The sequence below is a fragment of the Electrophorus electricus genome, chromosome 4 (genome assembly GCF_013358815.1).
Source record: "Electrophorus electricus isolate fEleEle1 chromosome 4, fEleEle1.pri, whole genome shotgun sequence".
In the NCBI taxonomy this organism is placed as follows: Eukaryota; Metazoa; Chordata; class Actinopteri; order Gymnotiformes; family Gymnotidae; genus Electrophorus; species Electrophorus electricus.
Genome location: NC_049538.1, coordinates 32,250,008 through 32,322,096, shown reverse-complemented (window position 1 = coordinate 32,322,096; position 72,089 = coordinate 32,250,008). Strand labels below are relative to the sequence as shown.

The 72,089-nt window shown below is 39.6% G+C and overlaps 2 protein-coding genes and 1 pseudogene across 2 annotated transcripts; 2 read left to right on the top strand and 1 right to left on the bottom strand.

Moving 5' to 3' along the window:
* The first annotated feature begins 2,241 nt into the window (after positions 1-2,241).
* Positions 2,242-15,232, top strand: spag1b (sperm associated antigen 1b). Its single transcript, XM_035525459.1, is given in 20 exon segments — positions 2,242-2,339; positions 2,447-2,644; positions 3,690-3,722; positions 3,724-3,785; positions 3,955-4,075; positions 4,820-4,959; positions 5,442-5,548; positions 5,806-5,935; positions 6,859-6,999; positions 7,095-7,196; positions 8,206-8,263; positions 8,265-8,294; positions 8,649-8,730; positions 10,593-10,654; positions 10,860-10,994; positions 12,134-12,260; positions 14,262-14,445; positions 14,700-14,832; positions 14,834-14,969; positions 15,089-15,232. Coding segments are annotated over 20 exon segments (2,223 nt in total).
* A 2,770-nt stretch (positions 15,233-18,002) lies between these two features.
* LOC113587195 (mitochondrial assembly of ribosomal large subunit protein 1) lies at positions 18,003-18,640 on the top strand. The gene is made up of 3 exons (XM_027025751.2): positions 18,003-18,182; positions 18,321-18,402; positions 18,489-18,640. The coding sequence occupies exons 1-3, from the start codon at positions 18,003-18,005 to the stop codon at positions 18,638-18,640; spliced, it is 414 nt and encodes a 137-aa protein (XP_026881552.2).
* Positions 18,641-20,544: 1,904 nt separating this feature from the next.
* LOC113587194 lies at positions 20,545-49,184 on the bottom strand (annotated as a pseudogene).
* Positions 49,185-72,089: the final 22,905 nt, after the last annotated feature.

Sequence of the window (72,089 nt, the reverse complement as noted above, 5' to 3'; positions counted from 1 at the left end):
AGAATGTTTGGCCAACAGTAATTAAATTAAAACTAATCAACTCCATACCTTCATCAGGGGATGCTCAGACAGCTATACACCTGTGTGCTTCTCAGGACACCAACCTCGGGGACTTCAGAAAAGTTCACAGAAGTCAAGAGATTGGAATGTCCCATCTTGGAACAACTTGGGCAATGAACTACGGTTGCCCAAAGTTTGGTCATGCCGAGGCTCTTCCACCTTTTTGCGCAAGCAGATTAATCATCTGGCCCTTCTTTGACCCCAAAACATAAGATATTCTACTTCATGCACATGCTCAGCTCCAGGTGCCAGCCGTGAGCTGCCGTTTCCATATATAATTCTGTAAAGATTTAGGAGTCTCCCCCTGTTAGATAGTAACTGCGGTCTAATTTCCTTTGTAAGAGATGTAACCTTTAGAAATACAGCTAAATTTATCAGGCTTTCTGATCAGTTTGTTGAACACCTTCAGACCATCAGAATTAAGTATTTGTCTTTTCCAGGGGCAAGGCATTTTAATTACTAATGAAGGTCCATGGCATTCAGCTGAGTGTTGAGGACATCTGGCAACTGGTCAAGGGTCTGTTGGAAAGTCAGTGTATACTTGCCATAAAGCAGTGTAGAATAAACCTAAAATATACACAAATATTCTCTTTACCAGCATGAATTTCATCAGCAAGCAGAATGCCAGGGCTTGTGGTCAGAGGAGAGAGGATTCCTTCCTGCTAGACTCTGCACCTGCATGCCCACTAACAGGTGGCTTTTACTCATCACCCAGAGTGTCTTGTTTGCTTAAAAGTTTATTTTCAGGTAATTATTTGTGCTTCTCACTGAATTTCTTTTAGTTTCTTACAGGAAAATTCAATTAAAAATGGCTTGAAGTTGTATTATTCAAACAAAACTGACTAATAATCAATCTCTTTTTATAGTTTTGTTTAATCTTTTGAATTTGCTGGTTTTGTCTTTCATATGCTGGCTTGCCCATGTCCTAGTACTACAATCCTCTCTGGAGCTGATGTCCTCCTCTGTGGAACAGCAGCCTTCCTTACCAGAGCTAGAGTTCTCCTCTTCATACTCACACTCCACATTTCATTAGCCACATGCTTAGTTCCTCTTCACCACGAAGGAATTACAGATGTTAGTTTAGTAGTGTAATGTGTAGTTTCGACTCAAAGAGGCTAACTCGCTCAGTGGAAAGGACAAAAATATAAAATAACACCTTTAGTGGTGAGAATACTACACTTTAAATACTAACAAACAGCACAAACAGAGAGCAGTACAGTTTTGGCTGATTATATTAAGTCTCCAAACAGTATTTTGAGGGAAAGATCCAAAAAATCTCTCCAGAGCATGAAAGACGAGCCCCTTCTCATCCCCAGTCTATCCGCTAGTTATCATGGATAGGTTGGGGAAACGTCACTTAAGCCCAAGTCATCTGATTGGTCAGTTCACTACAGTTCTACCCAGAAGATTGGCGCGCAAAATAAACGGATGCTGGGAAGTTGAGTCCTTTACACTCAGTATAAACATAATAAAACCAAACACACAATAAACAGTAAGCAGTTTTCCTTTTTTAGTGTCCCTACACATATATAAATTATTAATATACTTATATCATATAAGTGAACACTAACACAGCAGTGTTACTAAAGGAACAACATTTGGTGTTCCAAAAGATATGACTGAGCCAATAGACGAGCTCATAAAATTGCATAAGGGTTAAGGGCCTTGTATAGTCTAAAGCCTAGTCATTCAACCCATATCAGCTATTTCATTGGTTCCTCCCTTTTAATTTGAGTAGATTGTGATGATTTTCTATTTTAATGTACCCCATGTAATGAGGTCAATTAAGCAGCATTTACAGCAAAGAAATTTGAAGTCAATGTTTTTAAGCATAATCCAAAATGTTAAGATGTTTGACTCCTAGCTACTTATAGGTATGCTTATAGTGATGGTCTTATAGTTGAGCAGTACTCTGTAGATTACAAAAAGGCTAATTTCCACAGGTTTTGCATGAAATAATTTCTGGCATCACACATCGTGTAATGTAAGATCTACTTGTGTAAAAATTTTTAAGTGCTTGTATGTAGCTAGCCATCTTTTAAAATGTGACTAAACAGGAACATCTTACGAAAATCTTTGGGTATAATACTTTAGCTTCCTGCCTGTATATATTCAGATATTGCGTTTCTAATGCTGCTAGGATAGGTAGAATGATCGCCGAGGCTGTGTCCTCTCTCCTTAATGGCAAACAAGAAGTTTCTGTCGAACATCTCGACTAATGGCTACATTGAAAAATGTGTCGACCTGACGTATTTGAAGAAGATACTAAAGGTTCTTAGGTACTCGGTTATCTTTCTGTTCTGCCATATCTTAATTAAATTGACTCCTGCATATCAGGGTCTTATTTTGAGTATTGAGGATTGTTTTTTTCCTTATTTGCTCTCAGGTCAGGCAAAGAAGTTATATATCCCAACCTGATTAAATTCTGTGAGAAGCACATAGAGAAACTGGATCCTAAAAGTCACACCCTAAGGAAGCAGAATTCTTCAGCAACAGCTGCTAGTTTCTCTAAGGATGAATGGAAACAGATCACTGATCGCATACAGGTAAATATTGTTAATTTGGACACCATTTGTCACTTAAGGTCTAATGTGTAAGGTCAGCCAGCTAGCAGTACATTATACTGAGTATTAAATAATTGCCAAATAATTAAAAGAACACTCTTGCATTTCAACACTCTGCCAACCACAAGTATATGGTTCATTATTATGCACAAAAACCGTAATGCATTTCCCTGATATTAGAAAAGAATTTTACTTACTTGAAGCACAGAATTGAAATCTAAATCATCTTTGTTTGTGAGAGGAGCTTAACTGGCTGCAGAAAGAGACAGTAATATAGTGGCGTCAGATGTATGAATATGGATTATCCGCATGGCTTCTCCATTTATTTTAATGATTGGCCAGCAGAAAACTGGTTGTCGCACATTTGTGGCTGTAAACCAGTCAAATGCAATCATCAGGTTGATCACCCAGATATCCCATATGGTTATTTTAAGCATGAGGTTGGGGACTACTGTTGTACCCTAATAAACTTGCCTTAGCCATCGGGTAAGTTTCCTGACCCATAGTCAATGTCAAATCAGTATGTCAAGGAGCAAACTAAATGGCCAAAGTTAGTGGCTGGATATCTTTGTATACACTGTGGAAAAACCCGGTGTCTGTACAAAAGAAAAACTCAATGCATCTTCACACATACAAATTTGTAGTTTGCGGTCATGTCCAGAAACTGAATAACAAGATTTGTCAGATGTTTTTTGTTTATTATGGACTGAAATACTGCCAAATTAGTGACACAGACAAAGTGCAGCTATACAAGGGCTATTATAAACAAATCAAACTACATACTGCTGACGAACTGCACTTGTATTCATTGTTATTTCCATTGTTTAATGTACTTTTGAACAATGTAAATCACTAGAACTACTGCTACTACTATCTAGGTGTATGTAAAAATGTTTATAGGTCTATTTCATGCTGTAAGGTAATGTAGGGCTAATACAGTAAACCAGTCTGTCCATATCATAACTTGCAGCCATAAGCATGTGCATTTTAACTCAGTACACGCATGTAAAGGCTCAATGCAAAATGTTATCAAGTATTTATGTATTTATATATTTATTTTCCCAGATTTGATGTTGAAAAAGATTGTGCTAAAATTGAGGAGTGTCACAAAGAATTCTTTTCCTGCCATTGTCAATCACAGTCTGCCAAACATCAAAAGGATAATTGACAACAGGTGGATTTATACATATTCTTTAATATTATTTGTTTAATTGTAATTTGTACAGGAGGATAGTTGTTACCACACAAAAATTAGATATTATTTCACCCTTTTGTTCCCTTAAATGTTTTTACATCATCCTCTTGTTAAATGTGAATGATGAAATGTTTTGTTTACATACTTCAGCACTCACACGGCAGGAGAAAGCTGTTTTAGCACACCGTGAGAAGGACAAGGGCAATGATGCTTTCAGAGCAAGTGATTATGAGGAGGCTGTGGCCTTCTACACTAGGTGAGCTTAAGTCATTTCGAGTTCATTATGAGAGGCTTCTTTAGATTAAATGAACACTTAACAGACTTTCAGTAATATTCCAATGATGTAGCAATACTGAAGCATCTGAATACATTCAGTATTAATCCAGATATATTTAATTAACTGCATAAATAAGATTTGTTTATAATCCAATGAATTCAGTTGTTTTGTTTTTTTTTACATTATTTGGAGCTCAGTGGTTAAGGTACTTGACTTGTAATCGGAAGGTTGCTGGTTCAAGGCCAACCACTGCCAAATTGCCACTGTTAGGCCCATGAGCAAGACCCTTAACCCTCAATTGCTCAAGTAAATCTGAACAAGTTCATATCTGTAGATGTTAAAGTGAACATGTAACAGGTATAAAATATATTCCAGTTTATCATTCTCAACAAGCTGTTATAGACATTCTGTAACTAGATTTTAACTATATTTTGGTCAGGATTAGAGCTACAGTGAGGGTTAGGATTAGGCTTGAGGTTATGGTTAGTTGGAACAATTCAAAGGTCAGACACCTGTGATCTGAGGTAAACTTCTACACTTTTGTGTAAACTTAACTGCAATTGTTTCCAGACTCAGTCATTTATGGCAATGTTACACATCATGATTATCAATCATCTATAAAGGACTATTCAACATAGTTTTACCTCATTTCCTTAACAGAAATTCCTGCTTTGTTTTCCATAATGGTTTTTGTGTGGTACTCCTGGTGTGGTGTGTCATCAGAAGTGTGTCCTTCCTGCCAACGGCTGCAGCCTATAATAACCGGGCCCAGACGGAGATCAAACTGCAGCAATGGCATGATGCAATGAGCGACTGTGAGAGGGTGCTGCACCTGGAGCCTGAAAATACCAAAAGGTGCCTATGTGTTACAACACCATCAATAAAGTACAGGGTCAGAGGTCATGGCTCTGCACCACCTTTCAGCACTGCTCTTCAATGATGTGTCCTTTCCATGGGTCATATATTTGTGAGCTTAAACAGTAACACCAGGCTCTGACAAAATAACAAAATAACAAAAACCAACTTGTGAGATATACTAAGGACATCATTTGACAAACAGAAAACAAAACAAAGAACATGCAACAAAATATTCACTTACATAAAAGTACTGAGTGCAGCAGTACATTTTAACAAATAACAATCAGTGGTCTACATCATAGGTTATACAAAATAATATTTTTTGTATACTAACTTTGTGCTGCTGTAGTGTATACGAACTTTTAGTGCTGCTGTAGCTGTATTGTGACAGTGCGACTGTCCTGTAGCTGTGTGTGACAGTGCGAACGTCCCGTAGCTGTGTGTGATGGTGCGTTAATTGGTTTGTTGTGTGAACTTGAACTTGAAGCTCTGCTGCATGTTGCCACTGTGCATAAACACCTGGGGAACCTGCTCATGGCCCATGATGACCTCACTGTTGTGATGCACTTGGAGCCACACAATGTGACTGCACAGGTGGGACTCCTCCCACAACACTGTCTACATTATAGCTTACTGTCCGTTTAATACTCTGTAGATCATAGTTTACTGTGGTTCATACTCTCTAGATCATATCTTACTGTGTTTAATGCTATCTAGTCTGTATCTTACCAATGAACTGAATGTGTGCCTGAAACTGTGCTTTACTTAAATAAAAGTCATATATTCACTGTTCTGAAAGGGTATTTTAATCTGTGTTACAGAGGTTTAGGGTTAATATGATTGTTTTACAGAGTCTCCTGAGGGATGTCAATAAGAACATAAAGGTCGACATGCAGGACAAACCAAGCAAGAGCACAAAGCTACTCATACAAGAAGTGGAAGAGGAAGAATATGATAAAGATGAGAGAGACATTCCAGATAGTAAGAGATAACATATGATAAAGATGATCCTTAAGAAGCTACTGCTCACACAGACCAAAGCATGTTTTAAAACTTTAACTGAATTTATGCTTTTGTTAGTGAAAATATTTTCAAATATTTCAGACAGGTAGAAAGGGGATATTTCAATCATAGAGGTATCATTGGATCTGGAAAAGGTCATTAGCATTGGAGAAACTCGCTGGCACAGGCACATGCATAAGTAATGGTCATGGATGTCACTTTCCATACTTAGTGGGAATCTATTTCCTAGAAACAAAATTTGAACCTAATCTATCAAACTTTTCTAACTCTAACCCTGTTCTAAGCCTAACCTTGTTCTAGCCCTATTCTAATCTTGTTCTAACCCTAACCTTGTTCTAAACCAGCTCTAACCCTAACCCTGTTCTAACTCTGTTCTAACCTTGTTCTAACCTTGTTCTACGCCTAAACCTGTTCTAACCCTTGCTCAATCCTAACCCTGGCTAACCCTGTTCTAGCCCTGTTCTAACCTTGTTCTAACCCTTTTCTAAACTTAACATTTTACATTTACATTTCCATAACCCTGTTCTAACCTTATTCTAATCTTGCTCTAACCCTGTTCTAACCTTATTCTAACACTAACCTTGTTCTAATCCTTTTCTTTTCTCATATTAAGCAAGTGTGGTAGGGGCCTGCATCACTGCAGTGTTTAAGTTACACCATGTGATTTTCACCCCTTTATTTGAAATTGTTCCTGGAACTCCATTTGCAAAATGCCTCTCTTTAATCCCCTGCTGTTATATAATTATTCCAGACACTCTCCACCCCTTTATCATAAATGTATTTGTCTCTCGCTCTTTCCCTCTCTCCCTCTCCCTCTTCCTCTATCTCTTTCCCCCTTTCCATCTCCATCTCTCACTCCCTCCCCTCTCTGTCTCTATCAGATGATCAGACTGTTGTTCAGGAGGCAGTAAGAGGGGACATGGGTTGGGGCAGACAAAAGGTGCAGGCAGAGGGAGTGACAGACACTGTGAAGAGGAGGGGCCTTACCGGTGACATCACAGCTCAGCATGGCGACAGGAAGAGTCAGACCAATGACACCACAGCTCAGCAGGATGGCAGCAATATGACTGTCCCAGCTTGGGCCACAGCGGAGCGAAACTGTGTAGCTGGAGCATAGTGGCCCAGCTAAAGAGTGAAGGGAACCAGCTTTTCAAGATTGGACAGTTTGTAGCTGCTCTGGAGAAGTACATGCAGGCAATTAAAAAGTTCACAGAAGTAGGTACACACACACACACACATCCAGATCTGCCCTGGGATATGCTAGTATTACTCTCAGACTGTTATACACAAAAACATACCTACACATGTTTGCACGCAGACACACGCACACATTTACATTTATCGCATTTAGCTGACGCTTTTATCCAAAGCGACTTACAATTCTGACTGAACACAACTTAAGCAATTGAGGGTTAAGTGTCTTGATCAGGGGCCCAACAGCAGCAACCCGGTGGTGGTGGGACTTGAACTGGCAACTTTTTCTCTCTCACACACACACCTACCTACCTTCAGATGCATTTGGATATGCTAGCACCAAGTCTCTACCTCACACACACACACACATATATATGCGCATACAACCATGCATACACACACTCACACACATACAAACACAGACAAACATCCACACACACATGCATGTGCACATTCACATACCTCCAGATCGTGTTAATTCGGAGTCTCTACCTCATACACGTCTATATCCACAAGCGCACACACAGCCATGTATAAACACACACACACACACACACACACAAATACATGCATACACAGACACATACGCATACACATACGCACACACACACCTAGATCTGCCCTTGGTGCGATTACGTTCCTGCACTTATAATTTAACATTTGGTCTTATTTTCTTGCCAGGGCATGTTTTTAGAGAAAAAAATTCAAGTGAGAATTTTATTTCCATGTTCCCTAGTGAAATAGACTTCCATATTGCCTAGTGAAATAGACTTCCATATTCCCTACAGAGATGGACTTCCATATTCCCTACAGAGATAGACTTCCATATTCCCTACAGAGATGGACTTCCATATTCCCTACAGAGATGGACTTCCATATTGCCTAGTGAAATAGACTTCCATATTCCCTACAGAGATGGATTTCCATATTGCCTAATGAGATAGACTTCAATGTTCTATTAGTCTTGCAGCTCCTGGTTTCATTCTGCCTCCTTTTGTTTCCATTTATCTCTCCTTATCCATTTTCCCTTCTAGGCCTCAGCAGTCCAGAGGATCTGTGCATGTTGTACTCAAACAGAGCTGCCTGTTACCTGCAGCTCTGACTGCATAGCAGACTGCAACAGGTGAGTGCTTAGCTGCACGACATGGACCAAATACTCTAACCCCTGACCCCGGTCCTCTTCTATCACATCCTTCCCAACTCCTCACTCTAACCCCTGACCCCGGTCCTCTTCTATTACAACCATTCCAATTCCTCATTCTAACCCCTGACCCCTAAACTTATGCCTGTAATAACTATTAGCCATAATAAACCTGCTCATAAATATGAGCCATAATAAATCTTCCCATAATAGCTATGAGCCTATAACTATGCATAATAACTATACATAAACGCTTCTTAACCCTATGAGGCCCCAGTGGAGTACCAGTTCTCATTTGAGTTTTGTCTTATTCTGTTGTGTGGTTCTTTGTCTCAGAGCCCTGGAGCTGCAGCCATTGAATGTGAAGGTATTACTGAGCAGGGTGATGGCATATGAGTCTCTGGAGTACTACTGCAAAGCACACACATATCATGATTCACAAATCACACACACACACACACACTATGGTCCACAAATTACAGATACATCCCACCCACACACGCACACACACACACACCACAGACCAACAATTACAGACAAATCCCACACACATCTCAGCCCATGAATTACAGATGTATCCCACATACATGCAGACACACACAGCCCAACAATTACACGCACACACACACACACACACACACACACACACACACACACACACACACACACACACACCACAGCCCAACAATTACACACACACACACACACACGTTCACAGCCCAAGAATTACACGCGCGCACACACACGTTCATGGCCCAAGAATTGCACACAGAGACACACGGTCATGACCCAAGAATTACACGCACACACACACACACACACACACACACATACGGCCCAAGAATTACAGGCACGCACACACACGTTCACAGCCCAAGAATTACACGCACGCACACACACGTTCACAGCCCAAGAATTACATGCGCACACATACACACACACACACACGCACACACACGTTCACAGCCGAAGAATTACACGCGCACAAACACACGTTCATGACCCAAGAATTACATGCGCGCGTGCACACATGCACGTTTACGGGCCAAGAATTACACGTGCGCACACACACACACTTTCACGGTCCAAGAATTACACGCGCGCACGCAAACACACACACACATTCACAGCCCAAGAATTACACACACACGCGCACAGACACACACACGTTCACGGCCCAAGAATTACACACACACACGTTCACGGCCCAAGAATTACACGCCACGCACGCGCGCACACACACACACACACACACACACACACACACACGTTCACGGCCCAAGAATTACACACACACACGGCCCAAGAATTACACACACACACACGGCCCAAGAATTACACACTCACACAGCCCAAGAATTACACGCACGCACACACACACACACCCACACACCCACACACCACAGCCCAAGAATTACACGCACGCACACACACACACACACCCACACACCACAGCCCAAGAATTACACGCACACACACACACACACCCCCACAGCCCAATAATTTTACACACACACACACACACACACACATCACAGCCCAATAATTACACACACACACACACACACACACACACACACCGCCCAAGAATTACACGCACACACACACACACTTTCACGGCCCAAGAATTATACGCACACAGACACACGTTCACAGTCCAAGAATTACACGCACACAGACACACACACGTTCACGGCCCAAGAATTACACGCACACGCACGTGCACACACACACACACACACCCACTTTCAATTATTATGGTATTATGTATACTGTGTGTATGTGTGTGTATATACATACATACAAACATACACACAGACACACACACAGACACACGCACAGGTAATACTGTATTATGCATTAATATAGTATGGGTAATGGAGTATTTTATTTTGTGAAATTTGAATTACAACCTTATGAACTATCTACCACTGCTCTGAAATGTAAATAGCTAAATAATGCTAAATAACTACAGAATTTTCCACAACAATACAAGTAAATATAATTTTCTAAAAGGATTTATATTAACTCACTTAATAAAAACATATTTATTAGCAATACCTTGTAGGTGCATAGTTAGACTGTAGTCCATGATTCCTTTTGAAGTAAACTTAGAGAGAGAAAAACAAAGAGAGAAAGTGAAGATTTGTATGTCAATTGCATATTTGTTCAGTATATTTGTGTGTGTGTGTGTGATTTGTAAAGGATAACTCATTTTCTAGCAGAGATGGATGGTCCTGACTGGAAGCAGAAGCTGCCAGTCATCCCACTGTTGTTCAGGAGACAAGCTCCACCCTCTGCACAGTCGGTGACTTGCACATAAGGACAAGCACAGGAGGCGGGTCAGTATCCACACATCACATACACCACACACACTATATTATTGGAGTGCATGGCCATAACCAACCTACCGATAATAAATATTATATCTGTGAAAAGTTTGCCTAGTGCTTGGTATGCAAGAAAATATCTATTTAATATGTTTAGAACATGTTCCATTATTATTGGCATTAAAATTGCAGCAGTTGGAGTGTGTGTTTCAGCCAGGACAGCAGAGGAAAGCTTCACTTCCATGAAGAAAGAAGGAGATGAGTTGATGAACGGCCATTACCCGGAAGCAACAATGAAATACAGCAAATGCCTTCAAATCCAAGCAAATTAATGTGCTGTTTATACCAGCAGGTACAGTTTAATGTCAAAAGAAGAATTTAATCCCAAAGGTATTAGTATCTCATATGTAGAGACTGTTACATTGGGTTTTGAGCTGTCAGTGTGCTTATTATTCTGGTTTTGCTTTGCAGAATAGTCAGTGTAGTCTGGAAACAGATCAGTGTTCCTTTGCATCTCTGTCTTGGAGAGATTGTAGCAGTTCTAAATACTGTTTCTTTCATTTCCTGCTTTCATATGCTGGACAATAATTTGAATATAATCAGAGCATGATGATAAGCAGGTTACAAAATTATATACGAGAGAGAGAGAGAGAGAGAGAGAGAGAGAGAGAGAGAGAGAGAGAGAGATTTAGTTTATACAAGTTTATACATATGGGAAAACACATTATCCTTACTAATAATCAAATTTAAAGTATAGAAAAATAAATAAAAATGTAAGAATTCAAAGCCACCACTTTAAAAACTAATAATTAAATGCTAATAATGCTAATGTGCTGCAGCAACACACGACTGACCTGATGGACCTCACTATGCATATCACGTTTTAAACTCAACTGACACTAAGATTAGCCTTAGGGTTAGGGTAACTGTCCCTAGGGTAAAACCAACCTGATGAGCCAGTATTACGCCTTGCTGACCTCTAACCCCAGCCATGAAGCTAAAGAGGATTTTATGCTAACATTTTTCCATGGAATGTTGTAAAACTTTCAATCATAATTCACACAATAAATTAAGGATGTGTGATATTTTCATACGAAACATGCCAAAAGTGTTTTGTTTAAAGAACAAATCATGAAAATCTCTTTCCAATTAAGCTGTAATTACTGTATAATGGCTATGTGGAGTAATCACCTATTCGCTCAAAGCAAGCGTCAAGCTTCTCTTTAGGACTGTGACATTCATCACATCTCTTAAGTGTAAATATTAGTCATAATAAACTTACCTAAGAGCTATTAGCTATAATGGCTTTTTTAATAGCTATTAGCTATAATAAACTGCTGTAGATTGGTCTGAAGTGGTCTGGAGTCACTACATGCTGTCTCATTGCACAGCAGTCTCAGGGTCAGCCCCAGGCTATATGTTTTCATATGAGAAGACAAAAGAGCTGTGCTGGGATCACAGTGCATTCTAACTGTTCTTTTCCTATCACAGAGCTCTCTGCTTTATTAAACTAGAGCGCTTTGTTGAAGCCAAGCAAGACTGCGACTCTGCCATAAAACTTGAGCTTTCCAATAAGAAAGCCTTCTACAAACGTGCCTTGGCCCATAAGGGCTTAAAGGTAAGAGAGCATTAAAGATACTCCCTGTACATTCATTTTGCATGTAGGGTCACAGCTGATTCAGATTCAAACACTCCATCCTATTGCTAATCCTAACCCAGCAGACCTGATTGAATACATAATACCTACAGTCATAGTGTTTTGAAATCATAGAATCATAGCTTAGTAAATTTGAAATCATAGCTTAGTAAATTGGAAACTCACTATGATAACATATTTTGCATCTAATTTTATTTTGGTAGTTCTGTTCAACTAAGTTAGAAAAACACTTATTTTTACATTCAAACATGAGAGAGAATTTCAGATGCCTTTTTCCTGCAACATGGCTATAAAATATGAATTAAGTGTACACTTCAATTTTTCTTTTTATTAGATGCTTAATTAGAGTTAGGGTTATTGTTTGGATTAAGCCAGTTAGTGTTAAGCAAGTTTTTGACAGACGCTAGTGTGCATTGGTATATGATGTGTATATATACAGTTATGTGCAAAATCATAGCAGTCTAACATCACTAATGTATTTAATTACTGATTTTGGCAGAAAAGATAATACATGGGGGAAAAATTCATGACTAGGTGTAGCTGAGTAAAGGGCAACCAACAGAATCAACAGTCATAACATGCATGCTGCTCATTGGGTGTAATTGACTCATTTAATGAAAGGGGCATGTTGAGAATAATAGCAGTGTGGAGTTCAATTAGTGAGGTCATTCATTCTATGAAAAAACAGGTGTCAATTATGGCCCTTATTTAAAGAAGGAGGGCAGCAAATGTTGTACCTGCTGGTTTTGGCCCTTGCTCAGTGAGTAAAATGGGTCGTTCCAGATATTGTACCGAAGGAGAAAGAACTTTGATCAAGAAGTTGATTGGAGAGGGGAAAACATATAAAGAAGTGCAGAAAATAATTGGCTGCTCAGCTAAAATGATCTCAAATGCTTTAAAATGGCAAACAAAACCCACATGGTAGGAAAAGAAATACTACCATCAGCGTAGATCATGGAATAACAAGAATGGCAAAGAAGCATCCTATGATCAGCTCCAGGGAAATCAAAGAGGATCTTCAGTTACCTGTGAGTACTACAACAATCAGAAGACACCTACGTGAAGCCAAAATATTTGCAAGAAACCCTCGTAAAGTACCATTGCTGAAAAAAAGACGTGTTGAAAAGGTTACAGTTTGCCAAAGAACACACTGACTGGCCTAAAGAGAAGTGGTGCAACATTCTATGGACAGACGAGAGCAAGATTGTTCTTATTGGGTCTAAAGGCCACAGACAGTTTGTCAGATGACCCATAAACACTGAATTCAAGCCACAGTACACTGTGAAGACTGAAAAACATGGAGATGCAAGCATAATGGTTTGGGGATGTTTCTCATACTTTGGAGTCAGACCCATTCATCCCATATCAGGCACCATGGACCAGTTTGAATATATCAAAATACTGGAAGAGGTCATATTGCCTTATGCAGAGGAAAAAATGCCCTTGAAATGGGTGTTTCAGCAGGACAACAACCCCAAACACACCAGCATGTGGGCAACATCCTGATTCCAGACTAATAAGATTATGATTAAGATTATGAAGTGGCCAGCCCAATCCCCAGACCTCAAACCGACTGAGAACTTGCATCTAAAATGCTGTTTTTGATGCAAAACCCAAAAGTGTAGAAGAACTGTGGAATGTAGTCCAGTCATCTTGGGCTGGAATATCTGCTCGCGGGTGTCAGATGTTAGTTGACTCCATGCCACACACATGTAAAGCAGTAATCAGAAATTACAACTAAATATTAGTTCAGTGATCAACAGATAAGATAAATCTGTAAACAACTTTCAGTTTATACTGTAAATTTGAGATTGTAGATGAAAATTAAGACATTGCTATTTTTAACAGCCCATTATTCTTTTTTCTTCATTTTCAGTTTAAAAATTGATATTTTGTTCATGTTTTCATTTGGAATTGAATGTGCAGTGCTTCCAGTGCCTGTGTGTGTGTGTGTTTGAGTAGGATTATGTGGCATGTATCTTAGATTTGCAGGAGGTTCTACATTTAAATGCAAGTGTGCAGGGGGCTGAGTGTGAGCTAGCAGAGGTCACGGTCCTGCTGGCAGAGGTCATGGCCATGCTGAGGGAACAGCACGACATAGGATTTCCCATAAAGCCTCGCAAGAGTGTAGTTATCACTGAGATGGGTAAATGGTCCTATTGCACTTCCTACTCTGCAGACAAAGGAGACCAAACTACATACCCCTGCTATTCAATTATGGAGTTACTCTGTCCCATGAATCATAACTGGTAGCATTCACTTTCAGCTTGGTTGAATTCCCCAGTCAGACTACTTAGATGCACAATACTACCCTGTGCTACTGTCCATCTGGCACATTCCTGGACCCTGAACACCTGGTCCATCACTGTGCAGGTGGAGTGGGAGGATGATGAGAGACAGCAGAGAGCAGCTGGGACGCAGGGCAGAGGAGCAGTGGTCAGTGCATAAACCAGCATCCGTCCAGCGTGTATGAGTTTGGCCAGGTGCTAAATGCAGCTTGTTCACATAAAGACACTGCAGCCTGTGCTCAACTACAAGTACATCAGCACACATCTGGATGCACATACCCTCAGTTTCATCTTTCAGGCATTGGACCTGTTCCTTCTGTCAGCTGAGCCCAGTCCGGTCTACCAGATCCTCAGTCACCTCCACACCACTGAAAGGTTCTCGGTAAGAACCTGAAACACTAGGTGAACATGCTTTTTACTTAAGCAAGATGTTCTTTATGAGAATTTATTTTTGTTGCCTTAATAAATAAATGAAGGTAACATGAGTATGTCTGTACTCAGGTGGTGCTGATGCTTCTGGATTCAGATGAGAAGAGGCAGATGATGGAGCTGTTTAAGCACATGTGCTCTGTTGAGAGTGAGCTGTTCTCTCAAAGTGACATTCAAAGTCTGACAAATAAATACATCTGCATGAATCAGTATTAACAGAGATCACACTTGACACAAAACAAACTCAACACCACAGACTCAACACAACATATTCGATTCCAGACTCAACTTTACATACTTAACAAACAAACGCAATATCACAGACTCAACATAAACTCAACTTTACAAACTCAATACCACAGACTCAAAACAACACAACTAGTCCAATCCTGCACAACCCAGTAGGGCACAGCCAAACTGTACATCCATTCTGAGACTATTGCAAGTACATGGTCCCTGGATTTTGCAACATAAGACCATTTGATTACAAATATTAAGAGATATTGTGAGACAAAAGATGCCTTGTCTGGCAGAAACTTACGTAAATACTTAAATGTGCCTTCTGGTTTTGTAATGCAAATGGTGTCATATTATGAATTTTAATAGATTTATTTATTTAGAAAAACATATTAGGAAGACACTGTACCAAACAGACACAGTTTCCAATGTTCAGATACACTAATGTTAAAAAAAGATAAACTCCTTAAAGTGATTGCTATAAAAAACTGTTTGGGTTAATAATTTATTTTATGAAGAGAAAAAAAATATTGTGATATGTCCATCTACCCCAAATGAATCCAGAATTGGTCCCTACGTAGCATCTGACAGTTATCCAACTTCCCTTGCTGTTTTGACCAAAAAAAGGCATTTTTGTTTGCACACAGTAGTTGTTGTTCACAATTATTAAGCAAAGCTTAAAAATGAACAAAAACGATTTTACAGTGAGTGGCCTATGCAGGACAGCGCCCCAACCCAGCTCACTCATGTTTCTAAGGGACAGTGCCCCCTCATCCCATCTCACACTACCCATTATACCCATAAATGGTTCAAGGAAACTGGGTTTCCTGAGGAGCAGATTATGGAGTTTCCAGCATCCGCACCCAATTTAAAGCCAATTGAAAATTATGAATATTTCTGAAGAAGTATGTTTATTCTGGTGGACCTCAATACCAGTGCAAATTGATTCCAGTTGACATCAATACCAGTGCAAAGATGCTCTCTGGGTACCAAAGCAACATCAGCAAGGACACAATAAAAAAAAAAAAACAACCTCACCAGCTCTATAGATTTGACTAGGAAATGAAAGGATCCTATGTAGGCAAATAGATAGGTATATTTGAACAGTGTGCATTTAATTTGTGAAATATTATTTTAAGCTTGTTTGAAAAGTCTTATGTGATTTGCATAAATAAGTGTAAAGGCACTGTCCAGTATAATATTTGAGAAATTATGTTTCTGTTGACCTTGTGTTTTGTAAATAAAAAAAGGGGAATTCACTGAACGGTGATTGAACTCAAACAGCAATGTCAAACCAACAGAAAAGGGTTACTATTACTGACAAAATGAACCTTAATGAATTCCATAGTTTGAAAACTGGCACTGGAAATCATTCTAAACCCACTGTATTTTAAGTATTACCTCCTTTCAACAAAAGCTTTTACAGGTGTTTACAAAGATATATCTATTGGAATGTTAATGTAATACTTTATTGAATTACAAGTATATAAACATGCTCCATCTTAAATTTGCATTGTCATCTATAGTACTTGTGCACACATTTAGGTCCACTTCCAATCTCATCACCTACTTTATTTAAAACCTATACCCACTGATCACTTTATTATCTATTTTAATGTGCATTTTACAGTTAATGTACAATTAGATCTTCAGTTACCATTCACAGTGTGTCAGCCCCCCTCTACCCATTTACTGTCAGCTGTCCATTAAAACATTTTCAACACAGTACATGTTCGAAAGTCAGCAGGGTTATGAGCCCCTCAAAGTAATGTAACTGTAATGTAACTTGTAGGCTACACTGGAAACTCAATATTTGTATACCCTGCTTGCATGTATTAGAGCATGTGCCTGAAGAAAAATACTTATAATCCGAATAAGTTTGTAGCCAACTAAAACACAAATATTATTTCTTATTTTGTATTTGTAAACATCTTAAACTTAGTAAATTGGCTGTGTTAATGCTATAAAAACTGGAGAGTACATTGAATTCCTCATATTTTACAACACTCTAGCTAGAGTTAGGGTCAGGGTTAGAAAGAAAGCGGTCACTTTAAATCACTCAATTGACTACAATCTTATGTCTGTTTGCAAATAGACTAAACACACACAGATATCACAGGGGTATGGTGGCTTTGGTAGTAAATCGAGAACGTGATCCAGTTAAATTCATTCTACCCAGAATTGACTCACTTAGATCACTGAAATTTTGATGCAGTATTCAACAACCCTGGTATGTCAGGTCGAGTTAGTTCAACCCAGACTTCAGGGTTAAGTTAAAGGTTTATTAAACCATGGTGGCACTCCAGGCTGCTTGAGGGCAATATCTACTTCAACGAGGAGCTTGTGACCATTTTGAATTTACACAGAATTTACACTGCTCAAAATATGTTTTTAAAGGTCTTAAATCAGGCCTTTTTTAGAAGGAGGAATGCTTTCCATGGAGGGTTGCACTGGAAGGTTACGAATATTCAAAGTTTAGGTTTTCCACATAAAAACGCACATCTTTCTAACAACCTTTCCTTGTACATAAAGCCTCACTTTCCAGAACAAAACAGTTGGTTTTGCACTAACGGCAGCAATACGTCTGTCAGTGATCCCTACTTTACAACGTCTGCATACACAAGACCTAAACAGCACCACAGTAAGTAACTAAGTTAACGCTAGCACAGGAGAACTGACAACAGCTTACACCAAACCTCGCCATCCGCTGTTTGTAATTCTGTGATCAGTGTCCCTTTATTGGGTTTGTATGACAGTTGGCGACGTTTTTAACATTGACGTGCTGGTGTCTCTTCTTCGGCAAGAGAATGCTGTAGACATGTGCGTGATCCGTGTGCCGAAAGAGCTCAAATACGCGGAGCATTTCATCGTCATCAGTGGTTCATCAACAAGGCATCTCACGGCTATGGCTCTATATGCCATCAAAGTGGTAACAGTAATCAATAATCTTTAATCATAAATATTGTAAGCAGTACAGTTCATAACATGGGTAAAGAAACATTTGACAGCTAGCCACTGAAGCAAATGAACCAAACTTTTTGAAATCTTTGTGCTTTTCATGTATCAGTACAAGTTTATGAAAAGAGACTGTGATCCGAACGCGCTCATAGAGGGCAGGGATGCTGAGGCCTGGATGTGCATCGACTTTGGTAGGTATGACCTCAAACATGAGCATTAAGCGTCACTGGTATAGCCTTACTTACGGCCCTGGTACAGTAATGAACACCCCTTGCAGGTGCTATTGTAGTGCACTTCATGCTGCCCGAGACCAGAGAAGTCTACGAGCTGGAGAAACTCTGGACCCTGCGGTCTTATGATGAACAGCTGAGGGACATTCCTCCACAAATGTTCCCTGCTGACTTCATCTTTGATGCTGAAACCAAGTAGCATAATGAGGGGACTGCTTATATACTGACAGGACTGTTGACAGACATCTGTTCACTATATATGCAGCTCTTAAATGTAGAGAGGTGAACTAATCTGTAATGACATGTTCAATAAACATCAGAATGTGTAAAATGAGTATTTACTGTGTGAATTTGGATCGCATTCTGACAATGGATCTTTTAGAAATGGAGATGTACAGGGAGAACCTGTTTCAAGAACTATATTACTCAAAACATTAAATTCTAACCTTCCATAATATCTCTAAAATCATTTACTTTTATCCTTTGCTAACAGTGTGAAGCTCAAGTATGTGTATATTAAATCTAGGTGAGATTGTGTCCTACCCAGGAGCTCCGTTATTCTGCCGTGAGCACAGAATGTGTCAGTCCTTACTACAATAATAGATCACATTCACAAACCTCAGCTCCCTCCAGTGGTTACCCATATCTTTCAATTACTAGACAAGTACCTTAACCACTGAGCTACAACTGCGCATCTGATTGACAATCTTGCTACCACCAAGAAACAGCTCCAACTGCACTTATCACAACTAAATAGAACTTAGATTCTGTTATTTTGTCTTTTATACTAAAATTTATAACTTCGCCCTTGTAATTCTAGAATATTTTTTGTATTTTATTTGTATCATGCAAAAAACTTTGTAAATTTAAAATGGTAGTATACAAATAAAAGTCTATTGCATAACTTTTGACAAAGATACAGGGTCCATATTACCTGACCCACAAACTTTCTGGGAATTTTGATCTTCCTCTTCATCAGAGGAATCTCCGGTATATGATACCATCCCCATCTTCAAGCGCTTCACTGGCAGCTCTGTGGGAGAGGGAGGGAAAGACAAACAAACGCACAACAGCAAGAAGAAAGGCAATGCATTCAAAGCAATGTTTTTCACAGGTAAAGGGAACAGGCACACAATGAAATACATTGGAGACCGGTGGTCATTGGTCAGTTGGTGGGAGCGATATTCAAGCCATCAATCAATTTATCGAGCAATCAATCAATCATTCTTAAATGCATTGCTACAAAACTGTAAACATTTTATAATCACCATAACACAATGTTCTTTACTTTAGCTAAAGTCATTCACTAACCATCAAAGCTGCATAATTGTCTATAATTAATGCACGATATTAGGACGACTTATAGAGCAAGTGAACTGAAATGTGCTATGAGAGGTCTGAGATGGGAAATTAACAGGACTAACAATGTGTAAGGCCTGTAGCCTACAGAACCACAGGCCTATTCAGGTAAGGACCAACACGGGTACATACATACAGACTGTCCTACTCGGGTAAGGGCCACTACAGGTACACAGACCAGCATGGTCATGCCCCCTTTATGCACTTCATGCTTATATTTAATTTTTATTTCAATTTCATCTCTTTAAATCAAATGACCTATTTAATTTGTACAACATCTTAAATAAGATTTATATTTGTGTTGATTTATATTTACATTTATATATTGTATGTAAATGTAAAACTTGCCTTGTGTATTAAATATGATCTATACCTGCTGTATAAAAAAGCTTGGTGTGTGTGAAATATAATTTATATCTGCTGTATAAATAAACTTGTCGTCTTGTCCTGCCACAACAGCTTATAATAACGGATCTCTGTAGTTTAGTCACTGCCCAGTACAAAATGTATGTGCAGCATTTACGCATTTAAAATGTTATGACTTACATGCTACGCTTTCCATATATTAATCCAGCACCCCTACAGACATATGCTGAATACTGAATTAGTTTTTTTTTTTTATACACATGCAAAATGTGTTCAAGCCTACAGCAGTTTGTAAGTGTAAAGAGTTTAAAGAATAGCTAAAAAAAAAGGAAGACTTAAAAAAGACCATTAAGAAGATTTAAGAGAGAACATTCTTACCTAGTATCCAAGCAGGCCGCTGTCTGTCTCGTCAGGCGTCTCTTCAGTGAACCGCCGTTTCTGAGGGGCAGGGAGCGGGGCTGCAGGTTTGAGGGGCGGGGCAACAGATGGGAATCCTGCAGGAGGGAGTGTCTGACAGACAGTGTAAAATAAGCTGCCAATACTATTTAAAGTACAAGTCAATAATAATTACTTTGATCAGACTGGTATAATCATTGAGTGGTATAACCTTTCATTGAGTAACCACTGAAATTAGACAAACACTGGTGTTAAGCGTAGAAGTTGGAAAATATTTTCAGTTGGTTAGTCCTGGAAGAACTAACTGTAATACAGACTGTTCAATTGATTGGTGAGCAAATGTATCTGTGCATGGCCTAGGGCGTATTTACACTGGAACACAATGACTGCTCCACATATCAGGGAATGTAACCTGACTGGGTATGACTGAGTTCGTTATAATAGGGTTAGAATGTACCCATACATCAGTTCTAAAGCCCCTCTCCATTCAGTGCTATATTTGAATGCACATGCTGATGGAATTTAGTTTGATGAATTTAGGCATTACTGTGAGTTTCTTAAATGGACTGTCCTGTTGCTTTGGCTGACACAGGGAGAGCGTGCTCCATTACCTGTGGCGAGTTAGCTGGAGCAGGTGCATGGGGTATTGGGCACTAGGGAGGCCTGAAAACCTGTGGATGGGCAAGTACGTTGTCTGGGGAGGCATCCCATTCACAGCAGTTGGAGCAAAACCTGTCAGATATGTAGAGATACAATCATGCAATCAAATATTAAACTCTTCTGCACCCCGGTAGTGTAGTGGGGAGGTGTGGTTACCTTGTGTGGGCATCACTGTACTCCTCTGGCTCAGTAGCGAGAGTACTTCCGCATGCACCTACAAGCACAGCTTACCAAAATCAGACACAGCAGCCTGGAACTCACGAATATCACCACATCATGACATTATGCAGGTGTGCGTGCATGGTCAGACTGACACATGTACTCACTGTTGGCTGCAGCATGTCCCTCTGGTTTGGGGTGACTGGAAAGGACACTGCTGTGAGTTTAACTGGCTGAGATGCGTTAGGGTTAACCCCAAACCATTCTATCTTAAAGTTGGCGCTGACCTGATGACATCTACATGGGCTCATAAGCTTCTCTCCCAGAGGCAGGCTCAAGGCACCCAGAGCCTCAGCCCCGGAGGAAGACCTTGGCTCCTGTCTCAGCCTGGATGTGCTGCAGGTAGGTGCAACCTGGACCCTCCACACGCTCCTTCACTGAGAAACCCTGGAGAGCATGCTCCAAGCTTACAAAGAGCTTATCCTGCAAATAGTGCATCTAAGAGACAGACAAAAAGCAATATTCAGACTAAGAAGCATCTCTGACAACTTAGACAAAAGATCTTTTTGTGTGTGTGTGTGTGTGTGTGTGTGTGTGTGTGTGTTTGGTCCCCTTAATAATACATTTTAAAAAGACCAGAGTTTTAATCTACGTTTGAAACCCTAGGTGAAAAAACAGGACCCAATATGACATCTACTAAAGTGCAGAGGCTGAACAGAGATGCAGAGATTAAAATGTTCTTACAGAAATAAAGAGAATAAAATAATAAGTCACAAAGCAACACAAACTGCAATGACACAAAACCAATACACAAAAACCACAATAACAGACAACATAAAATGGAAATGCAAGTACATCATGTTGAATTCTCTTATCGAATGATTAAGAAAACTTTTGTTTAAGGACATTCAGACTGTGCTTTTAATATTATTAAGCATTGTTTTAAAACAACTAAGCATATTCACATAACTGTGTGCATAAAAGTCCAGTATAATTATATGTGCATTCACTTACCCCACCAGTGAAGTGTGCTTTGTGTCCTGCAGGGGGCAGTGTTGGGGGAGGAGGGCCAGGGTGGTGGTATACAGTGACTGTGGCACCACTGTAGGATGTGCTGGAGCTTGTGGCAGCCTTTACTACCCCATTAGTGATGAGTTCCTTTATCCTGTTCACTGCTTCTACAGAGACCAACACACAGACGCAGAATACCAGGTCTTAGAGACTTAGAGGCTCCAAGAATCTTTTGAGTAGGCAGAGTGAAGCATTAAAGGTTAGATTCATGGCACTTACTGTCAACAAGTTCCCTAGTTTGCCCTTGAACATGGAGATAGAGAGGCCGATCACTAAGAAAACAGACAGAAAACATCAGCATCATCAATCACAGGGCTACATGACATTGAATTAATAAAATTAACCCAATAAGAGCACCACACCTACAAGGGAAAACAGCCAGCACAACTGCAATGCACCCCACCACAGACAGCACACAATATCCAGATGTAAAAATGTTTTTAAGTTCTGAATAACAGACATACCTAGGCAATGCTTTGGCTTTCTCCTCTGATGTAATGTAACGCCCTCTCGTGGACACAGCTGTATCACTCACCCTGCTGATCTAAACACACACAATACACATAGAAAGAGGTTTCATAAGATAACAAGCACAAACTGAGATTGAGCAAGGTTACAAGATAGAGTCCAACCAAGTTTAAGCAAGATGTTGCTACTGAAATAGAGTTCAGTAAGATCCATAGATTTTAACAAGACAACACCTTGCTTCACTCAAACAACTATACTCATCATAATAGTTATTAAGCACAGAGAGAGACCCCAAATGTGTAAGTGGGAGATCATGCTATCTGAGGAAAAGCACTAGTCAAATGAGTAAAAGAGAAAAGCCTACATAGGTAGCATAAATTACACTGCAACATAGTGGTTGGGGGTACATTCTCATAACGAATTGTTTATCTAGAAGTCAAACAAGATGTAAAAAAAAAAAAAGGGGCGATTAATTTTTTTTAAAATATTAATTTCAGTAAGGAAGCAAATTTGGACATGTAATCAGCCACCCAACACTACAACCCCTCCTGCTAAATGAAAAGGGGTATTAGATCACACAAACAGATGTGTTGCAGTCAAGGAGTGATCCTGACCTCATCCTGAGTTTGTCCACGTGTCAAGAGGTTCCGACAGATGAGGGGAGCATAATTTATCGCCACCTCTGCCACCACTAGATCATCCTTAGCTTTTGCTACTGACATGGGTTTCCCCACCAACCCCTACGGAGGAGATATTAGAGATTCTATAGTAAATACAACAGCAATATTACAGCAGATATTATAGCATAGATACTATAGTAGAGATACAAGAGATATTGGAGATATACCATATGAGTATATCTATACTGTAATATTCCATTTATTGTTGCTATGTGACTATCAAGCACACGTTAAGATGACCTTCTCCACAGGTCCAGGTGCAGCAATCTGGGAGGGCTTTAGCTTGCCCTTGGCCGCCAACATGGGGTTGATCTTGGCAGCTACAACAGCGTCGAGGGCACCTGTGGGGGCAGCGCTCACCTCGTTTACAGACCCTGGGCCTGCCTGGTCCCATTTACTTTGCCGACTTAGTAAACAGCATTTAATCAGTGTATTACAAGACCAAAGGCTTTTTTGCTGAAGGTTTATTTTGTTGCAACACTCAACCACTGATACCTTGACTCAGTGCTCAGTTCATTTTTATATTTGCATTCATATAATTCAAAATCACAGGCGTCATACAGCAAAAAGTATTGGATAATGAGCAAGTAAAATATAAGACTAAAATAAGCTTTCACAACTAACATACGAAAAGCGAACTTTCCCAATTAAAATTAGACCACAAATAAACAGTCTGTGTTTGTATTATGTAACTAATGCTCGTGCATGTAGCTAGTACGCTATAAACCAAAAACTGAGTTCATGCAGAACATCCCACTAGCGCTACCTACACCTCTGTCGTTTATTTTGAAACCTTATTAAGTCCAAACAGAAGCTGGAAATAATGAGCGAATGTGGAAACATATAATCGTCTCATAACTATAAGTAGCGACCCAGACCTACTCCTGACCTCTGGTCTTTACCAGGGTAGACCCCCCCACCTTAGCAAATTATTTCACACCTCTAGCTCTGACCCTAACTCACCTCACACCCTAGCCCTGACCGACAACCACCCCCAAGCATGGGTGGTGTCCTGCCAAAACCGGTGGTGCACCTACTCCTTCTGCAAACCTAATAGCCACCCTGAAATCATTCGATGAGTCCCCCAAAACCTCAACTTGACAGTCTGATGAGACACCCTAAGACAAAACCCATACAGGTTGAGTCTAAAATGAGAAACCCCCAGGACCAGTGGCAATGCTTAACAAGCGCTGGCCCGTGCATGACCCTCCTACATGACCTTCTTACACAACCATGTCGTCTGATGGACAACTATGGGGGAAGTAATTTAAGATTTCCAAAACCCAACCCAATCTCTAACCCTAAACCCTCAAAACGGTAATCAATGGATACAATAGCAGTGCTTAAAAAGCACCAGTCAGTGCCTTACCCTTGGCTTCTTGCTCATCCACATCAATTGTGGTGAAGTGTTGCCAGTGTAAATTCACAAAACCTAACCCTAACCCCAGCCCTAGAACTTTTAAAAATATTTCTATGGAATTCTACAAAATGTACGTATTTTTTCCATGTTTAAACCTTTTTCCCAGAAATTACCTCACAATACGTGGGAAGGCTCCAGATAGTATGACCTGCCCCACTGGAGACCTTACGGATTAGTTTAAAAGTGTGTTTTGTATTATAGAAGTTTTCCAGAATCTTTTTATGGAGTTCGGGTTAGGGTTATTGACATTTTATTTTCTATTCACTAACAACTTTTACAGAAGGTTTGTGTCCTTGTACATAATATGCATTTTTTCTGTACGCTGAAAGATCCTTAACAGAATATTTCTATAAAGGTTCATTAACTTTTCAATAACTTTAATTGTACTGACAAGGTTTATGGTTAAAAGGATAAAAATGATTGTGTTATTTCTTTATCCAAGAACACCATCAAGTGGTGTGTGTGTGTGTGTGTGTGAGTGATGTGTGTGCACATCAAAATTTTGTAATTTCACTAGAATATCAACAATATTGTGTCACAAAGTTAGCATTCGGCAGAAATATTGTGTTAAACAACAGCCAGTAATAGTTGTGTGTTTTTTTGTTTTGTTTTTTAAATAAAACCTATGTAGTCATGAGGACTCCTCTGTCTAAACTTTGGACACCAAAAATGCATGAACGACTTTGAACATGCAGTCAAATCAAATAATATACCAGAATAAACACTACATGAAATACGACAAATAGCACCAGCATTATACCACCAACACACAATGTATGCACTCACCAAGACTGAGGGAAGAGACACACACACACACACACACATACGCACATATACATACATACATACATACATACATACATACATCTGAACAACAAGCCTAACAACATACAGAACACACAAACAACAATGCGAATAACATTACCCTATATTAAGAATACCTCAGAGATGACAGCAAGATTACTTCAACCCTATTGCATCAAAGTAGCACACAAACCAAACAACATTAATAAATGTGATTTACAGACAGAAAGAACAACTCCAAAGCAAACAGAACACCAATATTATTTACCAAATTCCATGCAACAGCTGGGACAGGCACTACATTGAACAAACCAGCGGAAAGCTCTCCACTCGCTTACATGAACTCCAGTTAGCCATCAAACAACAAGATCCCTGCTCACTGCTGTCCATTCATGAAGACAATAAGGGACATAAATTCAGTTTGAATGCAGTCAAGTGTCATAGCACAAGCAAGCACAAGACATGCAAGAGAATTCTTGGAGGCATGGTACTCTACAGATAAGTCAGGAAATAAAACACAGAACTAGACCATGCACATTTCCAAATACGGAAAAAGGACGAGTGGCAAAAAGAGAACTTACAAAGAAATCCAACCAGAAAACTGTGAGACAGTCAGAACATAAAAATCAATCAGACCAAGCATTCAAAGTGGTACATGAGAACCAGAAGAAAAACATGGAGGGAGTTCAATGCTCAAATCAACCAGTACTCAGCCCAATCAGTGAGATGCAGCCCACTGCCCTGCTCAACAACCAGCATTTGCCTAGCCCAATCAGCCTGAAGATGACAGACCAGACCAGGGCCCTACATTAAATCTATCAACCAAATCAGAGGTTAGCCTACAACCTGTGACCCAGACCAGACTTTAGGACCCAGTTAACCAGAGCAACCAATGGCATTCAAGGATCGAACACGGTCCACAAACAAACCTATGACAAGAACTCACAGGCCAAGCACACAATGACGCTCGCACTGAAGAGGTCACCTCAACTGGTGATGAAACGTTTGCAGCTAAAATACCAAGATCGGAGAACTCCACAAGATCGAAATGGGGTATGCTTACTATCTAAAGTCATACATGTTAAATTAGCTCTGCAGGAATGCACATTGTGTTTTGGAATGGCTGCTCAGCTTGGAAAAAGGAGCATTTGATTTCATTCCCAAACTTGCGAGTAGATCATATTGCTAACATTAACCCATTTTCTTTAACATTCTGTACAACTCCATAGAAAGATTCTGTAAAGTTTGGTCAGCCTGCAGGAGACCTATAAACTATCACGATCCTCCCCTCATTAAAAAAAAAATAGACTTATGTTTTCTATGCTGTGCAACCCTATGTAAATTATCTATAAAGGACAGAACTTTTACAGAATCCAATGTACAGAAGGAAAAAATAAAAAAAGTAAATTCCCTACAATTATAGACTCTATAAACATTAGGTAATAAAAGTCCAGAATTAGGATAACACTTCTGCATAGCATTGACATGTCACCGGTCATGTTCCCCCCCACCCAGGGGATTTGAAGGTTGCGCCGACAACATAACTATCTGGCCTCTCCTGTTTGGGTTTTTGGAAAGTTATGCAGGCTGCGTTACAGGGCACCAACATTCTGTTCAACATACAGGGCACATTCTGTAAATGTTCGGTCTCTAGTGAAAAAAGAAAAGGAAAAAACAAAAACACCCATATGAAGGGAATGTACAGGATGCTTAAGGGACAAGCCAGAAATACAGTACCAGAGAATATGAGCAGTACAGGGACAGTGAGGAAAAAGGTCAGGGGTATCGACAGAACAAGCATGCAAGAGAAATAAACTGTGATTGATGGAGAGAAGTGAGGAACAGAACCAGCAGAGCTGTCCCAGCAAAGAGAGCGGTGATGACATTACTGAAGTAGGTGAGAGTTCAGAGGCTGAATAATCAAATTCCATCAATGAACCTCCTGAAAATATCCAAGAATTGTTGCGACTGGCATGCCTAAAATACTAAGCCACACTAAACCCAATTAAATTTTATTCCTCCATAACCTTTTTTTTTTTTTTTTTTTTTTTTTTTTTTTTTTACATTTTCACAGCTGTATTCACCCCTACAGAAAATTCCCTCTGAACCTATAAAAGGTAGTTAACTCACCTTCATGACAACACCACATGTACACACATGCAAACTACTCCTTGAAACCACTAATATTCTTACCTTCCTACATGCATGATACCAGATCCATACTTACCTAATGAGACCTTAAGAAAACTGTTTTTATTCAGGTACAGTGAGACCTGGAAAAGAACAAAATGAGAACTGAATTGGGAACTAAATTAGGCATATTAAAGTGCACTACACAAATAAATGCACTGATGTTTTCTTAACAGCTAAAATGCAAGTGATAAAATGAATTATAACAACAACTTGGATAATCAGGATTGTTTTCATGGACAAATGGAATGAAATATCACTCATTGTTTGGTACAAACACAAAGCAACAATACATTTTATTTAAATGATTCAATTAAATAATTGAAGAATTTATATAAACTCTACTGTCTTCATCTTAAGCAAAGAAAGTCCTCCAGGCACACCCAGAACTGTTAAGAGTACAAAGAGAGAGGAATGACCATTTACAATTTTATGGGACTTATGAAAACAAACGTATGACATGTTTGAAGCATACACAATGTCATTTATATGGGAAAATGTTCATTATCCAACAGAAGAATAATTAATTCATTTTTAGACTTGCAGAGAAATGGATGAGATCCTGTTTCAGTGAGGAATGGGCAGTTAAGGGTTTCTTGCTGTTTGCATCTGTTGTATTCTACATGTGTTGTAGATGTTCAAAAGTAAAAGGTCAATATTGAAAGATTACCGAACTGTTCCATAAACAGGTAATTTAAGAAAAAAAAAAAGGAAAGGTTCTGTCAGTGAATTGAAGAAATAAATAAATTCTCTAGAACTGCATAGAAAGATTCTATAAAATTTGTGTAATCCAAGTCTAGTCTTTACCTGAGCTCCAGAGGTCTCCTGTGGGGCAAGTCAGACCATCTGGAGACTCCCTGTGTATTGGATTCTAGGGTTAGGGTTAGGGTTACAGAATATAGAAAAAAATACATAAATTCTCTTTTAAGACACAAGATTCAGTAAAACATTGTGTGCGCAAGAACAAATAAGCAAATTCCATACAACTCCTTAGAAAGATTCTGCGAACACATTTTAAATAAATAAATAAATAAATAAATAAATAGATTTCTAACCTTGACCTTAAACTGTTTAATGTCTTCATTTAAACACTTGCACCACTTGACATTTTTTTGTATTGCGGTAGTACTGAAGATCTTTCCAGCTGATCCCACAACTGGTTACAGGGCAGTTGCAAGCAGTGCTATACTTGGATGCCATTTTACCTGGGAAGATATGAACCCCTGGAGATAGAATGGACAATTAAATCTGACCTTCATAAGGAAGTTCCTACCATACTTCTTTATACCTCTGATAAAATGTCCTAACTTCTGTTTTGCCTTGATAGACAAACTCTTAGGATCTCATTCAAGCAGATGCATCGGTTATCATTAAGGGGCTCAAGTGGCAAGTTGCAGGGACCTACCAGTGTCAGTTGAAGGTCTGGTATTGAATGCTGGAGACAATATCTTCATCTCATCGCGGCTCCCTCTTTGCTCAGTTGCACTGTCGAGGGGACAACATATACAGGGTCAGATGTGTTTAAGTGTCAATCAAATGGAACAATATGGATTTTCAACTCCTGGGACAGGATTGATGGACCAGTCTCTACCAGTGTGGACTACAGAGGTGGCACCTTGCACTTAATCTCAGCAAAACAAACTGATGGAAGAACATAAAGATGCACAGTGAAGAATTTAGCAGGCAATCATATCTATATTCTTAAATTATATGTTACACAAGCCAAGAACATTTCAAACATCATTTTACCATTTGCTGTTTGAGGATCCTTGGCCTTGATTCTGCAGGCAGGGCTCTTATAATACTGTTGCTACAGAAGAAACGAAAACACGCAAGACATGGGCAATAATATTTTGAAGGATGCCTTGCCTCCAGAAAGAAAGTCTGTGAGCTTCAACATCGAAGAGGATGACTATTGTGAGCCACGGACTGTGCGACAAAAATCCCCTGTATATACTGTATAATTGTTCTGTGTGATTTAGTTCAAGTCTGTTCCTGCACATTGCATGTGTGTGATTAATTCACTATACAATGATGTACATGCTGCCTCACAATATTCTAAATCAACCCTGAGAAATGCAATTTAATGGTGGTCCTCTATGGTCAAAGGAGGATGGGCCCTCTTGAGTCTTGCTGCCTCAAGGCTTCTTCTTCTTCATGCTCTAGGGAGGGTTTCTTTGCCACAGTCACCCTTGGACTCGTACATGTGTTAAGCTGCTTTGTGAATTGTTGTATAAAGTGCTATAATACATTTGACTTGACTAATAAGTACCTAATGTGTTAGCTGTGCCTGTGTTTGAATTCAATAGACAATTGAAAAAAAAAATGGCTGCAATACATGTACAGATGTTAATTTAGCAGAAAATTGGAGTCTTCTCTATTTTTTTCCCAGAGCTGTATTTTTCTAAGTGCAGTACATATTTGAGAATTATTCCATACAAGATGTGTGACGCACACAAAAAATAAGCGAGCTGAAATGGATAAATCTTCAGTGGGAAGCATAGTACACTGATCTCGAAACTAGAGCATCCCTGAATTACCACTAGGTGTCAGATTATCCATCACCTATTAATCAGTTTCACCAAACAATAACATGCATGAGCTCTGTAGTGCTACGGCTTATCTTGCTAGAGCACAACAGGAGCCTATTGCTTCGTGCATTGCCCTCCTTCACTCAGTAGGCGACCATTCAAAGCAAGTGAGCCGTCATATTTTTCAGCTGATGGATGGAGCACTATTTGTTGGAAAAGCTGTCAAACACTCCAGTGTCGATGGCTAAATGCTTATACATTAAATTTGATAACCCCTTCTCCCGCAAGCGATCGATAAGTGTGAACGATCGTCACTCAAAGAAAATATAGTTATTTATGCCCCAATAACAACCACAGAATTTAAAAGGGGACAGCTGTAGCATTCTATTCATGAACAACTCGACATAAAACTAAACAGCGTGGTCGCCAATCGCACCAATTTTTACGAAAGGACATTTTACACTGATCAAGTAAATAAAGAGCTTTAGCATTCCATATGCGGTTTGAAAGTGTTGTACAGTTGCATTGATGCTAAGTGAATTTTTCAGCTTATCTAATATTAAAACATTTAAAGTAAAGTCATGTTAAATGGTACACTAAGCAGTAACACAGACTATAACTTCTCCAAACATGGCACTCAATGCCAACTTAAACCCAATGTGCCTTTAAAACAAACAAAAAATTCAAAAGAAGAGGATAAATCACATCTATTGCTCATCACCATCTGTAATATCTTAAAACAATTTACCTTACGGATACAGATATATCAAAAGGCAAACATTAACGAACAAAATACAACAAAACACACTTACCCAAAAAACACCAGCACAGATCTTCCCCCGGATCAGGGCATTGAGGCTGTGACCAACATTTAACAGCATTCAACAATCACACTTGAACATCAAGACTTAAATTAACATGCTAAAATACTTAGACTGCTTTACAGTGCTGAGACCCCTCACAAAGTTGCGGTCTTAATGTGATATTACTGTCAGGTGTATTACCATAAATTCATTAATATTCGTGCCTACAGTAATTACGCCTAAACTTGCACCAAGCAAAACAACGAACCAACAGTCTCATGTCGCATATTAGTATTGTATAGCAGTACCAGTTTCTTTCTGCTTGGGACATTGAAGTTGTCTCACTCAAGGTAATAAAGGCAAAAGCATAAAATATTGCCTTTAAGTTTGTGGATTTTTTTTTTAAGTATGCATGTCAAGACGTTAAGAGCATAAGCATTTAGCCAACTGGTCATATTAGTCTTGTCATCTGCTAAATGTTCAACCATAACAGAGATTCAGTAAATGCCCATGAAAGTACAACCAGAATTGTAATGCCCTAGAAAATAGGCTTTAATCAAGATCATAACACAGCCTCCCTGACTTTAAAAACTAAGAACACACACACACACCTGTGAGTGCTCAGTCCAGGAAATTCAAATTTTAACATACAGTTTTTTCCCTGTTCATGATCACTATGACCATGTCTGTGTATGATTTGAACTGCACAGTATCTGCACAGCTCAAACATTTAGCATCAGTTTGAGAGTCCCACTAGATGTCCCCATTTGACCACAGAATATTCATAATTCAAGAAAAAAACTAATCTGAGATTCAATTACACAGATTAAATACGAAATTTACTAATGTAAATGTTTTATTTAAAAAATGATCTGGACAGAAGTGCAAACATGCTATCCCTTGAATATTTCAAACTCCTGTTCTAGTGGCAGTGGTAGCTCAGTGGTTAAGATACGGGACTTGTAAGGTACTTGACAACACTACCAAGTTGCCACTGTAGGGCCCCTGAACAAGGCCCTCAGATGCTCAAGTTATACTCAATCATACTTGTAAATTGCTTTGGATAAAAGCATCAGCTAAATTCCATTAATATAAAATTTCTGGAACTATTACATGTTGGAATGTGTCTGTCTCTAAGGCTGAAAAACAATGAAGAATGCTGTTATACCATTACAAAAAAAAACAGTTAAATGTTAGATTAACACCCTATCTGACGTCTTATTTCAGAAGCAGCTAACATAATCGTTGTACAAGTGTTCACCCAGATTGAGGGTAAACCCTCAGGAGCTCTGGAAACACTGCGGGTGATTTAGTTATGGCATTAAAGGAGAAAAGACACAAGAAGTACACAATAGTAGTTTCTTTGTTTTCTTAATCTTTGAAGAATTAAACACATTTAACAGAGTTAATGAGTTATTTTGCTCTTATAAAGAGGGTTGAAATAATCATTTGTAGACATGAAGTAATAACTACATATCACACTCAGTCAAAATAAAGATTACAGTCAGCTCTACCGTATGGAAGACTACACATTATATTAACTAAAATAGTCTTTGTCATGAGTCATGACAAACACCGTCATGAGAACACTTATGATCACAAGTTAAAACCTGAAATAAGATAAACTATTTAAAATATTTTTGATGCCTGAATGCACAGGCATACCTACCAACAATCCGCATTTTGCGCTCTCTGTTTTTAACTCTTTCTCCCACTGTTTTCCAAATTGATTATTTATCCGATTAAATGCTAATCATCACCTAGCTAGCTAGCATAACTAATGTTAGCTAGTTAACAGTGCTTCCTTTTGCTAATAACCAATGTCTTAGCTAAGATAATGCATTTGCTTTAGTGGTCTAATATGTATTTGGTAACCTAGGTTAATCATATGTGTTTAGGTTATATGTGTCTAGCCTTAAAATGTATGCAATATCATTACCTTCTCTTCTGTATGGCTGACTTAAGTGAATTTCTAGTGCTAAGTCTGTACACTAAAAACCTGAAATAAACTGACAAAGTATTAACCGGTCAAGTGTTTGGAAAGATGCTGGATCATTATGGGAGACATAGCTAGTTATCTAGCTAGGTAAATGAACTCTATTAATGACAATAGCTAGATAAATGCAAATGTTCAATTGTTGCTAGTATTGTTATCTAACACTACGTCAAATTCACTTTCATAAGAAATTCTAACTATAAATCTCCGTAATGCAACTACGTGGAGTAGTTTTAGCCTAGTATGACTTGAGCCACGAAGCTTAGCAAGTCAGCTAACCGCTACTAACCTAGTTATAGCTAGCTAATGTTAGCTAACGTAAACTAAATGGGTAAGTTATTGGACTTATTCCGTTTGGAACGAGCAGTTTATAATCAATTGTCTCTTTTCCTCACCCAGAACCAGTTGCATGAGCCCAATCAGTCTGACTATAAACTGGTACATTCTAACAGCCCTCATAGCAATGACGGAAAAACTTCATGCTGCTAAAGCTGTCATCTGTTTTGATTCTTCTAGACCTTTCGGCAACCTTTGAAACAGTGAACCACAAGATTCTTCTCTCTGTTCTCTCCAGGCTTGGTGTGACTGGCTCTGCTTGGAGATGGTTTCAGTCCTATCTGGAGGGACGGTCCTATCAGGTGGCAGGGAGAGGATCCACATCCAAACCACGTAGACTCGCCACTGGTGTTCCACAAGGCTCAGTATTAGGCCCCCTTCTCTTCTCTTTGTATACTCAATCTCTTGGTGATGTAATATCGTCTCATGATTTCTCCTACCACTGCTATGCTGATGACACTCAATTATTTCTTTCTTTTCCACCCTCTGACACGCAGGTCTCGAAACGTATCTCAGCATGCTTTACTGACATCACGTCATGGATTGGATGACAGCCCACCACTTGAAGCTCAACCCCAGTAAAACCGAGTTTTTGTTCATCCCAGGTACTCCCAACCCTTACAATGACCTCACAGTTTCCTTTGAGAACTCCCTTGTATCACTATCTGAAGCTGTCCGTAGCCTGGGCCTAACTTTGGACAACCAGTTGTCGTTCTCAAATCATGTTTCTAATCTAACCCAGTCTTGCAGATTCCTCCTTTGTAACATACGAAGGATTCAACCCTTTCTTTCACAGGAAGCTACCCAAGTGCTTGTGCAGTCTCTTGTGATCTCAAAGACTACTGCAACTTGCTACTTGTTGGTCTTCCTCTAAGAGTCATCAAACCTCTACAACTTGTCCAGAATGCAGCAGCACGACTGATCTTCAATCTTCCGAAGTTCACACGTTACTCCACTGCTGCGCTTCCTTCATTGGCTACCTATAGCTGCACGCATCAGATTTAAAACCTTGATGCTTGCCTACAAAGCCAAAAATGGACCAGCCCCTTCATACATGATGTCAATGGTCAAAGCCCGATCCGTACCTCGAGTACTTCAAACCTCAAGTACGGCTCGGCTTGAAATACCTTGCTTCAGGTCTCATGGACAACAATCATTGAGACTATTTTCTGTCCTGGTTCCAAGATGGTGGAATGAACTCCCACTTGCTGTCCGGACAGCAGAGTCCCTTGCAGTCTTCAAACGCAGACTGAAGACCCATCTATTTGCAGAATATTTAAAGGACAACTGACCCTGCTCCCATATTGACTGATTAAATTAGTACTCATTGTAGGGCGCTGTTTATGTTGTTTAACAAACTCTAGCACTTATTGTTTATTGTGTTTATCATTGTTTAAGATAGACCTTATGTATTTTGTACTTTAGTTATCAGCATTCATCCCTGTATTTCTACAGTATTCTAGTTCATTGGTATGTTGGACTCTAACCTACTGTAATGTACTAGGATATATTCTATGAATAAATGACAAAGCACTTTTGTAAGTTGCTCTGGAAAAGTGTCTTCTAAATGCCATAAATGTAAATGTAAATGTAATTTTGAACTACGCAATTCAAAACAAAGATTACCATATCTGAGCGTGACAGACAGCCCAAGTCCGTTTACTTTTCCTTTTTTTATTATCTCTCAGTGTAGTTTGCCTATATTCTTGCTGTCTGGAATGTACCTACTTGGCACTGCGCACCCCCTCATTAGTGAGTTTTGCTTTTTAGAGCATGCAAGGTAGCACGCCTCGCATTTACAAAGGCGTCGTGTGAACTCCCCTTGTTACTACACTTTGTACACTCTCCCCCTCCTCTCAGTTTGCTTCTGAAAATGGGTGAAACAAGTGTAACACAAGACCTTCCCCTTTTTAACCACAAGCCATATCACCAAACGCCATGTGTTCTCTAAGACATGCTGGGCCATAGAGCATGGTGGGAAAGACAACGCTGCCAAATATGCTATCTAGCTAACTATGCTAAAAAGACAAGCTGTAGAGGCATAGAATCCCTAACATTGGCACATTCTTGTGTTATTTGTTAGTCAGTCAGTAACATTTCGGTTATTATTCTGCAAGTGTTTGCCTTTATTATACATTCCTGTTAGGAGTCACAACAAGCATGTAATTGTGTTCCTTGTAATTGTGTTCCATGTAATCCTAATGTACTGTTCATCCTCTCTTCAACACAGACGCATTTCTCACGATGTTTGCAATTGATATTTTTGTGAAGTCAATTTTAGATGTTGAGCTTTGTACACTTACATTTTATGTTTTAATATATTTTACAATGAGCTATAAATGTAAGACTAATTAAGAGTAATTTTACTTTCACCTCCTTGTATTTATTCTATTAATCTGTGGTGTACAGTTACAACTGTTGTAGGTTAAGGCTGTTGCTTTGTTTTTAACTTAACATTGATTTAAATTCATTGATACCAATCCTCTTGAGACATAAAGGTCTTAAATTGGCTTCAAATAATATGAAAACAGACATGTTATGCATGTAGTTCACAAGTGGCACTTTCCACAGACCCTAAATATACCATTTCATGTTCAACAGACCTAAATATACCATTTCATGTTATACTCAAGGTCAACTGGTACTACTATGGGTTACTAATACAGGTATTACTCAAGAAGTGGGTTCTTCAGTTTTGGGCTTAAATGTCCCCTGATTTCTAATTGAACATAGCATGGAATAAGACATGACCTCAGTGCTGTATTTTTATGAATTCTACATCTTACTTGGCTCTTGGCACCTGTATCAGTTTCCACAGAGATTATTGGAAGCCATCTGCTATTAGCTCTCCAACCTCAGGCTTCAGTCTCCCTTTTCCCTAAATCACTTAACAACACTCCGGAGTGAAGTGAACGTTCCCCCATAGGCATTTACAAAGTACCAGATATGCCCAGCAAGACATTACCCATCTGTTCCATACAGATGCTGTTCCCCATATATATGCTGATCACTGTAATAACTCACATAAAAAGAGAAAGAGAAAATCTCTAAAACCAATGGAAATATGGGCCTTGCAACATCCAGAAATGTCTGAAAATAGCATTAGTGGAAATAAGTGTTGGATACAACTCTGGGAACAATCACACTAACAAATGACTTGTTTTCCCCCATTCCCTAAATAACTCAGGGGTTTAATTGCATCAGGACACAAAAACTTGTCTTGTCCCATTTTAAAAACAAAATTATAACTTAATTTTGGAAATTCAGTAACCCATCTACATATATAACCAGAACCAGATACACAATGCTGTACTTGCTATTTTTGTCTAGATTTGTTGAACTTGTAAAATAAGAACTTGAAGCCTTATAGATTGAATGTTATTCTAACATGGTTTTGTGATAAACTGGATAATGAAAATCAAGATACAGCATCCTACTTTCACAGAACTGAATATTAAACAAAGAAACCTAAACTAAGTTGACTTTAAATCAGCTCAGCCTGAACTTAACAGCTCAGTTCAGCCAAGCATCTCCCCAGTTATTCATTTATATGTTCATAGGAAGCTGTGGATTGGATAAATATTTAATTATTAATCATTTTTATTATTTAATTATTTTTGCCAGCAACTGGTGTTTGCATTATGAAAACAACTAAGTGAAACCAGGTTATTTCATGAAAATAACATATTTTGTGCACTTCTATTTGGACCCCATTTCCATAGAGATAAAAATGACATTTAGCTTAATATTAGGCCCTTAGGACTCCAGTATATTATTTGCTCTCTTCTACTTTCTGGGAATCTCTGAGGTCTATAAACATGCTCCCTCTAGAGACAAGGACATTAATAAAGTCTGCTGGACATCAAGGTCACCTTGCCTGAGACACTAGGCTGTCCCCCCCAGGGTGATTGCTGAGCCAGCTGTAGTGTGCACCAGACAGGGATCACAGAACCTCTCCATCGACTTCCAATCCTCCTCCCATGTCCTTTCATCACCGCTGCTGTGTCCACTTATTCGCTGTTGTGTTGGAGCTGATGGAGGTGAGAGGAGGAGACCGTCACCAAGATGAACTAGTGCTGAGTGGAGGGAAAACCCATATGTGTAAGAATTATTTAATGGTACATTTAAAAATGCACAAAGATGGGAGACAGTGATTTATTGGACAGATGGACACCCAAAATGGAAGCTGGCTGTTCAGCCACAGAAGTTGTTTGTCTTAATCAAGATTTATGCAAACATGGTAATGCTGCATTTGCAAACATTTGTACCTAAATGATAAAACCATTATCACGCATCCACTTCAGACCTTTTCCTGCTTTTTACATTCCCACTGTGGACCTCCATTTACTCCATTTAGTTTATGCTTTCTTTCATTAGTGTAACAGATCTAAGAACCAAATATTCAGGCTATTCTGGCCGTGGTCTCGAGAGTCTGACCTTCAGTCTGAGTGGCCAGTGTTGCTGGCTGCAAGTCCAAGGCTGTTACTCGTATTACAATTCCACACCTCACGGGGCTTCTGAGTGCAGGGCTGGGGCCAGATGCACAGACCTGAGAGGAAATCCCTCATTTAACAGCTGCTTCGTGCATTAGCACATAACTAACATGGCCAGCCAGAACACAGACACACCCATCAGTTATCTGACCAACAAACCCATGTCATTTGTACTCATTTTAATGCCTATTCCCAGAGATAGTCACAAACTGCTTACAAAATGCTCAAACGTTTTCTTTAAGTATGGAACGTGTACTTGGTTTTATAGCACTGAAACAGAGCAAATAACTATTTCTGTAATTTTCAAACAGCAGGAATATCCTTTAAACCTGTGATTTACTGCTGGCTCTCCAACTAAAGAATTAGTGGTTTTATGTTATGGTCAGCATCATACGAACATGCACCATGAACCATGGAAGCCTAAACATTTGAAAGAAAAATCTAGAACCATTCAACAATCCATGGACTATTCCAAATAAGAAAAGTAGCAGAGGTGAGGTGTATAAATTTTAGTGCCTTTACATGCATGGGTGTACCCCTTATAGATCACAGACTTTGGAATATTTAATAGAACAAATAACCTTCTTTTTTTAGATACAGTGTAATTATCTCTGGCTTTGCCTGACACATAATTTGAAGTTTTTTCTAATTTGGGACTTTTCAGCATATAGGATGGAACATGGAGGTGGGCTGCTCAGTACCCTTTAGTATTACATAAAGACAAGACTAGGCCTAGAACACAGAAAAAAACATACATGGACAGCCGTTGTCTTGCAAAGATTTGACAGTAACTTCTGCACTACATTTTTTACATTTTCATTGTTTATATAATTTTAATATAATGATGCATACTGAGAACACTATGGGATCTCTAAGATCCTACAGTTACATACTGGATTATTTCTAAATGATATTCCAATAATTCCAATAATTATTATGAAACAATCAGAATTTAATGAGTTACAGTCTTTTGCTTGTCTGTTTCCTTCTGGTTTATTTTTTTCTCTTCCCCACCAACTTATTTCCTGAGGCTGTCATGCAAGACCTTGGCTCCTAGTCATAGTGACCTTTGACCTTCCACACCCAGGTAGAGGCTTCTCACCTTTCTCTGCCTTCCTGGTCAGTATCCAAATAAACTGCTGGTGTACACAGACACTGAGGCACACGGATACCTAAGTACACTTTTTTTTTTTTGCCTGCATATTGTGAAATACCTATAAAATGATTTTCACAGCTGTTCAGTATGTGCCAAAGCTTCAGGCCAGACTAAGAAGTGTTTCAAACAAGTTTCAAGGAATGAGTGTGTGAGACAGACCAAGTGGGAACACAAATTAAATGCATATTAAAATGATTTACTGCACTGAGACTCAGCTACTGGCTGCATAAGTGTGAAATGATGTCACCTGATTCCCGATTAAGGTTACAATTAGAAATATCTGATTAGCATTGCACTGATTATTTGTTATCTACTACATAAAGCTGTCTTAGAGGACAAATTTGATGCTACCTCAAACAACCATGCATTGTCAAAGCTTATAATATTAAAGGAAAGTTTATGGGCACAGTCAATAAACTCATGAAGTGTTTTTACTTTTTAATTAAGTGACCATTGTTAACCCTAACCCTATCCTAACCCTAACCCTAACCCTATCTCTAACCCTAACCCTATCTCTAACCCTAACCCTAACCCTATCCTAACCCTATCCTAACCCTAACCCTATCTCTAACCCTAACCCTAAACCCTAACCCTAACCCTAACTCTAACCCTAACCCTATCTCTAACCCTAACCCTAAACCCTAACCCTAACCCCAACCCTAACACCAAGACAAGTCAGATATGAGCCAGCTATGCTCATCCCACTACACCCCCACCCCCTCTACATCCACTAGTCCAGTAGAGCATTTCCAGTAGAGCACCACCAATAGACTGCAGTCCAGTAGAGTACTTCCAGTACACAGTAGAGTACCACCAGTACAGTTAAAATCCAGTACTGCAGTCCAGTAGAGAGGCATCCCACAGGGGGTGCTTCATTTTGCAGTGAGAGGAGGTGGTGGATTTCAGAAAATTAGAGCTTCCAAGGGACACAGAAAATACCGTCCTGTGTCTCTAAAAGCCGCAAGCACAAGCAAAGCCGAGCAAACTCTGTCAGTTTAAACTTTTTAAAGAGAACCTTCCAGAACCGTTTATTGCATTCTCTATTACCAGAGCATGCTTGAACTTAAATGAAGAGTTAAATTTTGTTTGGGATCATGAATGTTGCTTATCGGGAAAGCATTTCTTCAACAGAACTTATAAAAGGTCCCAGCAATATTCCTAAACTGTGATGCCCGATAAAAAAATAATTTAATCTTTAAGGTTGTTTTCCTTTTAGCATGTTTTAGTGTTTTAGATCTAAATCTTTAAGTAATTTCTGATAGTCACATGATTAATGATTATTATGCTCAAAGGCAAGATTATGAGACGATAAGGAATATATATATATATATATATATATATATATATATATATATATATATATATATATATATATATATATATATATATATATATATATAAAAAACTTCACACTGCTATATATGGGTATGCAAACTCATACTGGCACATCACAGCAACACTAACCCAACATACTCATTCAAACTCATACTGGCACATCACAGCAACACTAACCCAACATACTCATGCAAACTCATACTGGCACATCACAGCAACACTAACCCAACATACTCATGCAAACTCATACTGGCACATCACAGCAACACTAACCCAACATACTCATTCAAACTCATACTGGCACATCACAGCAACACTAACCCAACATACTCATGCAAACTCATACTGGCACATCACAGCAACACTAACCCAACATACTCATGCAAACTCATACTGGCACATCACAGCAACACTAACCCAACATACTCATGCAAACTCATACTGGCACATCACAGCAACACTAACCCAACATACTCATGCAAACTCATACTGGCACATCACAGCAACACTAACCCAACATACTCATGCAAACTCATACTGACTCAACACAACAACCTTAACCCAACATATTCCAGGAGTGTGTAGCACATGCAAACCACTGCTGTTATGAGGACACAAATAAATCAGATAAAATAATGCCATGTGAACACTAAGTGCAGTGCAATGCTAGCAGTGAAGTGCATGCACTGCAGATCCTTGCTCTGTTTATCATGACTCCTAATCCTGCCCATGATTCAGAGAGACATCATAGTTTCTGGTACCTTTGGACTCACAGGACTACATAACTACATCACATAAAACTGTAACAAAACAACATACAAAATGATTTTTCACTGATTCATAACAAAGCCTAATAGGAAACGGTACTTTGCAACTGGTATCCAAAGAGCCATGATCTAAACAACATGCCAACGTCAAATTGTTCAACAAATCTACAAATGAATGGTATTGTAGACTTACATAAAATGTCAAATATTCCATATTAGTTATCTTGCAGATTACAGCCTGCTTTTTTCATTAAGCCCTGCAACAGGTTTGTTTTTAAGCCTTTAATAACCACATTTTATATTTGTCACTTACTCTTTATAATGCTTCAGTATTGTTCAGTATTTCCTGTTGCACATGTAACCCTCATTAATGCTTATGGTATAGCCAAACTGGCAGCATGTGAAGCTGTTAGTTACAGCCATCAGACATTAAGTTAGGATAAATCCCATCGGAAATGAATACAAGATAAATAAACCTTAATTTATGGATAACTAATGACATATTTACTTTTATGAAAGAAAATGGGAAGAGACAGGGAGCATGTAAGCATTTAAAGAGAAGCTCATTTTTAGCTTTACCTCATCAAAATATAATTTGAGGAGATTTTTCGAAAGGTGTGTAGACTAACACTTAATGACACTTAAAGACAGCACTGATACTTAATGACACTTAATCTCAGCACTAAAACTTAATCACAGCACTAACACTTAATGACAACACTAATACTTAATGACAGCATTAACACTTAATGACAATTGTGTTTTTAAGATGTTGTAAGAAAAAATATGGAAAGTTTTGGAAATCTACAAACATAGAGTTCCCCTAGTATCTACTTGGCACACATTTAAAACAAAATTATATAAATAATTATCCTGTGGTGAAAGTTAATACTAACTTCTTTATGTTCTATTTACACTGGATAGATTTCAGACAGACATCTATTGTCCCTTAGTCTTGGACAAATACACAGAGACATAAATTGTACCCAACCATCAATCTTCAGTTGAAATATTAACAGTTTAAAGTCCTGTGGCTGTTTATGATTTGTAAAATATCTCCTCAGACTGTAGTTTTTATAAAGCTGAATCTACCACTTTACATGGGCATTTGCTTTGTATGTATTTAATTAATTATGTTCTCATCAGAGAAATCACCTTACCGCTGTTTATATATCTCTGGCCTTTCAACCACAACAAACTGCCATTAATGTACTTATCCGCAATTTCATGAAGGAATGAAATCACCGACAATGAAAGACCTGAGCAGAAAGTGCCTGGTCTGCAGAACTGAGAGAGGATGTAGCACAGATACTATATTTACATCCACTCTGCAGTAAGAGTTACTTCACCACACTGACCAAAGACTTAGTGCTGTAGTTTCCACATTCTTGTTAACATCCCTGCTTCTTGAACTGAAAGCCACAAATATTCTGTCTTTCCTAGTTCTGCTTGAACTTCTAATATAATCATATAGTTAGATGGCTGCATTTAACTCTCAATAGAGACTGCATCAGGAGATACAACAGGCCTTCTGCCTATATTTGATTTCCCAAATTAAATCCCTTGTAAAGATATATAAATTAAGGTGATGCTATGATAATTTGTTGTACACACCATATACAAAATGCAATGTAGTATAAGCCACTGATTTGCTAGGAATAGGATAGTTCCACCACACTTCCACCCTAGCCAATTACATTTACATTTACATTTACAGCATTTAGCAGACGCTCTTATCCAGAGCGACTTACAAAAGTGCTTTGTCATTTATTCATAGAATATATCCAAGTACAGTACAGTAGGTTAGAATTAAACATACCAATGAACTAGAATACTGGGATGAATACAGGGATGAATGCTGATACCTATAAGTGCAAAATACATGAGGTCTATCTTAAACAAGGATAAGTGCTATAAACAATAAGTGCTAGAGTTTGTTAAAAAACATAAACAGTGCCCTACAATAAGTAATAAATTAGTCAGTCAATAAGGGAGCAGTGTCAGTTGTCCTTTAAATATTCTGCAAATAGATGGGTCTTCAGTCTGCGTTTGAAGACGGCAAGGGACTCTGCTGTCCGGACAGCAAGTGGGAGTTCATTCCACCATCTTGGAGTCAGGACAGAAAATAGTCTCAATGCTTGTCGTCCATGAGACCTGAAGCAAGGTATTTCAAGCCGAGCCGTACTTGAGGTTTGAAGTACTTGAGGTACAGATCGGGCTTTGACCATTGACCTCAAGTATGAAGGGGTTGGTCCATTTTTGGCTTTGTAGGCAAGCATCAAGGTTTTAAATCTGATGCGTGCAGCTACAGGGAGACAATGAAGGGAGCGCAGCAGTGGAGTAACGTGTGAACTTCGGAAAATTGAAGATCAGTCGTCCTGCTGCATTCTGGACAAGTTGTAGAGGTTTGATGGCTCTTAAAGGAAGACCAACAAGTAGCGAGTTGCAGTAGTCTAGCTTTGAGATCACAAGAGACTGCACAAGCACCTGGGTAGCTTCCTGCGAAAGAAAGGGTCAAATCCTTCATATGTTACAAAGGAGGAATCTGCAAGACTGGGTTAGATTAGAAACATGAGTTGAGAATGACAACTGGTTACACCCAGGCTATGGGCAGCTTCGGATGGTGATACAAGGGAGTTCTCAAAGGAAACTGTGAGGTCATGGTAAGGGTTGGGAGTACCTGGGATGAACAGAAGCTCAGTTTTACTGGGGTTGAGCTTCAAGTGGTGGGCTGTCATCCATGACGCAATGTCAGTCAAGCATGCCAAGATACGTCTGGAGACCCGCGTGTCAGAGGGTGGAAAAGAAATAAATAATTGAGTGTCATTGGCATAGCAGTGGTAGGAGAAACCATGAGAAGATTTTACATCACCAAGAGAATGAGTATACAAAGAGAAGAGAAGGGGGCCCAATACTGAGCCTTGTGGAACACCAGTGGAGAGTCTACATGGTTTGGATGTGGATCCTCTCCATATCACCTGATAGGACCGTCCATCCAGATAGGACTGAAAGCATCTCCAAGCAGAGCCAGTCACACCAAGCCTGGAAAGAACAGAGAGAAGAATGTTGTGGTTCACTGTGTCAAAGGCTGCTGAAAGGTCTAGAAGAATCAAAACAGATGACAGTTTGGCAGCTTTAGCAGCATGAAGTTTCTCAGTCACCGCTATGAAGGCGTTTCTGTAGAATGTGCTGGTTTGTAGCCAGACTGATTGGGATCATGCAGCTGGTTCTGGGTGAGAAAAAGAAACAATTGATTATAAACTGCTTGCTCAAGGGCTTTTGAGAGGAAAGAGAGAAGTGATACTGGTCTGTAGTTGGTAACGCTGCAGCTGTCAAGTGTGGCCTTCTTGAGGATTGGTACCACCCTGGTGGTTTTGAATGCAGTTGGCATGTATCCAGAAGATAAGGAGTTGTTGATGATGACAGAGATGAAAGGAAGCAGATCTCTTGCGATTGTCTGAAACAGAGCAGAAGGAATTGGATCCAGCGGACATGTAGTTGGATTGCTGGAAGTCAGGAGTTGAAGAATTTCATCTGTGGAGAGAGGAGAAAAAGAAGTCAAGAGTTGGATGTTGGGGAATGCACATTAGTTGGAGGAGTGGGAACAGAGGAAAAAGACTGGTGGATTGCTGCAACCTTCTCCTCAAAGAAGGTGATAAAATCCTCTGGAGTAAGAGATGAGGAAGGAGGGGGAGGGGGAGGATTAAGGAGAGAAGAAAAATAGTGAAGAGCTTGCGTGGATCAGATGATGATGATTCGAATTTCTCTCTGTGGTAGGATGGCTTTGCAGATGTTACTTCCAGTGAGAACTTGGAAAGGAGAGACTTGTATGAGCTAAGGTCTGAGTCTACGTGAGATTTTCTCCACCACCTCTCTGCAGTCCTTAGTTCTCTCCTGTGAAGGTGGGGAGGACTTAGCGGGTCTAGAGGAGCGAGGGCACAGAAGATTCATTGATGAGGAGAGTGTAGAAATGAAAGTATTTGTAACTGTATCCAGAGAGAGAGGATAGAGAGTCAGGGTGAGGAAGGGTGGACAAAATAGTAAAAGCAAGGGAAGAAGGAGTTATGGAGTGCAGATTGCGATGGAGGAAGGAGGAACATGTTGGAGAGGACTGGATGGAAAGAGAAGGAAGGGAGACAGAAGGATAGAAAGTGATGGTCCAAGAGGTGGAGGGGGGTGACTGATGTCCGATGTTGTGGTGGTACGGGTGAAGATCAGGTTCAGAACATTACCTGCTTTATGAGTCGGAGGAGAGTGGTTGAGGGTGAGGTCAAATGCTGTCAACAGCGGAAGGATGCAGGAGGAATGCAGCTTGTCTGATGGAAGGTTGACATCACCAAGGAGAATGAATGGATTTCCTTCAATGGGGAATTGACTCAGAAGGATGTCGAGCTCATCAATGAAATGATCTAGGGAACCTGGAGGGCGGTAGATGACAATGATTAGAAGTTTGGTGGGGAAAGACACTGTAATGGCATGAAATTCAAAAGAGGAGATGGAAAGTGTAAAGAAGGAAAGTGGAGTGAAACGCCACTCTCGAGACATTAGTAAACCTGTGCCACCACCCCTGCCAAGATCCCTCAGAGTATGGGTAAATGAAAAGGCAGAGGACAGGGCAGCCGGAATCGTGGAGTTCTCAGGGGTGATCCATGTTTCTGTCAGAGCCAGGAAGTGTAGGAAGTGGAGGGATGCTAATGCTAAGATTAAGTCAGCCTTCTGGACAGCAGATTGCTAGTTCCAGAGCCCTCCTGCCACCACGATATGTGATGGTGTGAAGTGTTGTGAGTCAGTGAGATTGCTGAGATTGTGACGTCTATGATTGTGTCAAGGAGATCTGTGGGATATGTGGACAGGAAGTGTGAAGCACATTTCAGATGCTTGATTTGTGGATGTATGAGATAAAGGATTGAGATAATATTAGAAGATACTTAGCTGAGTTTGTGAAGTCCTGTAGGTGAGGTGTAAATGAACTGATTGAGAACACCACCAAACCTTCTCCAGATGTTGAGTCGTCCCAATTTAACTCAGTTCAATAAGTGCTGAGCCTGCCCCTCAATTCACACCTAAGGTCAGGGCAAAACTACACCTGTAGTGAGTAATTACTGTTACCAAGCAACTAACAACTAGGTTTAGACAACAAACCTTGAATTTCACAGGATCTAAAACAAAAGTAAGTGAACTCAGAGCCTACCTTAACCAACCAGATGATAATCCAACGAGAAAAACCAAAGCACACTACTTCTCCGTTGCCCTTAATGGACGTTCTCTTGCAGATTGGGTCTCGGACACATGCACACCTCGGGACAAGACTAGGACCTCTATAAAGTTGGACTAAACATTAATTGCTTGTTTTGTTCTTTAATTAATTTTTCTATTTACATTGTTATTATTGTGGTGACCATTGTCAGCCAGAGGAGGATGCACCCCCCCTTTGAGTTTTGGTTCCGCTCAAGGTTTCTTCCTCATGCTCTAGGGAGTTTTTCCTTGCCACTGTCACCCCTGGCTTGCTCACTTGGGGATTGGACTTGGATATTTATTGTTTTCTGACAACATTATAAAAAGCGCTGTATAAATAAATTTAGAATTTTGAATTTGTAACTTTACCACTGGGGAAAAGGTAGAATCACCTGCATATCCCTTGTGCTTCAGGAAAGGAACACTGGAGCACATTCTTAGCTGCTGCCTAAGGCACAAGGATAAGATCGCCATCACTGGTGTCATAAGCAGTCACTGAAGATCAAAGGCTATTGCTGACACCATCTACAGAGCCAAAAACTGAGCCAAGCACCTTCAATCATCAAATCCAGCAGTGGCATTTGTCAGACCTGAGGAGAAACCCCAGCCCCAGCTAAAGACAGCACCTCTTTGGAACAGCATGTGATTGGCAGGTGAGGGTCGATGAGGGCCTCTGTGTAAGGCCTACAGTCTCTATATAAGGCCTACAGTACCAGTGTAAGGGCTACAGTCTCTGTGTAAATTCTACAGTCTCTGGGTAAGGTCTACAGTCCCTGTGTAAGGCCTACAGTCTCCTGGGCATCACAGGAACACACAAGAGGAAGACCATCAGAGTCAACACACAGGCAGCAGAAAATACCTCTAGATAGGTTTGGATAAAAAGAAATGATTTGTGGGCATAGGCTACTTGAACACAAGCTGTGAATGATCACTCCCAGCTGGGTTGCCTGGGAGACGGAATCTGATATTTGAAACACCAAAAACACCCAGTGACCCCAGGTAACATAACTGATGATGTGTCCAAGTGTATCACTCGATGTATTTTTCCAAACTAATCAAATTGCAGTTGCATGCTGTTTGTTAACCCCTAAGATGGTTGTCTAGGTGACAGTGGTAACCTAGTAACAGCAACAGTCCCATTAGTAATCGCCGTAACCACTACTACTAACATTCCACTTGTCTGTTTACTCCAGGGCTTGGACTCAGACATGTGTAAAGTTGCTTTGTGACAATGGCTGTTGTAAAAAGCACTGTATAAATAAATTTAACTTTGACTTACTGCTCAAGAAAACAACAGAAATAAGGCCAATAGCTATTGTAACATTGGAGCAATAGTTCACATGATTCTGTGTTTTGGAGGATAACATCTAATTTACTTTGTGATGGACTTATAGAGATGTTTTACATTAAATAAAAACTTCTAAGAAATAATAAAACAAGGTTAAATACAGTCTAAAATCTTTATTAAAATTCTGTAATATGATACATTCTAAAAGTTAATGAAAGATATAAAACATGTATATTGCCCTGTGTATTTCATTAATGCATGGTGTCCACATGTATAGACAGAGCCACAATTTCATAATAAAGCTTTTATGTAAAATGAAGAACCAAGTCATTTTGTATGCAGAGCAAGTAATATAAAAATATCACTTAAAAAAAACAAAACAAAACAAAACACACAGCATGAAACAGAAACGTACGTTTTACTTAACGTTCAGACACGCACACCAACAAAGTCAAAAACTGACAACACAAACACGTAAACGACAGACCTTTATACATATAACAACACAATAAGGAGCAGGTGTGTGACATAAGGAGGGCGTGGCCACATTGCCAAACACACACAGAGATGTTTGGGGGGGCCGTACCTTGACAGAGCTCCCCCCAAGGCTGCGATTCCCAGCGCAGCAGCCTAATGGGCTGTGGCCCCGAAACCACCGCCAAATGGCAAGGCCAGAGGACCGAGCGACCGGACACGGGCCAGCGGGAGGAAGGACGGAGATCAGGACAACAGACACGGGGACGGACACACTGACAGGCACAGACAACATGAGGGGGACATACAAAGATACATAGAGGACTAGTGAAAAGTCCAGGGGGGCGGGCAGGAGCCCCAGCCTCTCCCTCAGTTGTCGGCTGGGCTGGAGTCCCACCTGCATGTGGGGGATCGCCTCTCACCAATTTGGAGGGCGGTGACCTCTGCAGCGCACCAGTTGCTTTGCCTGTCTCTGGGGTGGGCACTGGTGACGCCTCCCCCTCACCTCTACGAGGCTTAGGTACCGGCTTGAGTTCTGGGGCTGTACTCCTTAGTGGGTTGAGTGTCCTCGAGCGGGGTTGCCCCTCTTTGTGCCGCTCGGGAAGGTTTGCTTGCTCCCGAGCAGTGGTTCCTAGGTGGAGCCTTGGGCGGTATCTGAAGTGCCGAGACCTCGTCGCTCTCGGAGTCCGCAGACTCTACATCGCTGCCCCAAGTCTGACCGCAGACTAACGTCGCTGCACTCCCCGTACTCCCCATCATCCGCCTAACCCTCGTAGAAGTCCATGTAGGGGTCGTAGGACCCAGCGGAGTCCACCTCCAAGTGCCAATCCGGCTGGGGTCTGTAGGACTCCGCAGAGTCCAACCCTAGACCATACTCGGGGGGGCGGGGCAAAATTGCCCAGTGGCCTCCATTCCCATGGTGGAAGTGTGGAGTGAGGCCAGGATGACGGAGGGTCTTGCTGCGCGGGTTGTGGGAGGGCGTTATCTCCCTTCTTCCCCTTCCTTTTCTTACTGCCCTTCCCAGGCATCCTTCATCAGTTGGTTTTTCTGTAACGTGGGAGGCTTTAGGCAGGATGCGGAGACAAGCAGCGTGAAACAGAAACTTATGTTTTACTTAACGTTCAGACAAGCACACCAACAAAGTCAAAAACCGACAACCCAAACACGTAAACGACAGACCTTTATACATATAATGTCTCAATAACTAGCAGGTGTGAGACACAAGGAGGGCATGGCCACATTGACGAACACACACACACGCACACACATACTGTGACAAAAACATTCATGAGATTTCTAATAATGTATGAATACATATCTTAATCTTTTGCCGATTTACCCAGCATGATAAAACTTCCACTCTAAAGGGGATATATGAAAAATTCACTTTTTCTGTGCTTGTGCACATATATTTAGATATGTTGAGTGCCTATCAGCCCAAAAAACTGTGAAATTAGACAACCCAGTGAGTTTTTCTTGGCTGCCTACATCATAAAACATGGACTAAGAAAGATTTCACTCCCTTTCTATATCAGGAGGGTAATCATTCTAATTCTATTGATCTGAATCTGAGGATCTCCACCTAGGACTTGAGAACTTTGTGCCATTTTTCTTTCACATGCGCTGGACCTATTAGCACTATGCGAAGCTAATGGGAATCGCTTTGTTGTTGGCTGCACAGATCAGCACGAATTGCTACATCAGCCTGGGTCAGTACAATGCAGAGCTGGTAACAAAACTTTTCCTAAAAGAGGGATACCAACTGTGCGAGGCTAAACTGCAGATGAAGGAAATGTAAGTATTTAAAAAATAATTGTTACTTTGGCTGTTTAGCACTAGTTCATGTAAATGCCTGATGTAATTGATGTAATTTTCTAGAAAAGTATTGGCCTTACTTGTGTTACTTTCTGCAGAATCCACAATAATGTTAATAATGTTAGTTTGTTAGTTGATATTTGTATGATGAACTTCATCTTATCAGCATGTGAACATGAGAGTAAAAGTTACAAAGTTCTCATTGTGTGCACTCAGGTAATCAGGAGTTAGCAACATTAGCATGTTGAGCTAAGGGAAAATTTGCTTTATGTCCACCTGTAAATTGGCAAGTGGGCACTATGTATGTTATTGTGTGTGCCACTGCTAGAATGAGTAAAAGCCTGACATTGGCGCAAACTCAGGGTCCAAGTAGTGTTCAAACATATATGAATGCACCACTATGTGTTCTCCAGCAGAAGTGCTTCTCACAGCACCCACATGGAAGGGGTGAGAGAAGCAGTGGCTCATCATCTTTTAAAAGAACAGGCACTCAAACCAGCCTTCCTGAGCAGGGTTGTTTTGACAGTGTGAGAAGGGTGATGTGCTGCTTGATCCTTGTGGTATTTTAACTGAAACATGTCAGTAATTTCATTAAGACCCAAGGGAACTCTCTTAACTTGTGTAAAGGGGGAATAATAAGTCCCCTTTATTTTCTGTTTTTCCCTCACATGCAAAGCAAACTCGAAAGAAACGCATGTGTTATGAGTTAAGATGTAAGTTGCATTTTGTGCACAATAACCAAAAGTTGAGAGGATATTGCATGGCTGCATTACCCACTGTGGGATGTGTCTCTGGCACCAAACCCTGTATGAGGTTCAAAAGGCTCTCAAACCTTCTTCAGAATTAAGACCAATGTAAATTTGTCAAAGAGCAGCCCAGCAGACATAGTTTCCATGACCAGGTAACAGACAGACAGCTAAGGCATGATAAATCAGAGCCTTGGAAACCTGGCCTGTGCCTTCTGACATGGCCTACCATTCCTCTCTGCCCATTGAGGTCTGGTTCTAATGTGCTACAGTTGCAGCTTAGCAACAACTTACATCTAACAGCAGAATATATTAATATTACTGTTACAGTAAAATCCTATGAATAATCCCATGACCTTTAACATTTGTATATATAGTTGTTCTAGTTTTATATATAGTTTTGCATGTTTTCTACAAAAACATATAATACACCTGAAATAAGATTCAACCAAGGTTTAACAGTGATGAGAGCTCTAATACACTCAGACTAACATTCAGGACTAAACTGGAGTGTATTGATGTTAAAGGTTAAAGGTTAATTTATGAGATTAAATATGACCTGCAGCACTGCAGCAAGAAAGTCCGCTTTATATTTGCTGTGGAATGCAGGGGTAACGGGGGCAGATAGGGTTTGGAATGCAGGGGTAACGGGGGCAGATAGGGTTTGGAATGCAGGGGTAACGGGGGCAGATAGCACTTGGATTCAGTTATCTGTTCAGTTATAAAGGACAGATGCTCCTGGAAGATTCATATTCCCTTTATGTTGTTCAAAGTTTGTAGAAGAAAGACTTTCCTCTTTAATTTTAGATTGAAATGATGGAAATACTATGCAGAATTTCTGTTTATAAAAAGGTATGAGTGCAATAATCATATAAATTCATATAATTAATAATTTAAAGCAATTGGGCTAAAGTCTTCAAACTGATTTAAACTATTAGCCTTGTACTTACCAATCTAACCAGCAGAGGGGTCCATCCATTGTGCAGAAACAGAATATACTTGTTCAAGATAAGATGCACTTCACCACTTCAGCTGCAGTATAATGAGGAGTTGAGCATTTTGGGGCGGGGCTCGGGTGGGGGGGGGGGGGTATCAGAGCAGAGAGGCATCAATCTGGACAGTTTCACCTGCTGCACCCCACATGAGCTGGCAGCTCTCATACTATCCATACATACTAAATATTTTAACAGCCTATGATGTGTAAATTTGTCAGCAGAGATTCTAGTCAATGAAGATTAAGCAATGTTGCTATAAAGCCATGACTCAGCTCTCACAGCCAAGTAAAGAGCAACTGCACGTCTGCTGTGAAACCTGCAGACGTCCGCTTTAAACCTGCAGACGTCTGCTCTCACAGGATTAGAATGACTTATGTCATTGTGATGCCCCAAGTGGCACTGACACAAGTTACCCAAAAAGATTAACTGGCATGCACTATATGTGCAGTGCCACGTTAAGTCAAACAACTGCAGCACTTATACCCCACTTTGTAGCTGCAATGTTTTTAGAAGCTTTGTGTGAAGACATTGTGCAGTGGGCAGTGCTTGACTGCATCTCTTATGTCCAGTAACTTTATGGTCACCATCTCCAAATGTTTTAAGTGATGTAGGACACATGTTCTGGGGTTTGAGAGGCACCATACGCATGGATGGAACTCCCTCTTCTCTTTTCCTCCTTTAATTGAGGCAGCTGGATTAAATTATCCCTGTGAAAGACTTTTTCAGATGGATCATGTTCTGATTGTGACTTCACTGTGTGGAGTTCAGCATGCAGCATGACAGAAAGGAAATGCTTGCCAAACAGGTACTGAAGCTACTTCCAGTGCCCTGTTGATCTGTATAATTCTGATCCAAGTGTAGAAAGATTTAGATTAAGACAAGTTAATGGAATAATGAAAATACTTGGAGCACTATCAGAATGCAAAAACACCGTAATCATTCACTGAATTGTGAACATGTAATTGAACATTTTCAGTGATGTGGATTTAGAGATGAAAATTCCACAATCTGCTAAAGAGTAGCTGTTCTGTGTTCCATCTAGAACAGGATGCACAAAATGTTTCATTAATTTTCTTTTTCTGATCTGCACATTGTGCTCCCACTGTTTGTCACAGGACCCTGTGACAGTGGGCACTAAGGGATCAGGGCTGCTTCGTTAGCAAAAGAGGCTCATAGCTGCATCTATGGCAGATCACTGAGGGGCAAATACCAGGGCAAAAACATAAAGCCCCACTCTCAACTACTTGCCCATCCCCCATGCCATAAAGGCTCATGTGTGCTGATGGTGAGTATATATCTGCTGCTCCCTCCCATGAAACATTTCCTTCATCTCCCACAAAGAGTCATGGGAGCTCTGCTCCAGAAATAGCCCGTGGTTCCTCTTTTGGAAAAAGAGTGGGCTATACCATCACAAGCCATTAGTAAGAATAATGAGGCAGATATGTCAGTGAGAGAGGGTTACCTCACCTACACTCATTTGCTCATGGTGGCCCAGGCATGGTATACACACACACACACACACACACATATGTACACACATGCACTATGACATGCCCACACAAACATTCACACACTCATGTACACATACACGCACACACACTGTCCTCTGCAGTGCTGTGCTCTCAGCGCCACTCTTGCAGCAACTCTCGTCCTCTCATACTGTTGCTACAGCTGGTCTCTGTTTCCTCCATCTGGGTCCATCCAGGCCTGCACTGGTACCTACACTACAGGGTTAGTCAACATGCTGATGTTTTAGGAGATCCAGTTTGTCTATGACCACAAAAAACTGAAATCCATTTTAACTAGCCGGTGAGGCTTGTCCTAAGTTAAGATCAACCGGTGTACTACGGTACTACTGTGTGCTACTGTACTACTGTGTTACTATACTATTGTGTACTACTGTGCTACTGTGTGTTGCCGTACTACTTTACTACTGTGTACTACTGTATTACTGTGTGTTACTGAACTACTGTGTACTACTGTACTAGTGTGAACTACTATATACTGTGTACTACTGTATGCTCCTCGTGTAGGACTCCAGGGTTAGAGGCACTGAGCAATTAATTTTACACGAATTCAAAGTCTTTTAAATATATTCACACAATTAGTGGTAAATATTAAAATACTCCAGCAACACATTCCCACAGTTCTGTCACTTTTTAAACCATATTCTTTGACTCACTTATTGAAAGGACAAGGGTTAAATTTAGGTTTAGGGTTAAGGTTGATGGACTGTATGAAATCACAAAATAACCTCTGGTTTTGCAAGTGTTGAAAATCTCACTAATCACATGGTTCATTCATTGGGCTTTTCTTTTTTTCTCTTTAGAATCTGGCCTTTGGCTGATGGATACTGACCAGAAAATTGAGCAGCTGTTTTTGTGAATTTAACCCTCTGAGTTTATCTCACTGAACTGCCTTAATGGCTTTGTTTCCATGTGCTCCAGTTGTGAGTTTCTTAGGGTAGGCCCTGCGTGAGACATCTGTTGATAATTGAACATCTGTGAACATCTGGGTGAACATCTGGGTGTATGTCTTATCCCTCTGTACAACACATCGCTTGGAGTGCTACAAGAGGTTGCTTTGTCTATAGCAGGTTTGTAATGCTGTGCTCAGATGTCTGTAAAGGCCATAGTTGAATAGTTGGGAGGATTTTAATTTGATGGAGAGGGTGGTAGGCATGCTGCCAATACAATCTATCAATCAATAAAAGCTGAAAAAAAATTATAAATGCAGAGCAAAAATACAAGTAAGTCATTAAATGTAATTACTTTATGCTCAGGCCAATTAAAAAGCTAAATAAATTAATACTTTGTGAATAAGGCTAAATTTATTTTACTGAAAATATCTATAATAAAACCTAAACTACATGTTAAACATGTTTTACAACTTTACACGAAGCATGTGGTTCTGACTTTAAATACAGCCTTTAATTCTGACTTTGGTTCTGCGGTTCTGATTTTTAAGAAAGTGAGCCCAACTCAAAAGCCTTGATTAGCTTTCCTCCTATCCTGCCCTTATAGCTCTGGTGATACATTACTGTAATGCTTCCCTTGTAATTTACCCAGCTAAAGCCACACGTCCAGGAGACCCACATCTCTGGGCATTAATGAAAACCCTCAACAGCTTCCTCACCATGCTTGGCAATAACAAAACATGAAATGAAATCACTGTGTCATCCATGCAAGTCTCATTATAGACTGCTGAAGTTAAAGGAAAGTGGATGGTGTTTGGATAGTGTTTACTTGGTGTCTACATAATGTTTCTTCTTACTGCTGCAGGAAAGTACAGGACACTTTTGTGAACTAACTTCAAACACGCCTTCCACACAATCTATGGGACAGCTGTAACCCTGGGTATAAATTACACTGCTCTATGAGACAATAAATACCCATACGTCATGTTAATTTCCATAAAGAGGTTGATGTACCATGATAACACATACAAGTCTGCCCTATAAAAGTGACCAAAGGTGGGTGTCATCTGATGTTTATGAAGTGGGCTAACAAATAAGTAGTGATAGAAGATCCCTAGGTCTGCCAAGATGAGAAAGGGTTGAAAAAGAACACAGACCTGATGCATTCCACACTGTTGCTATGGCTGGAATAAGATTGAAACACACAAACATTCTTCACTGTGGTGTATCAGAATACATTTCTCTACATTCTCTGAGTTCATCTCTTAGTTATGTTACAATGCATCTTGTAACTTCAAGATTATTGTTTTGGCCTTAAATGTTTGATCAGTTCAGTGTTTTGGTGCTGGATGAATTTTTGGTACATTCCTCTTTATTGGATGCAAAGATGGCAGAAAGCTTCACCCCCAGAAAAACCGCACCAAGAATGTTTTAAACAATAACCGGTATGTGGGGGAAGTGAGTGGAATTTGGATACAGAGGTTGGCCCTAGAGAGGGAGCTCACTTTTTGGGAAGCCTGAACCCTGTGACTTACTTAACATCTCATCACAGTATCTAGCACAGCCTTACTGACTAAAAATGCATCTGTCCAGTTTTGATTTGATTTGATTAGATGACTTTAATCAACTCTAGATGATATTGGACTTAGACATTTGTAAAGCTGCTTTGTAACAACTGTTGTAAAATGTGCTATATAAATAAATTTGACGTGACATCAGTTTTAAATTAGTTTTGTCAGTATATTCCTGACAAGATTTAAGGGGCTATGGTGTACATACATATATTCCTAAAATTATGTAATTCCATAAATTACATTGTAATAACTATTATAGTTACAATCTTTTTGTCAATCCTTTAAGTAACTTTTATTTTGGGAAAATTATATAAAAAAAAAAAAAAAACAATCACAAACAATGTAGTGCGATACAACCTAAATGTTATGGCATGAACAGGCTGATTTCTTTGTTGAAGTAAGAATTAGGAACAGTTCTGTGGTGTGCAGAGTCCCACTCAGCAATCTAATAGGGAGAGCATTCAGTCCCACTCAGTCCCGCATGGCAGTCTAACAGGAAGTCCATTCAGTTCTCACTCAGTCCCGCATGGCAGTCTAACAGGAAGTCCCGCTCAGTAACTTAGTAACTTATTTACGCAAGAGTACTCAGCAGCCTGGAACACAAGAACTCTCCAAGGAAGTTGATTATCTTCATTTATATGTACTTTATTTTGCTTCAAAGTGGGCAAATGAAGTATGTGTTATTGCAAAATGTCTAAGGTGATTCCCAAAGATACCTGTCTAAAAGTATCTAATGTCTAATTTGATTCCCAGAGATACCAGTCTAAAGGTATCTATTGTCTAAGGTGATTCCCAGAGATACCTGTCTAAAAGTATCTGGAGTCATTTGTTGAATAAGGATGTAGAGTACATATACTGTAAAATGTAGTTATTTGAAACTATTTTACAAAATAAATATTGACACATTTATACTGACCCATGTATATAGTTAATACTAGTTATAGTTATACCGTTAAACTTTACATCAGTTACTGGACAATCTTATCAAGAGCCACTTATAAAGTGCTTGTCTACTCAAAAACAGTAGTTGTACTTTAGTTATCTACTCAATTATATAATTACTATTTTTCTTAGAATATATTGGTGTCATTTAGTATTGTCATCATTAACCCTGGCATGTTCACTGAGAGGAAATAGCACTGAGATGTTCAAAAGGAAATGACCTCACCAGAGGAGAGAGCAAGGAAGTTTTCAGGAGGAAATGACTTAATATAGGAAATAAACTGGTAGTGACAAAGATGGTCATAAGATCCTAATTTAAATGGATATCCAGGCTGGGCCATTCCTTTGATCCTTTGGGCCAAGTGTTATATTCAGATGTGCCATACAACCTTTCACACCATACAATAACTGGAACTGTGAAGAATCTCCACATGTGAAACACAGTTGCTGTTTTCATGATTTTGTAAAAGTTGGACTATCATGAGTCTTATCATGAGTCAATAAATAGCTAAAAAAACCAGTATTTAACTACAGAGCAATTTAAAAATATCATATACCTCTTGCCTCCTTTACTAAGTACATGTGAATTGCATTTTCCTGAGTGCGCCATTTTTAAAGTAATGAAAAACAGAAGCGCGCCAACTGAACACTCAGGTAAGATACTTCTACTTATCTCACTCTTACTGTACTCTCTTCATTGTCATGGTAACGTGCACTCTAAGTGGTGCTCTACGCATGTGCATAATTTTGGATTTGATTAGTTGTAGTGTGCATGTAAACTGAGATTTTCATCAGATTATTGTGCATATAAGAGTGCATATAAAAAAGCTCAGTTTTAATCTAAAATTGGAATGAATTTTGTTGGTTTGACTAAAATCTTTGCAGGTAAACATAGCCAAAGAGAATTTGTTTCAGTGTTTTAAATCAACTTAGGCAATGACTCAGCAGAAAATCCTGTTGTGATGCATGTAACTATGTTTTATCAGTGGCACTCCCAGTTCCGGCCTCCAGAGGTCCTCATCCCCTGAATTCTAGCCACATTCATTTACACCCGATTCCCCTTACCACTCCTTACTGCACTGTAAATTCTGCTCTGTCAGTACCACATCTGGTGAAGCACTGCTTGTCACTCATTTGCTGCAATCCCAATCTGCATTTTATGGTATTTTCGACCCTTTTTTTTTTGGCCTCTGACTGTTGTTCTAGTGATAATGTTTTTTTTCTGATTTTTTGCCCTGGATTTTTGTAGCAGTGCTGTGGGTTCTGACCATGTTGTTGATTTTTATGAATCTCTGCCTACCCTGGTTTGGATTCTCCATTTATTTCCTACTGCTGCCTTTGTCCTGACTCTGCTCTTTCAGATTGTTTGTTTTCCTTTGTGCTGTCTATTAAAAGCTCCTGTTCTTTTCATTACAGATCCATTTAGATCAGTGCTGTACATAGTTCTGAATTAAAATAACACCAGCCTTTACAATGTTAACTCTACTGACTAAGTGTTATGAAGTATTGGTGTGTACATCTTTGTTTCAATGTCTTATACCATCGTGTCTTATCTTCTTACCACTTAGAATATCGACCAGGCTCCAGTGTGTAAGGGACAAATGGTTGAAGAAACTGTTAACTGTGTACAGTTAAGTTCTGGGCATTTCAAATGTAAATGTAAGCACTCATTATAAAGGATATGCCTTTCAGATTATAGGTGTTTCATAAAGTAAATTTTAGAACATGAAAATATATGATAGACAAATACTATAATCAAAAGATGAATCTGTTGAACATCTGTGTTTGCAATGAAACAACATTGTCTTCCTTTTACTGAATGGATGGATTGTGAATGGATTTACTGAATGGACTGATCAATTTACAGCCATCATTAAACAAGGGGAGCCATCCATGTCTGCCCTTTGTTTTTAACATTTCACAGCTATTGACTGCAGCTTGATTCTCCTCACCTTCACAACAATACCGTAAATAGGGAAACAAATAGAAGTACCATAAATCTGTAACTCTGAGCCACAAAGGCTGGAGTAATATGCACACACTGGTTAACTCACCAACAGAACCAAAAAAAGATGGAACAGTCCACAATCAAGACCCAATGACCAGAGAAAACAGCCAGGAAACACATACACATTCCAAAAGCTTTATACTGAGAGTCAGAAAACAAGATCTATAACTCAAGGAACACAGCACATTGTTGTACCTTAGACTGAGGAGGGGTGTTCCCCAGTTTTTATATACTATAAAAGGTAGGACACCTACCTACTAGGTAGGACACCTATGATAAGCCTCCATATGTGGCTTTAGAGCAGTATTCAGAAAGGTTTACATGAGTGGGTTAGGGTTTTCATTAGGGTCACATGACTGATATTCTCATGTGAAAGCCTCATGCAAATGTAAAACATGTAAATAGCCCACAACAGGTTGGGTTTCAGCTGTTCTGAAAGTCTAAACACATCAAAGGGTCTTTGCTATGCTTATTTTGTCTTTTAATGAATGTGACTGGTGAATTAACTTTGGTTGCTACTTTACAGTTGATGGATGGATAGTGTTTTCTCATGAATACAGACAACTGTTCAACAATTGGTGCTTCTGGTTCTTATTAGATATGGTTGTTCTCTTGAAACAATATGATAAATGTCTTTTTACACACCAGACAATACTTTTGGTATTCAATGGTTTGAAAAACAGCTTCTCTGTCACTTGGGACTTCTGATGAGCTGCATTAATTTCCAAATGCTTGTGGCCTGCATCTCCTGTACAGCTGTGCAGACAGGATGGTAAAAGCAGTTCTCTGTTCATACAGGCATCCTGGACCTCCTTAATCCAAGAAATTATGACTCGTGAAAGTATCTGTCCAGAGATGGAAGGCAGTAAAAACAACAGACAGACAGTGACTAAAGTGGAGCATTTCTGAAGACCAGAGAAATGTTCTCAGTGTGAACAGTACTCTTATACCGTCATTTAAATGCACGTTTCACAACATATTCATAACTGAGTCTATAATTAAAAGCTAAGCAATAGAAACATTTTACTGTAATTCAAACATTTTCTACAATAGTTAAATAACAGCTGAAATTTGTAAACCACTCATCCAGAGGGTGGTGCGTTCAGCAGAGCACATCACTCATATGGAACTTCCTGACATGCAGACCATATATTACAAGCAGTGCCAGACCAAGGCCAGGAGGATTGTGAAGGACCCCACCCATCCCAACAATAGGCTGTTCTCTCTGTTAAGGTTAGGTAAGCTCTTTCGCTCACTGAAGACCAACAAAGAGAGACTGAAGAGGAGCTTCTTCCCGCAGGCCATTCGGGCCCTGAATCAGGGAAACTGATAAACTGTGGAGACCACTCTGTGTACTGTGTAATTTGTCAAAAATGTCATCATAAAAAGACTGTAATAACTGTAAATTGTAAAAAACTGGAAATTGTACATTGTACATTGTGTATATATACATATTATACATATACTGTAGTTCCTGTATCTCTCCTCAGCTCGGACGGAGCAGTTACAAAAGCATTTCACTGTGAGTTATACCATGTATGACTATGTATGTGACAAATAAAACTTTCAAACTTTGAAAAGAAAAGATAAAAGTCAAAGACTTGTTCCAGCAGCAATGCAAACGAGCCTTGTGCTTCAAGGTGTTTGCAAATTCCAGAGCCCCATGGAATGAATTGTGTGAATTACATACACTATTGCAAATACAGCATTTACAAATCCTTTTGACTTCTGGGATATTGTTTGAAACAAATGGTAAACATATGTTTGAGTGTGCTGACATTGTTGAATAAGCAAGGTGTCTTACAGATGTGAGCAGCAGTCCTTTGGTCTACTGTAATGTAGAGGAAGCCATCAGGACCCACACATGCCCCTCTCATGGGTCATTTAGTACTGTGTAGTATTAACTCAAGTGTTTTAACGAACTGAATGGTGATTTATGGTGAGTGGACATGATTGAGGGTTAGCCTTTAATACAATGTACACACACAGTCATAGACACACAGAGTGGTACACACACAATAGGTTAGGGCATAAATCTATAAATCTATAGTCTAATTTTGCTCTTATTATTCTTATTATTATCATTATCTGCTTTTATCTGATATCTATACATTTTTCCTTTGTTCATGCTTTAATCTTTGTTTTTTTTTACTGTTATTTTTGTTTTTATTATCTTGTGTAGTGAAGCACATTGAGCTGCATTCCATGAATGAAAGGTTCCATATCAATAGATATTATTATTATTATTATTATTATTATTATTATTAAAAATGTTATCTTTATCTTTTTTTCATGGGTCTTTCATACTTTGTTTTCATTCTCTTATGAGTGCTGGCGCATACACATACACACACACACATTGATGAATGCTGTGCTCACACAAACACACAGACACAGAATCACACACTCTCACAAGTGCTGGCATGCACATACACATGCAATCAGTAGCCAGTGGGAGATAAACATGTAGGCATTTGTGTATTCCTGTTCTTTTGTGTATTTCCTGATCATTTGTGTATTCCTGTTCTTTTGTGTATTCCTGTTCATTTGTGTATTCCTGTTCTTTTGTGTATTTCCTGTTCTTTTGTGTATTCCTGTTTACACCAAAGGCCTTTGACATGAAAATAAGTATTTTAAAGTACAGTACAAAAGTCTTAGGTCACCATTAGATTTGCTATTTTAGTAATGGTATAATAACCACATATAATTATTTCTCAGTCTCTTCATTAAGATACAGACAGAAAATACAAGAAATATGTACACAAAATATAAACAGACAATTTTCAGAACAAAATGACTTCTACAGGCAAATGTCAGTATTTAATGTGACCTCCCTTGGCACTAAGCACATCTTAAACTCTTTTGGGGAGACTTAAAGTTTTCTGAAATAATCTTCTGGTATACAAGACTTCTCTCAGCACTCAGTGTTCACCTTTCCCGCTATTGCTCAAGTGTAAGGGGAGGCGACATAGTAGCATATATAGAAGCATTGTTGGGTTTTTTTGTTTTTTTAATGTTTCTAATACTGTATACAAATAACCTGTATTTGCTTCTTGTATTCTTATATATATATATATATATATATATATATATATATATATATATATATATATATATATATATATATATATACAGAGTCTCCAGAGAAACAGAATGTCTTGGACAGAGGTCCATCATAAGGGGACCCTCACAACTCCAGTATGACTTCAGAATAAACCACATGGGTAAAATGAACACATCCAGTTGGGCAATCGGCCCTGATTAAACAATGTTGATGCATCTGCTGTGTATACAAAACAAGACCTGCTCTAAAAATCCCTAAGAGTTTAAACCTATATAGAATTTATATTTACTGTAATTCAGTTGTGCATATAAAATACAACACATGGTTTGTGGTTATTAATGTTTAGTGTGTTGACTGTCTTGAGTTTTGATACAAGAGAAGTTGTAACTCCTAAGATGTAACAAGTCTGACAACACAGAGTAGCTTTTTTGCACTGAGACAATGCCACACCCTACTGACTTTAAATTAGCTTTTGATGATTTGCAAATGTTCTACTAGGCAACAAATGTAATTTAATTTTCTAAATTAAATTAATTACCAGTTAAATTACTGGTAATTAAGAATGGAACTATATATTAAACTAATTTGGAAATATCTTCCATTATCCAAATATTTGTACTAATTCCATTATTTTTTTGTCTGAAACTTTATTCAGTAATCACTGTGAATTTTTTAGTAACTGAAACATATCAAGAAAAATCCTTCAGCACTGCTGATGTTTTGAAAAGTCAATGTTTATGACATGCATAAATCTCAAATGGTGTCCAGCAAGAAGGATCTGCAGAGCTGGCTGGGCCAAATGAAGAACTGTTGAGCTAAAATTTTATGAAAGCAAGAATGAGTTCCCATCCAAATTGGTAATTTTCTTTAACCCAAACATGACTGAGTGCCTATTTGTGGATAATTTAGCAGGATAAAAGATGTCAGCAGGATGGGTGGCTTGTCTCTATATTCAGCAAATCAGCTCTATTATCCCCATTCCTCACTCTCAGATATTTGGATGGCAACAGAGATTTCAGGGAAAGGATGAAATTTCAGATTAATCAGACATGCTCTGGATCATGCACCTTCACCAAATGGATTGAGTTCCAAACCACAACTCTGAGTGCACTCCATTAGTGTAAATATCATAACTGTCAAAGGCATCAGAAACACACTGACACCAGGCTAGCTGAAGGTATTTTAAGATTGGGCCCCTTATGAGAGCAGCGTTTTGAATAGCAGTACTGGCAAGCTAAGGACCTCACTGAGGTCAGCTACTACTACTACTGCTACTATTACTGTTACTGCTACTGCTACTGGCTTGAGCTACTGTCTGATGAACTATGTGTTTAAATCAGGTAAGACAATTCTGTGTGATATGAGCTGGTTGTGTCTGTGCTTTCCTGTGCTGGGATCCCACTTCCAGCACTTGTGTTTCTTTGTTCCTACTCTGAGTGCACATACCTATTCATGCCGGCTCTCTGAGTGGACACACATAACCCCTCCTTTCAACACACTGGCAAGGCGTGGTGGGAGCTGCAGGTCTTGCTGAGGGTCTTTGCCAACCCACAGAGTGCCAGTTTGGCGTGATGGATGACTGTGGTGGCTGGCTGGGATGGATCGTCTCGTCTAATGACTCCCGGAGGACCTGAGTCATGCTGCACGGATGAATAACAAGAAGCTCAACATCACTGCAGAGGTCCAGCAGCCCCGGGACACCGAACACCTACAGTGAGACTATTTACATAACAGCCACTGAAAGGAAGAGAGCTAGTGGGTGTGCAGTGGGTAGGGGCTCTAAAGTTGAAGTGGAGGCCTACCTGTCACTGTCTGTTCACAGAGCAGGTAGCTCAATACACAGTGAAGGACAGTGTAAGCTCTGGCTAGGGCCATGCAGATGCACACAAATACAGTAAGTCCAGAAAGAGCAGAGCATTGTGAAGAGAAACTGCTGTATTCGTGTACTTCTTATTACTTGTTTTTTATAGCTTATTTTGATCTTTTGCTGTCCGGTGTTGACTGGAGGAGGCTGGGCTCCCTCTTTGAGTCTTGGTTCCTCTCAAGATTTCTGCCTCATAATTTTGGGGAGTTTTTCCTCACCACTGTCGCCTTTGGTTTGCTCACTGGGGGGTTTGGATATCTGGACTGTAAAGCTGCTTTGTGACAATGGCTGTTGTAAAAAGTGCTGTATAAATTCATTTGATTTTGTGTATAGTGGGGAGAATATTTCTGTGGGTGGGGCCTCAAAATAAATAAATAAACAAAAACCTGCTCCAGAAGTGCTTGGCTGACTTGATTTGCATAGATCAGGCACAGGGAGATTTGCATATATTTGCATAGACCAGACACAGGGAGATCACAGGGTGATTTTGATAGATCTATAGCACAGTCTCAGTTCGAGAGGATAAATTATGAACAGTTGGAGTGGACAGATTTTTGTGGTTATGTAGACAGTCTGATCTTCCACATGGAACAGATGGGTGAGAATGTGCAGGACCAACAAAGGCCATGGCAATGCCAGGACCCATATGCAGCATTCCTATCTGCTGCCTGTTTAAAATGGAACAAGAAAATCAAATTTTGGTTAAAAAAAATCTGGTAATTCATAGGGATGCTTAATGAAGCATCTGCCAACAATTCATTAATTTCTCAAGTTATCTTTTGAATGACTATATGATTATGTAATGTATGTTTCTAAGTTGTCAGTTAGAATCAAATTTATTGCATACATTTATAGAACCTAATTCTTAAAATGTATGTTTTAACAGCCATAAAATGACAGGCAAATACAGGAAAGGAAACAAACCATCATCCTTCCTTAATGAAGCTAGGGTTAACCTGAACCCTAATCCTTACTGGAGATTGTGTTAGGGTTAATCTAAACCCTAACTCTTACTGGAGATTGTGTTATGGTTAACCTGAACCCTAACTCTTGTTGTAGATTGTGTTATGGTTAACCTGAACCCTAACTCTTACTGGAGATCGTGTTATGGTTAACCTGAACCCTAACTCTTACTGGAGCTTGTGTTAGGGTTAACCCGAACCCTAAGCCTTACTGGAGATTTGGATAGGGTTAACCTGAACCCTACCCCTCACTGGAGCTCGGGTTAGGATTAACTCGAACCCTAACCCTGACTGAAGTTTGTGTTAGGGTTAACCCGAACCCTAACCATTACTGGAGCTTGAGTTAGGGTTAACCTGAACCCTAACCCTTACTGGATATTGGGTTAGGGTTAACCTGAACCCTAATCCTTACTGTAGCTTGTGTCAGGTTTAACGTGAACCCTAACCCTTACTGTAGCTTGAGGTCATCTTATACCCATACAGAGTCACACTGATTAGAGGCAGGTGAAATATTCAGAGCTAAGCTCAAGATCATACTGATATGCTAGTGGGTCACCACATTCACACACACACACATCCTGCCACTCACACATATCCTGCCACTTTGGTGCTCAGAGTTAAGCTCTTCTTATTAATTCCATACATAGTTAATATTTAGAAGAGAATGGTGTCCTCTCTGTCCGTAGTGTGATATACCAGCTAACCAGGCACCTGCAGGGTCACAGGTGAGTGAGAGACAGGGAGATAGAGATAGAGATAGATATATATATAGAGAGAGAGAGAGAGAGAGAGAGAGAGAGAGAGAGAGAGAGAGAGAGAGAGAGAGAGAGAGAGAGAGAGAGAGAGAGAGAGAGAGAAAAAAATATTTATAAAACTCTGGGACATGGTAAAATGTGGGACATGGTATTTTATTCTTGTGCATAAAGTCACCATAACAATAACTAGCACACTGGTGTCAATGCACTCATGCAGTAAACTGACCTTTGCTCAAAACTGATATATAAATCAGTCCATTCAACAATCCTTTTTTATTTTTACATTTTTAATCTGATTTTTGAGATTTCTGTATTAACTGATGTAGTTTTAAAGTAACCAAGTTATAGCAGATCATTTATGGATGATAATAAATTTTTTGTATATCCACCTGCTCCTTTGGGATACTAATACATTGGAAAACCATTTGTGCCGTTATAATTGATTTCCATGATCTCACCATCACAAATGCTTGTACATAATCCTCTACCAAACTGCTTGTTAGCATAGAAAGCTAAGTCTCCATGGTGCAAGCATTCCTCAGGAGAGGAACAGGTGCTACAACTCCATGTCATATTCTTGAGAAATCAGCATCAGTCCAAATGCATTTTAAAATATGCCTTTTTGCCAGCAAAGGTTTTCCTGGCTAATATACTTGGAGACGTGTCCCTTCTGGTCTTTATTCCAGACACTATTCAGTCTTCATCTGAACTGGTGTCCAACTGTCAGCACAGCCGGAAGAGTAGCACTGTGTGCTTCCATCCATCTTTGGACCTGCGACTAATCAAATGCACTGCCTACCTACATGAGTCCAGAACTGGCAGCTCTGATATTAGTGGAACAGAGGACAAAGAGCAAAAAGTAAGTGAGAGAGAGAGAGAGCGAGCGCAAATGAAAGAGAACTAAAAAGAGTGAATGTGAATTGTAAGAGTAATTTGGGGTGCCAGAGCTCACATTCCTTTAGCTCACATGTGCACTGATACAGCACCTGAGTAAAGCACAACCACAAAGTGTAGTTCTCCTGGCTCACGGTGGCTGTTCACTGTAATTCCATAAATACAAAAATTCACTGTTAATCCAGGCTCTGTTGGTCACTTTCAGTTTGATTATACCCTGTACAGCCATGCATATAGGCACATAGTGTATGGCATTAAAATCCTCAGGGATTATCATTTGTTTCTTTAAAAAGGTGCTAAAAAGACAGATAGTAGCACTGTGACATTGACAAACTACCTGCTACTCTTCAAGACACTATTTGTTAACTGCTTATGTATTCACATCTCTAGCATGAAGGAGAGTCCAGAGTTGATGCTAGGGTAATTTAGGTCAGAAAGTACTTCACTGCGTCACATGCTAATAGTTAGCATTCACAGTTGTCTTGTCAATTCTAAGTTAGTCATCAAACAACACTAATGCCAGATAACAGACGATCTCTAGTTAATGCAGGGAGTTATACAATGATGAAAGACCATCCTTATGTTTCCTTATGTTTCCCAGTCTCCATTGAACAATACACAAGGCAACATTTTCCATCAGCTCCCCGTAAGTACACTGTCACTGGGCTAAATGCTGCTCCATAAATTCTGCCACCATTCCTTTTGCAGTTGTGGCTCGTGTGTTTTCAGATCCACAGAAGATTGCAGGGAAGAGTGTTTATCCAAGACAGGTTTCTGAAAGTAAATGTTCACCTTGAAAGGATTAGCATGCCATAAAAACAAATCTAGTAGGAAAAGGTATGGAACACATTCCAGTGTGATACCTGCATCTGCTGTGTATGTTGGTCAGGCTGAATAGTGAGATTTATTTCAGCTGTGTGTGGAGCTGAGTGGTTCCCTCAGGGGTCATTTGCCGTAAACTTCAGAGATTAGGAATAAAGGAAGTGTATATGTTTCTCCATCATGATATTGCTTTTTCATTAAAGAAAATTATGTATATTTTTGGTGGTGCAAAAGTTTTCCCTAACTGCATACTCGGCCAGACCAGGTTTGATGTCACCCAGCGTGTATGGCGAGTTTGTAGAGTTTTGAACACAAGAAAACAGTGGAGACAATGTTGCTATTGAATAACACTGATATTCACATTATCATTCAGCAGTCTTTAATAAGGGTGAAAATGAAATATATGAAACCTAAAAAAACATAAATCCTCACATAATACAGTGTGTAAATGTATTACAGTTCTGGCACCATTTTAGCACTGGTGTGATTAATGTAAGAATTATAGTGTTCACAGAGTAGCAGCAAAGCATCAAACTGAAAATAATTTTCATTATAGAAACAGACACTGCCCTCAGCATAGGAAAACAAGAAAGGGAAATTATTACACAGTGCAAATCTACAATCTAAAAATGTTTTGGAAAGCTAAACAGAACAAGCATTTGTAAGGGCATACTCTCAAAAACTGACTCCAATTAAGTACACTTTCCATATCACTCCATATCAACCTGACATCCACAACAGACACTTCTTAAAAATCAGTATAACTGAAGTGGTTTGGAGAGGGCAAGGGCTCATTTTGGAGTAATCTGTCTGAATTCTCCAAATTCTCCAGAGGGGAAAACTGTGAATGATGGTGTCATGCCCCTGACCCAGACTACGCCTCCCAGCGCCCAGCCTGTCACTCCTCCTAGTCCACTAATCTCTCAATCTGCCTCCTCTGATTATTAAACTCTTTCACCTGCTGCTCATTTCTTCCTCCTGTTTATATCTGTGTGTTTGCTCTTGTCCTTTGTGAAGTATCACCATGGTATTTCCATGTGTACTGAACATTCTTTCTGTCTGTTGTTTTGGTTACAGTCAGTATCACCATGGTATTTCTATGTGTACTGAACATTCTTTCTGTCTGTTGTTTTGATTACAGTCAGTATCACCATGGTATTTCCAGGTGTACTGAACATTCTTTCTGTCTGTTGTTTTGGTTACAGTCAGTATCACCATGGTATTTCCATGTGTACTGAACATTCTTTCTGTCTGTTGTTTTGATTACAGTCAGTATCACCATGGTATTTCCAGGTGTACTGAACATTCTTTCTGTCTGTTGTTTTGGTTACAGTCAGTATCACCATGGTATTTCCATGTGTACTGAACATTCTTTCTGTCTGTTGTTTTGGTTACAGTCAGTATCACCATGGTATTTCCAGGTGTACTGAACATTCTTTCTGTCTGTTGTTTTGGTTACAGTCAGTATCACCATGGTATTTCTATGTGTACTGAACATTCTTTCTGTCTGTTGTTTTGGTTACAGTCAGTATCACCATGGTATTTCCATGTGTACTGAACATTCTTTCTGTCTGTTGTTTTGGTTACAGTCAGTATCACCATGGTATTTCCATGTGTACTGAACATTCTTTCTGTCTGTTGTTTTGGTTACAGTCAGTATCACCATGGTATTTCTATGTGTACTGAACATTCTTTCTGTCTGTTGTTTTGGTTACAGTCAGTATCACCATGGTATTTCCATGTGTACTGAACATTCTTTCTGTCTGTTGTTTTGGTTACAGTCAGTATCACCATGGTATTTCCATGTGTACTGAACATTCTTTCTGTCTGTTGTTTTGGTTACAGTCAGTATCACCATGGTATTTCTATGTGTACTGAACATTCTTTCTGTCTGTTGTTTTGATTACAGTCAGTATCACCATGGTATTTCTATGTGTACTGAACATTCTTTCTGTCTGTTGTTTTGGTTACAGTCAGTATCACCATGGTATTTCCATGTGTACTGAACATTCTTTCTGTCTGTTGTTTTAGCTGTTCCCTGGTTCTCGCTTTTTGTCATATCCCTTTCTGGTTTGGTTGTTTGATTGGCCTGATGCCCGGATTGGTTTATTTTGGACTGTTTTCATGACGATGACCTTGTCTCATCCCTATGTCTTGTATATGTTCATTCTGGCTTCTAACTCTGGCCTGTTTATTGAATCTGGCTTTAGAATATCCCTTTTATAAATAAAATTCTCTCTCCAGTAGCATTACAGAATACTTCACTATTATGCAGACGGCGGATGATGACTCTCTTAACCACTCTATCACCAGTCAGGGAAGAGTACTTGTGTCACAATTAGTCCATCCCAGCTTCCATGTTCCATGTTTTCCCTGTCTTGTGTATTTTATTTCCATGCCTTAGTTTCGTTTTCTCCACTTGTTTGATTGCTCACACCTGTCCCTTGTTTCTAGCTTAAGTTCATGTATTTAAACCATGTCTGATTCCCTGTGTCTTTGGTGTTCATTGTGTGTTTGTGTGTAATATATTGAATGTTTGGATGTATGTAAGCCCATCTTTGTTTGAAGCCTCTGTGTCCGTTAGCCTGTTTGATTCTGGCCATTTTGTTTTTCCTTATTTCCATATGTTACTTAGTTTCTGTTATAGCCTGTTTTCCCTGTTTGCCTTTGTGTGCTTTTGGTTTGTATTTCCTAGCCTTCATTTATCCTAGCCCTTGGTTTTGTTATCATGTATTCTAAAATTCTCCATATTAGCTCTATGACCCTGAACTACCGTAACGACTATGATTCTGGATTTGCCTCTAATAAATCTCACTCTTCTCCGCACATGCGTCTGCCTCCCTACCGCATGTATCCACAAATGTTCAAAGGTTTAACTCAACAATAGGGTGAACAACACAAGCAGTTGTATCTTCTAGCAAACAACGTAAAAGAACTAAGCAGGATTCTACAATCGATGCATCCTTCGGGTGTTCCTGCAAGTTTACAAGCGGTTCCTGTGACCTCAGGTTTTACCAAAGGGGTTTTTCCAGTAAGCAAGCCTGGAAAACATGACAGAAAACCTAATGAATGGAGGGGATTTTTACTGCAGTGCTCCCTATATTTTAATAACTCACCTCCAAGCTCTGATCAGGCATGTATTTTGTTCATTGTTTCATGCTTTACGGGAAAGGCATTAGAACAGGCAACAGATGATGGCCTAGGTTCTGTCCTTGAATAAGAGTTCCAGGCTATATTTGATCACACTCATAAAGGAATGTCCAATGGACAGCAACTAGTAAAGCTCTGTCAAGGTAATTGTTCCGCTTCTGAAAACACTTTGAAATTCCATACGTTAGCTGCTAGTAGTGGATGGAACGAAGCCGATTTGGTTGTATCTTACTGCAAAAGATTCCAGGGGAAATATTAACAGAATTAGCATGCAAGGATCAGGGACTAAACTTGGAGGGATTTCTTTTCTTTACGGTTTGCCTGGACCATGTGCTATCTGCCGACTCAAGAGAGATAACCAGTGATCACATGTAAAAGGAGGCATGCAACCAATGGTCATTACAGGACTGAATCAATCCCATGGATTATCAGTGCCTACCTGAGGCCATGGTGTGTGACTCATCCCGTCTGTCTAAAGAAGAGAGGTTGCATAGGATACACAATGGTCTGTCTCTCCACTGTGGGGAGCCTGGTCATATCCTGTGCAAATGGGCAGCCCCTGGGCAGCATGTGGGAAGAACTCCACACACTAACATGGCGAGTCCTTTGACGAGTGAATTGGTAGCTATATTGTTTGTTAATTTTGTAATGTTCTACTGCCCTAACAGAGTGTCTGTTCCAGCGCTCATCGACTCTGGAGCAGAGGGCAACTTCATCCATGCAGAATGCATCAACCAAATAGGAATCTCCATGAAATCCCTCTGCAAGCCCATGAAATTGTCTGCTCATGGGAGTTTATTTTAAGGAAGCATTGGCTCAGGGATTCATCAGGCCTTCTACGTCCCCTGTAGCTTCAGGTTTTTTCTTTGTGGAAAAGAGGGAAGGTGGTCTCCCACTATGCATAGACTACTAAGGATTTAATGCCATTACCAAAAAATATCCTTATCCATTACCCTTTGTCCCAGTGGCATTAGAACAACTCAGTAGAGTCCAGTACTTCACCAAACTTGATTTAAGGACTAGTTATAATCTGGTCAGAATTAGTAAAGGTGATGAGTGGAAAACAGTGTTTGTTACTACGACTGGATTCTGTGAATACACGGTCATGCCTTGTGGCTTTTGCAATGCCATGTCAATGTTTCAGGTTCTCATTGACGATGTGCTCTGTTATATGTTAGGGAAATTTGTCAGCTTATATAGACAACATTCTTGTTTTTTCCCCTGATTTTGATACGCACTTCTCACGTGTTCGTACAGTGCTCACAGTGCCCTTAGGCAACCAGTTATATGTCAAATGTGAGAAATATCCACCATGTAGCTTTCCTAGGATATGTCATTAGTTCCTACAGTGTGATAAAGGATGACAAGGAAATTGACGCAGTTACTCAATGGCCCAGTCCAAAGATGATTAAGGATCTTCAATAATTCCTAATTATTGCTAAATTTTATAGGTGTTTTCTTAGGAATTATATCATCATAACGGCTCCTCTAACTGTTATTTTTAAAGATTCACTAAGAAAGCTAAACTGGAATCACCAGGCTGAGTCTGCTTTCTCATCCTTGAAACAGGCCTTCACAACAGCTCCTGTACTAAAACACCCTGACCCCTCTGAAACATTTGTGGTCAAGGTTGATGCCTCAGACATAGGCATAG

Coding starts and splice junctions, on each gene's coding strand:
- LOC113587195 (XM_027025751.2), top strand. CDS start 18,003: ATGACAGTTGGCGACGTTTTTAACATTGACGTGCTGGTGTCTCTTCTT. Junction 18,183..18,320: donor CTCTATATGCCATCAAAGTG/GTAACAGTAATC, acceptor TTCATGTATCAG/TACAAGTTTATGAAAAGAGA. Junction 18,403..18,488: donor CTGGATGTGCATCGACTTTG/GTAGGTATGACC, acceptor CACCCCTTGCAG/GTGCTATTGTAGTGCACTTC.